Source organism: Xenopus tropicalis, chromosome 9, assembly GCF_000004195.4.
Source record: "Xenopus tropicalis strain Nigerian chromosome 9, UCB_Xtro_10.0, whole genome shotgun sequence".
Classification (NCBI taxonomy): domain Eukaryota; kingdom Metazoa; phylum Chordata; class Amphibia; order Anura; family Pipidae; genus Xenopus; species Xenopus tropicalis.
Genome location: NC_030685.2, coordinates 14,380,838 through 14,436,297, shown reverse-complemented (window position 1 = coordinate 14,436,297; position 55,460 = coordinate 14,380,838). Strand labels below are relative to the sequence as shown.

At 44.2% G+C, this 55,460-nt stretch overlaps 2 protein-coding genes across 5 annotated transcripts; one reads left to right on the top strand and one right to left on the bottom strand.

Moving 5' to 3' along the window:
* Nucleotides 1–4,890: 4,890 nt before the first annotated feature.
* On the bottom strand, nucleotides 4,891–24,743 carry ubn1 (ubinuclein 1). 4 transcript variants are annotated; one of them, XM_004918112.4, is made up of 18 exons: nucleotides 24,559–24,743; nucleotides 21,485–21,966; nucleotides 19,364–19,453; nucleotides 18,034–18,129; nucleotides 17,123–17,257; nucleotides 16,959–17,044; nucleotides 16,058–16,478; nucleotides 15,836–15,906; nucleotides 15,272–15,401; nucleotides 14,618–14,736; nucleotides 14,157–14,279; nucleotides 13,898–14,041; nucleotides 13,202–13,252; nucleotides 12,965–13,007; nucleotides 11,672–12,688; nucleotides 10,985–11,237; nucleotides 10,615–10,707; nucleotides 4,891–8,621 (listed from the first exon to the last, which is right to left on the bottom strand). In XM_004918112.4, the coding sequence occupies exons 2-18, from the start codon at nucleotides 21,719–21,721 to the stop codon at nucleotides 8,569–8,571; spliced, it is 3,162 nt and encodes a 1,053-aa protein (XP_004918169.2). In that variant the 5' UTR covers nucleotides 21,722–21,966; nucleotides 24,559–24,743; the 3' UTR covers nucleotides 4,891–8,568. The 4 variants fall into 4 exon arrangements, with proteins under 4 accessions (XP_004918169.2, XP_031748697.1, XP_031748698.1 ...); XM_031892837.1 differs by having other exon boundaries at nucleotides 16,959–17,257; XM_031892838.1 differs by having other exon boundaries at nucleotides 10,985–11,234; nucleotides 16,959–17,257.
* A 261-nt stretch (nucleotides 24,744–25,004) lies between these two features.
* Nucleotides 25,005–53,064, top strand: glyr1 (glyoxylate reductase 1 homolog). The gene is given in 16 exon segments (NM_001030494.1): nucleotides 25,005–25,084; nucleotides 33,048–33,084; nucleotides 33,180–33,259; nucleotides 35,158–35,308; nucleotides 35,536–35,694; nucleotides 37,965–38,051; nucleotides 41,750–41,821; nucleotides 41,955–42,005; nucleotides 42,105–42,178; nucleotides 44,014–44,113; nucleotides 44,930–45,040; nucleotides 47,191–47,292; nucleotides 47,398–47,560; nucleotides 47,661–47,840; nucleotides 49,014–49,138; nucleotides 50,412–53,064. Coding segments are annotated over 16 exon segments (1,605 nt in total). The 5' UTR covers nucleotides 25,005–25,046; the 3' UTR covers nucleotides 50,487–53,064.
* Nucleotides 53,065–55,460: the final 2,396 nt, after the last annotated feature.

Genomic DNA, 55,460 nt, shown 5'->3' with positions numbered 1-55,460 from the left:
CAGGGAACTCGGAGTATCACTCATGTATTATAAGGGATAATGTACCCCCTACTGTAAATGATAAGGATATTAGCAGTCACTGAGGGGCTCTGTGCCCATATAAAGGCACAAGGCTGCAGGCTGAGTTATACAGGGAACTCGGAGTATCACTCATGTATTATAAGGGATAATGTACCCCCTACTGTAAATGATAAGGATATTAGCAGTCACTGAGGGGCTCTGTGCCCATATAAAGGCACAAGGCTGCAGGCTGAGTTATACAGGGAACTCTGAGTATCACTCATGTATATAATAATAAGGTATATAAATATAAGGTAATTATTGGTGTTTAGTGACTTCACACTAGTGAAGAATATATTATATCATTTAATGTAGATATATATAATAAAGGCCCATCATCTGTGTATCATTGGCCAGAACCCGCTCCCAGGCAGACATACAAGGCACAGGGATCAGGGGGCATAACTTGGGGTCCATATCCTGCATTTGTCCTTGGTACACACAGAGCTTATAGCCAAGAATCCAGACCAGTCCCACTGGAGGCCCATCTATTTTTCTACAGACTACAAACATGTGAAGAGGAAGCAGCTGTACCAATGAAGTTCAAATTTGCCCAAAAAATCAGGAAAAGCCTGCGTGCTAATGGAAAGAAACATAGCCAGTTGGTAGCCCCCTTATTATGTATCCAACCTGTTACTGTACCTCAGTAATAAATCACCCACCTCTCTTGGCAGGGCATCCCACAACCCGACTTACCTTTACAATAAAGAAACGCTGTCTATGCTGATGTTTGCATCATCTTTCCTGTAGTCTCAATGGATACCCTATCTATAAGCCTTCATGTGATGCATAGGATTCATCATATCTTATAAAAATACCTAATATATCCCCAGGTCAGTTTTTAGAGCTGTTTTAGTTTATAAGAGGTTAGGGCTTCCATTTCTAGCTGATTTTCAAGTGTGTCACTTGCGGTACAGGTATGGGGTCCCTTATCTGGAAACCCATTATCCAAAAAGTTCTGAATTATGGAAAGGCCATCTCCCATAGACTCCATTATAAGCAAATAATTGTAATTTTAAAAAATGATTCCCTTTTCTCTGTAATAATAAAACTAATAAAAATACCTGTAATTGATCCCAACTAAGATATAATTACCACTTATTGGGGGCAGAACAGCCCTATTGGGTTTATTTAATGGTTAAATGATTCCCTTTTCTCTGTAATAATAAAACAGTACCTGTACTTGATCCCAACTAAGATATAATTACCCCTTATTGGGGGCAGAACAGCCCTATTGGGTTTATTTCATGGTTAAATGATTCCCTTTTCTCTGTAATAATAAAACAGTACCTGTACTTGATCCCAACTAAGATATAATTACCCCTTATTGGGACAGAACAGTCATATTGGGTTTATTTAATGGTTAAATGATTCCCTTTTCTCTGTAATAATAAAACAGTACCTGTACTTGATCCCAACTAAGATATAATTACCCCTTATTGGGGCAGAACAGCCCTATTGGGTTTATTTCATGGTTAAATGATTCCCTTTTCTCTGTAATAATAAAACAGTACCTGTACTGGATCCCAACTAAGATATAATTACCCCTTATTGGGGGCAGAACAGCCCTATTGGGTTTATTTCATGGTTAAATGATTCCCTTTTCTCTGTAATAATAAAACAGTACCTGTACTTGGTCCCAACTAAGATATAATTAACCCTTATTGGAGGCAAAAGAAGCCTATAGGGTTTATTCAATATTTCAATGATTTTTAGCAGACTTAAGTTATGGAGATCCAAATTACAGAAAGATCCCTTATCCGGAAAACCCCAGGTCCTGAGCATTCTGGATAACAGGTCCCATACCTGTACGAGTTTCCACCCGATTTGCCAGGACCATTTAGAGATGTAGGACTGACCTTGTATCAATCGGGTGTATGTGCCGGCCCAACCCCGATACCCACCTGTGTGTGCCAGCCGATGAAGGAGGGCTTGTGGTTTTGTTCGGCAGAGAGGTCAGGTTCCCTGTGCCCAACTCTGAGCCAGCAATGGCCGCACCGCTGAATGCAGGTCTAGGGAAAGATAAAAACAATGATTGCAGACGAATGAGAGAGTGAAAAATGAATGTGAATTAAAGAAATATTGGAAGGAGAGAGTGAATGACAGACAGACAGACAGTGCTGGTTTCCCCTGCACAGCGAGAAGCTGTAGGTCACAGAACAGTTGTTTCCTTGGCAGGAAAGGACCCAGGGATGGATCTAGTGATGCTGAAACATGAGGAAATCACAAAGGACCATTTCATGTGATTCTTAAAATACAATAATAAATGGCAATTGATTCCAGCTGCTTCCACTGACTTAGTCTCCGCCATCTCCTCATCTTCTAGTCTCTCTTATTCTCTCTCAGGATCGGACTGGGCTGGCGGGAAACCAGGAAAATACCCGGTGGCCTCGTCCGTTATGGGCCCTGCTGACCAAGTCCCACTCCCCCTCTGTCCCCTTTCTCCCCGATTGTGTCTGGAAATTAGGGTGGAGGTTTGCAACTGAGGGGAGGAAGGTTTGCAACTGGGGTGCGGGACCTTGAGGGACCCCTTCTCTCCATCTCACTACTCTCAGTTGCCCTCCCTGTATCCTGCCCTTTCTTCCCACTTACCCCTCCTGCCCCTATACGTCTGTCAGACCCCTCCCATTATATTCTGTCTCCATTCCATCCTTTAGATCTACATTCCTTATATTCTCTCTCCATTCAAATCTCAGCTTCCCATTTGTAGCATTTTATTTCTCATTGGGCTTCATTCTATTCTCAGTTCTCCATTATGCCCCGCTCCCCCAAACATACCTCCCAACTGTCCTGATTTTCGCAGGAGGCTTTACTTCCCCTTTAACAGCAGACAACGCCTAATGGATATGATGAGAAGTTCACTCAAAGTTTATGAGATAAAGCCTATGTAATAATTGAAAGGCGCATTGGGGGTGATTCCCAATACATGCAATTTGTACCAATGACTGCATTGGTACAAAGTGTGTGTATTGGGAATCACCCAATGGCAGACTGACAGGTTTAGGAAGAAGTAAAGACAAATGTAGAAAAAAATGTCTGTAAAATGTCATTTAAAATGTTGTGTGAAAAAAAGATAAATTCACTAAGTAGAGAGAGAGGTTTGTGAATATGGCGGGAATTCCGACAATTTAATCTCCACGTTTAGCAGCCAATTACCTGTTCCACTGCAGAGCTCCCAACTCTTTGGGAGTCTCTCTCTGAAGGTGCGGAAGTGACGCGCTCCAGAGGAAAGATCATGTGACATATTCCAACCGTGCAGAAGCCAATGGAAGTACTGTGTTCCAGCGCCAAAAGCCAATCAACCTTATCTATAATCCCACCCTTTCCTGCCCCTCTCGGTAGAATCCCACCCTTTCCTGCCCCTCTCGGTAGAATCCCACCCTTTCCTGCCCCTCTCGGTAGAATCCCACCCTTTCCTGCCCCTCTCGGTAGAATCCCACCCTTTCCTGCCCCTCTCGGTAGAATCCCACCCTTTCCTGCCCTCTCGGTAGAATCCCACCCTTTCCTGCCCCTCTCGGTAGAATCCCACCCTTTCCTGCCCCTCTCGGTAGAATCCCACCCTTTCCTGCCCCTCTCGGTAGAATCCCACCCTTTCCTGCCCCTCTCGGTAGAATCCCACCTTTCCTGCCCCTCTCGGTAGAATCCCACCTTTCCTGCCCCTCTCTGTAGAATCCCACCCTTTCCTGCCCCTCTCTGTATATGATCAGCACCTTTAAAATGGACCTGTCACCCAGACATAAAAAGCTGTATAATAAAAGTCCTGTTCAACCTGTTAAACATGAAATCCAAATTATTTTTTCATTAACACATCCATACCCACTATTAAGGACATCTAAAAATCCCAGCTGTCAATCATATATTGCCTGCCCTGCCTCTAGAGGCGGGGCAGAGAATTACTTTCGCTTTCCATTTAGCACTTTGTAGCTGTCACTGCCCTCCTCACATTCCCCCTGCCTCCTCACTGTCTTATTATGTAGCCAGTGCATGGGCATCGGGCCCCCCATTCCGGCACAAAAGCCTGCCTGTTTGGTGAAGTTGTGTAATTCTAAGACTGAAGGAAACAAGATTGAATGATTTATATCAGGGGGCTCAAACTCAATTTACCTGGGGGCCGCAGGAGGCAAAGTCAGGATGAGGCTGGGCCGCATAAGGGATTTCACAAAAAATTGGCTTTCAAGGGATAATGCAAGGCACGGCGGGCGGGAGCTGCTGATTGCGAAAATTACGTTATGCCATCATAACAGTTATTATGGGAAGACGTTCTGTGTGCACAATTAGCTCCTTAGCAGCTAATTGTGCACACAGAACGTCTTCCCATAATAACTGTTATGATGGCATAACGTCATTTCCGCAATCAGCAGCTCCCGCCCGCCGTGCCTTGCATTATCCCTTGAATCGCAATAAAAATCACGATCCATTCATTGCTTTTGAAAAGGTGTTGGTGCGGGCCACAAAATATTGTACCGAGGGCCGCAAATGGCCCGCGGGCCGCGAGTTTGAGACCCCTGATTTATATAGTGTAAGTGAAATTCATTATACTTGACTAACCTGATAGAAAAGAATTTGGAATTATTTCTTAGGGTGAAAGATCCCCTTTAGTAGAGGCCTGCCTCTGCCCCACCCATTTTCCCCATCTACCCCATCCATTCCGCCCATAACCCCGCCCCCAAGTGACATCAGTGCCCACCCCCAACCCTATTTCCTTGCCCCATGTGACAACATCATCCCTACACGTCAGTCTACACTACATTCTCTGTGTCAGTTTCCCAGACATAGTTGAAGCCCTACCGATTAGATAATTTAGATAACAAAGACGTCACGAGTCAGAAATAAGACAGAAATTTTTATAAAAGGCTAAAATGCACATAAAGCCATCGGCGTTGAATACAAACACAGCTTAAGCCAAAAATATAAGCTCAAATAAAAACAAACAAATGTTCCACATAGAAAGGCTGCAGCTGCTTCAGTCAGAAAAGTGCCCTATAAAGTTAAGTGCTTTATTACCGAGACAGTTTGGTGGATAACAATATGCTGGTGCTGAAGGTCCATATCAATATAGAAAATCTCTGCAGGTCAAGGAGATGCAAAGATGGCTGTACAAACGCTACGGGGGCAGCTCCGCCAAGTTGATTGGAGATGCCCCAATGTGAAGCCCCAAAGCCTCTATAGAGTCAATGCAAAGTGCTGTGGAGTCTACATGCAGTATGGGGGGGCGGGGCTTTGCTTTGGAGGGGGCTCAATACCCCCATAACATGGGCACTAACCCTATAACTGCCCCATCACTACTACAGCGGGTGGGTTTATCTCCATTGCAGTCCCGATATGTTTACAACCAATCACTGTAAGGCTGTCAAACCCTCCTTATTGGCCACTCAGGCAATGGCTACTCCAATAGTAGCCACCAGTGAGGCCTTATCATCGCTTGGCTGAATCACTGGAAAGAAGGTGCTATCATATCACACCAGAGGAGGCCCTGGATTGGATCTTCTCCTGCCAGGGATTAAAGGGTAAGTAGCGCAACGCTGAGGGTAATGCAGAGTTTGCGGTTTACCTTTCATACCGAGGAGCAATCGCCAAGGGAAAGATCGATGAGAGGAATAACTAGGGGGTATGAGGAAAGGCCCCCATAGAACTGATGAGCTGAATAGGGAGATGTACAAATTCTACAAACTAATGCACAATAAGCAAGATCTATAAAACACTAAGTAAATAAGAAAAGACATGAAATATACATCTACGTCCCCCCTGTCTGGGATGAATGGCAACAATTTGTCTTTGAGGAAGTGGTTTGAGGTTAGAAAACCTGAATAACGTTGCATGTATTGTATTTATAAGCAGGGGTTACCCTTCAACATAACCTTTTCCTTAGGGGGGCCCCAATGAAGTTGGGGGAATTAGTTTTGAGACACATAAACGGACTTACGCCCCTTATTATTAGGAGGAAGATGATGGAGACCGGAGTTAATGCATGGACCCCCAACAGTCCCTGCTATAGACAGACTACAAAACAGGAAGGGTTAACTCACCAACTAGTCGATCTCTCAGTGTATATCCAGCTTAGTACAAGAGAACAGTTCCTGACCCTGCTGGGCTTCCGTAGTCTTTAGGCTTCAACCGAGGCACCTGGAGGCTGAGCCCAGCTGCCTGTTCTGTGGGCAATAACATTTATACCATAGAGCTGTTGTATGTGACAACTAGTAAAGCAGCGGTATCCACATAACATCAGCTCGGTACCTATTCCAGCCCTAACACATCACTTACATATTTTTGACCCAGCTGCTGAATGCTGGAAATTCAGGATTTCTCATTTAAAGGGGTAGTTCACCTTGAAATTACCTTTTAATATGATATTTTCAATTGGTATTCATTTTTTAGAGTTTTCCAACTTTTCGTTCAGCAGCTATCTGGTTGCTAGGGTCTTGCTTACCTTAGCAACCAGGCAGTGGTGTGAATTAGAGACTGAAAAATGAATAGAAGAGGGACTAAACAGAAAGATAATAAAAAGTAACAATAAAAATAAAATTGTAGCCAGTTTTTGGGTTGCTGGGGGGTCAGTGACCCCTGTGTGAAAGCTGGAAAGATGTAGACGAAGACCAATTGCAAAGTTGCTAGGATTAGTACATTCTCTGGCACAGAAACAGGATGACCTGCATCATAGTCTAAAAAGTCAACAATAAAAAAAAGGCAGCTTGTATCTCTCGCTAGGCGTCAGACAATCAGATACACGCTGCCCAATCCGTTATGGGTTGTTAACCCATAAATTAACTTTTAGCATTTGCAATTGGTTGCCGTTTTTATGTTACTTAGCATTATATTCAGGAGCTCTCCAGTTTGGAATTTCAGCAGCTCTTTGGTTGCTAAGGTCCAAATGACCTTAGCAACCAGGCACTGATTTAAACGAGGGTCTGGAATACAAATAGGAGAATAGGATTTAATATAAAAATGAGTAATACAGAGTAGCAATTTTGGATGTTGGGGGGTCAGTGACCCCCATTGGAAAGATGGAGAGAGGCAGGAGAAGGCGGCAAATAATTCAAAAACTATAAAAAGAGAAAAAACTAAGACCAACTGACATGTTAATAACAATTAGCCATTCTATAACATACTAAAAGTTAACGTTAAAGTTAACCGCCCCTTTAAGGCTACTTACCCAGCAACAACTGAACACTTGGGAATATTACCCAGGAGGAGGGATACATTTGAGTGACACCAGTCCATATCCTATCAGCTTGCAGGCCACATTGCATACTCATATGCATCAACTGCTCAAGCATTAACCAATCAGTAGGAGCTGCCGTACACACACTAATGCTAAGTGTGAGCTCCCCCCATGTTCAATCATTGCTGGAAAGTTTGATATCAGCCAAAGGATTGTCAGTATCAGGAAGACAACGATATTGCAATCTTATATCCCAGAATTCCTTGCACAAGTTTCCTGTATCCTAAAATTGAACATACTGGTACGTCAGCCCAAAACAAAAGGTGTAGCCATTCTAGCCTGAACCTTTGATGAGCTTTACTTGTCCTTTAAATGAAGAGAGTTGTGTGTAAGAGTTCAGGAAGGAGAAGAGAGACAACCTTGGGCGGGTATGAATGCAGAATGCGTAAAGCCACCATATACTGCACCATGGCAGTCGGGAAATTAACCCCATTGTGGCCTATTTTCTTTCAAATGAATTCCATACGGCAAATTGGATCAGCCAGCTATTATCGCCATTGATTGGCATGGCTTGCTCTATAGAGTGCAATTGGTATAATCTGGTAAATAATGGTATAATCTCAATGGGAACAGGAGTGTTCCTACTGTTTGTATGTCTGCATTTAGACATATGGATGGGAGCTGCCATATTGAATGAAGGAATGTATTCATAGACACATGGCATGTTCCCCATAGCTGCATTTATACACTTGAATGAAAGATGCACGTCTGTTATCAACCTCAACTACTATGTTACTATGAGGGGGAGCAACCATCGCTGTCCTTGAAGAGCAAAAGAGTAGTGGCACCATCTTTCTTCTATTATACGACACCAGAAATTGGTGCCAGCAGTACTAGTCCAGCAATATGTTTTGAGAAAGTGAAAGCCTCAACCAAGCAATATGGCAGCATCCACTCATTATTATCTACAGCATGGGAGGAAACCCACACAGACATGGGGAGAACATACAGACTCATTGCAGACAGCGCCCTGGCTGGGATTGAACTCAGGACCCGAGCACTGCGCTAACATTTCACTAAGCAAGAGAAAGGGGAGAAATGTTATGGAACACAATTGCCCCTGAGACAGCAAGGGTGAAATGTTATGGAATATTCTTTTGTTGTTGTTGTTGTTCCATGCACATCAATGTTAATCCACAATAATGCGGCTTGTCAGTGCCTGAGCAGCTGTGGGTGCTTTTATTGGGTGCAGAGAGTGGCTCACTCAGCCGCTTCCCTAATCTTTAGTGCAGTAAAACTCCCAGAGATAAGCTTCAAGTCTTTCTACAGAATTTATATTTGGTCGTGTGTTAGAGCTTCTTCTGAGGGGCTGCTGGGCCTTTTCCGTGAATGTGAGCACCATCTAGAGGAAGAGAGGGGCAAACATGAAATCTGCAGGGAGGTTCACAGAAAGAAAAAACAGTGTATGTGATACTATACTATATTATATATAATAATATTATACCCTACTATATCTGCTATCCCACAGCCCCAGTCCCTTCCCAGAGGCTATTATCACCCCACTGCTACTATAGGCACCATCTCTCCCTACTATACCTGCTATCCCACAGCCCCAGTCCCTTCCCAGAGGCTATTATCCCCCACTGCTACAATAGGCACAATCTCTCCCTACTATACCTGCTATCCCACAGCCCCAGTCCCTTCCCAGAGGCTATTATCCCCCACTGCTACTATAGGCACCATCTCTCCCTACTATACCTGCTATCCCACAGCCCCAGTCCCTTCCCAGAGGCCATTATCCCCCCACTGCTACTATAGGCACCATCTCTCCCTACTATACCTGCTATCCCACAGCCCCAGTCCCTTCCCAGAGGCTATTATCCCCCCACTGCTACTATAGGCACCATCTCTCCCTACTATACCTGCTATCCCACAGCCACAGTCCCTTCCCAGAGGCTATTATCCCCCACTGCTACTATAGGCACCATCTCTCCCTACTATACCTGCTATCCCACAGCCCCAGTCCCTTCCCAGAGGCCATTATCCCCCCACTGCTACTATAGGCACCATCTCTCCCTACTATACCTGCTATCCCACAGCCCCAGTCCCTTCCCAGAGGCTATTATCCCCCACTGCTACTATAGGCACCATCTCTCCCTACTATACCTGCTATCCCACAGCCCCAGTCCCTTCCCAGAGGCTATTATCCCCCCACTGCTACTATAGGCACCATCTCTCCCTACTATACCTGCTATCCCACAGCCCCAGTCCCTTCCCAGAGGCTATTATCCCCCACTGCTACTATAGGCACCATCTCTCCCTACTATACCTGCTATCCCACAGCACCAGTCCCTTCCCAGAGGCTATTATCCCCCACTGCTACTATAGGCACCATCTCTCCCTACTATACCTGCTATCCCACAGCCCCAGTCCCTTCCCAGAGGCTATTATCCCCCACTGCTACTATAGGTCCCATCTCTCCCTACTAGACCTGCTATCCCACAGCCTCAGTCCCTTCCCAGAGGCTATTATCCCCCCACTGCTACTATAGGCACCATCTCTCCTTACTATACCTGCTATCCCACAGCCCCAGTCCCTTCCCAGAGGCTATTATCCCCCCCACTGCTACTATAGGCACCATCTCTCCCTACTATACCTGCTATCCCACAGCCCCAGTCCCTTCCCAGAGGCTATTATCCCCCACTGCTACTATAGGCACCATCTCTCCCTACTATACCTGCTATCCCACAGCCCCAGTCCCTTCCCAGAGGCTATTATCCCCCACTGCTACTATAGGTCCCATCTCTCCCTACTAGACCTGCTATCCCACAGCCTCAGTCCCTTCCCAGAGGCTATTATCCCCCCACTGCTACTATAGGCACCATCTCTCCCTACTATACCTGCTATCCCACAGCCCCAGTCCCTTCCCAGAGGCTATTATCCCCCCCACTGCTACTATAGGCACCATCTCTCCCTACTATACCTGCTATCCCACAGCCCCAGTCCCTTCCCAGAGGCTATTATCCCCCCACTGCTACTATAGGCACCATCTCTCCCTACTATACCTGCTATTCCACAGCCCCAGTCCCTTCCCAGAGGCTATTATCCCCCCACTGCTGCTATAGGCATCTTCTCTCCCTACTATACCCACTATCCCACGGCCCCAGTCCCTTCCCAGAGGCTATTATCCCCACTGCTACTATAGGCACCATCTCTCCCTACTATACCTGCTATCCCACAGCCCCAGTCCCTTCCCAGAGGCTATTATCCCCCCCACTGCTACTATAGGCACCATCTCTCCCTACTATACCTGCTATCCCACAGCCCCAGTCCCTTCCCAGAGGCTATTATCCCCCCACTGCTACTATAGGCACCATCTCTCTTTCCCCATTTACCCGTCTGTCCAGGCTGTATGTGGTTGGCAAGGGATGGACGAGGAAGCTGTGAGGAATGGTGAGCAGCGCTGGAATGCAAAGCTCCCAGCACATCTGCAGAAAGCAAAATATAGGGTTAGGATGACTTCCCATTATCAGCAGTTACACAATATACACCTGGGTAAAAAAGGGGCTTAAACCCAGATACAGGCATTGGTGTTACAATAGACAGAATGTATTAAACCATGTACAGTTCCCATTAGCAAATCTTATGACAAATTATGACATGAAGGTCATCATGATGACATGATGTGGTGTCACGCATAGCAATTCTAAACAGACCTTACTTAGATACATATACTCATATATATTAATGGGTTTGTATGCTTACTCCTTGCAAGTCCATGATGAAATGTGCCTGGTGCTGGTCCCGTGACAATAGCATCTTTTGATGCTGCAGCTTTGGGTACCGGATCAGTTGAAAAGGAAATGACGTGGAGCGGAAAGGTGGAGATGGGCGACAGGAGACTCAATTGGGTTGGACCTGGAAGCTTGCCTCCATTTGGTTTGTAAGCTGGAGTCAGCACGGTCAGCGATGGTGTCGAAGTGAGGATTGTAGGGACTGGGCTGCATTTTGGGGGCTGCTTTGAGAGAGTAGATATTATTTTTAACATTTATTTATAAAGCGCCACATATTCCACAGCGCTGTACAATAAGTAGAGAAGTAATTTTTAGCATGCAATGGGGAAGACATCCAATGCTAAAATCTCAGTCATGGAACTGAAATGTCAAATGCATTAGTCAAGGTGCCAAGATTGCTCCAGTTCTTGTGACCCACAGCAACCAATTTACTGGCAACTTGTTAATAGCAAACATCTAAATGATAGCCATGGGTTGCTAGACCTTGTGACCAATAGCAACCAATTATTTCCTGGCAACATGTTAAAAAGCAAACATCTGAATAGTAGCCATGGGTCGCTAGAATGTTCCATTATTGTAAATGATTGGCACAGAAATGATACATTTGGCATTTTAGCCATGTTACTAACATCGTGTTAGTATGATATGGTGCACTTACAGCGATGGTGGATGATGCCGATGTGCCGGTTCCCACTCCTGTCACCATGGAAGATGTCAGGAGCTTAGCAACCCCTTGTGTTCCAACCCCGGAGTCTTGAGGCGCCATTAGGGTCAGTTTTTGAGGAGGGTGAGGTGGTTTTTTAGTGGGGAGAGTGCTGGAATTACGAGACGCGTTTGAAATAGATGGATTGAGTGAGGAATTTGGACTCAAATTCGGGATACTGGAACTTCCTGAGCTACTGCTGGGAGGAACAGGGTTTCTGGGTACTGGCGGCCTATACACCTGCTGTATTGTTGTACCGGCATTTCCAGCTAGCTTGCCTACAGAGCTTGGAGGCACAGCAGGCCTGGTAAGGTTGTTTAAAGGAGATGGAGGATGATATCCCTGAACTATTGCAGGCTTGGTGAAGGGTCGCTGGGGAGGTGATAGGACTGGTACCCTAGGACTTCCATTCTGGACTGGGTGCACTAAATTAACCTTGCTATGTTGGTTGCTTATTTGGTAAAGCTTCACAGAAGGTTGCATTGATGGCCTGGCGATCTGAAGAGTTTTGACTTGTGCATTAAGATGAGGCTTCTGCTTTCCTTGCTGGACATCAGAAGAAGGCTTTGCAGTGTGACTGGGTGCCACGACTTTCTTTTCTGAAGTTACAGGCTGGTCAGTGGAAGCCCCTCTTGGTAACTGTACACTAATGGGAGGACTGGGCTTCTTCTTCTCCTCTACTGGTTTCTCTGGCAGGCATATTCGGGGGCTAGGAAAGTCAAGGCAAGCAGCAGGAGGCCGACTGGAAAGAGCAGTCAAATGCTCTGAAACAGTATCAAGTGAAGGAGGGTTGTGGATGAGATCTCCATCAAGGGAATTGTCCTGGGTGTAGCTAGAGAGAGATGATGCTACTACTGGAGGAGGGCCGGAGGAAGAAACCATGTCCTTGGAGGAAACAGACGTTGCTACTGTATCTGTTGCTGCCTCTTTAGGTGGCAAAGCTGGTTTCTTTTCATTCTTGTTACTAGAGTCCTACGTAGAAATTAAAGACTGTCACAAACGGCACAAATCTTCTGTATTACTATTACAGTACATAAACAACTTTTCATGCTGTCTCAGCAGAGGGCTCAGAAACATATTTTGATGGGGGGCTCAGAATGGAACATTACACCCCTGCAGTTTTATTTTTGTACTTTTGAGAGATATATACTGGCAAGATCCCTTAAACAAACTTTAAATCAGTTCTTCTTGGATAGCCAATATCCTTACTGGATAGCCAATAAGTAAGAGAGTATAAACATACTGTACCTTTATTTTCACTTTCTGCGCAGTCATTGCCCTGTTCTTTGCCCTGGCAAGAAAAAAAGTAGATGTAGGAGAATTTGAGAGAAGACAGAAATAAGTGGTGCCTGTCTGTCATAGGACTTATGAAAGAAAAAAAATGAGAGAAGGATTGATGTTTCGGCTAGCAGTCTAACCTTTCTCAAAGAGCATGCAAACAACAAAGTTTGGTTTCGTTTTTACAGGGTGGTGCACAATACTTACAGAATGGAACTGAGCTGTGGGTACCCACGCCTGGACTCTTTAAAGAGTGTGCTGCAATAGGAGAATAAAGGCTGTAAACTACAATCCAACACATTTCCACTCCTGTTTATTCTATCTGGGGTTAAAGCCAGGGATGGACTGGGGAGGGGGAGGTGAAGGGTCCACCAGGGTTTCTGCCCTAGGGGCCCCCTCACCCCCCCCACACCCATCCAGAGGCCCCCCTTGCTGCTTTCTCTACCCCCTCCCTGAGTCCATGTACAATATAGTTGCCTTGGGATGCATCGGGGGAGGTAGAGCAGCAGCCCGGGGGAGTGCAGTGGGGATCTGGTCTGGGTCAATGGGCCCCACCAGCTTTTTCCCAGTGCCACGCCGGCCCAGTCTGACCCTGGTTAAACCTGGAATAAATTCACTTCTAAAAATGGTTCATATTCCACTTAGCCATACAGCACAGTAAGATGGCAGCAGCCAATATTTATACTGAACACTTCATATGTATGGTTGGCAGCTTCCATGTTGTTCTTGCCAAATAATTTTCACAGATATGTTGTTGCATTGCTGGCAATGGGTAAAGGCACTGCAGTACATAAACATAGGGAAAGAACAAACACTAAGCATTCATAATCCTTCTGTGACTGTTTCTGATAAAAGACCAAGAAACCCTTTGTACTGTGATGGCTTTATTTTAATTACATTTACCTGGCCTGCATCCAGCCTCGGGGCCACAGTGGTTTGACCTCTCCATCCAGGAAGGATTTGAGATAATCTTCTAGACTTGGCACGCCATTTTCCTCCTGCTCGAACATATCTACCTTTGTACGCACCAGCTGGCTCAGCAGCTGCCTGAACAAAAAACAAATTGTGGGAGGCTGCGACACAGCGTCAAGGACAATTTCTAGCAGATATGAGCTGTATATAGCATATCACAAAAAACATTCTTTCCCTTCTAGTCTCTCACCTGATTTCATCTGTCCACTGGAACTTCTTGCGTGGCCCTGAAGATTTCCGACCACCCTTCTCTCCTTCCTCCTCCTCTGCCGAGCCTGCCTTCTGCTCTCTCTCCTTGTCCTCTTCCAGTAACCTTTGTGGTAATAAACAAGTGAAAGCCTTTAGAGTCCTTCCATCGTACTTTGATATCTACTTATTAGTCTCACAATAGGAAATGGACAGTAGCTACTTATGATCAAGGAATACAGGCTTCCTCTCAATGACTGATATTTATTAATACGACTACTTTACACATTCCACTGTTCAAGCATTAAGTTCATAGGTCCCTCTGCTCCACATGTAGGCCATGTAATTACATGGCCTAACTGTGGTGCAAAGGGACCCATAAACTTAATGCCTGGCCAAACAACTGAACAGACTTACTGCTCAGCAGTGAAAGATTAAGCTATGTAGCAAAAGCAGGTCACATACTTGGCATATTTTGCTTGGTTGTACACTTTGCACTCTTCGTGGTACTTGCTGATTTGCTCTGGCATAGCCCGTGCCACGGCTTCTTTCAGCTTCCGCAGAGGCTCTCGTAGCCGACCCCCCTTAAAGAGACAGATTCCAAGAATTGTATGACCTCAAGCTGAACACATAAATGTCAACATTTTATCATTTAAAAGGCCTTTTCTTTAAAAAGTTAGTAGTCCAATCTGACACCTCGATCCCAGCCTCACCATGTAATTAATCAAGTAAACAGCCTTAAAATTTGTCCCAGACATATCAACCAATCAGATCAGATTCTTTACTTTCATAATTCTGTGTGGACTAGACTGGTAAAATCTAACTGGTCACTGGCTTCTGTGGTTAGTGAACCAAAGCAAACATTCTCTCTGTGTTACTCCATGAACACTTAAAAATAAATGCACACTGACAGGGGCTTGTAAGGAGGAAGGCAGAGTTATATCCAATGAGTAGCAACAGGTAATATATTTGACAAGAGAGAAACAAGTGCTGTGCTATGCATGCTTAAACCTGGGGACATGAACTTTCAACCATGTACACACACAGACAGACAAAAGCTCACAACCACATACAAACACACATTTGCTCACAGAATGGCACCAATGGCCCATCTCTGACCTGCTTATGCAAGTACAAGCGCGTGGCCCATTTTACCAGAGTGTCTTTGCCACAGGGTAAGACTGATGCCAGATGTGAGAAGACTGCCAAACGGAGAGAGGAGCTCAGTTCCCGGGATAATAGATATATGCTGTGGGAACAGAAAATTCTGGTTAGTTGTTGTAGAAGCACTTGGCTTATAGTTTAGAGTTTTTTTATGAGCAAACCATAATTTAACACATGTAAACTGTTTGCAGAATTTACCGCACTGTGTGCAGAGGAGGAGTAGATGTCAGTAAAGGTTAATATGAAGATGGGAGTAGCGATCAGTTAAGGGAAAGATGAGTGGGGGTTGGTAAAGAAAAATGTGTAGGAGTAGGAGTGAGCATCAAACGATTGTAGAAGGAGGAAGGGTTACTAAAGAGTACAGTTATGCAGTACAGTAGACATTATTAAAAAAGTATCACAATGCAGAATAAAGACCCCCCCCCCCCCCATCTATCATTACGGGACTACTCAGGGTTGAGTGCTCAGGGGAGGATCTTGGGTAAGTAATGTGCTGTGTTTGTGGAAAGTGATACTTACTCAAGCAGAGCGCTGTTCATCTCCTGGGAGAATAACAAACCTTTCTTTTCACCCTCTGATGCTCTTACAGCCTAAAATTAAAAAAAAAAAATCTGTGGGTTGCATTACTGCTAAAAACCATGATGGTGACGGCACGGCTAAAGGCGGATGGAATATTTTTCATCAGCCAACAATTGGCCTGAATGCATTTTTACCAAAACTAAAATAGATAATTTTACTGACCTTTGTCAGCTCCTTGATCCTTTTCTCTAGGGCGAAAGGTAAGCCTTCTGGGAGAGATGCAGGTGCTTTAGTGGCCTGCTCTGATGCTGTCCCACCTTGGACTCCATGCTTTTTCTCGGGCAGGGTGTTGGGTACATTCTCTATCGGCTTCTCGCTTATGGAGTCTATGGCACTGACAGCTTTGAGCAGCTCAGACACATGAGACGACATGGTGGGATCAGGGGTCAGCTCAGCCTCGCGTGGAGTTGGCTTTGGAAGAGTAGGCTGCTGGCTAATGCCGGAGGGCTTGACGGTGGGAGTAGGGGTTGGTGGTGTGATAATGGTTTTTTGAGCATTTTTCTCTTGCTCAAATCTCGCCAACATCTTAAAGATAGAGTGCTTCTTTTTCTTCTTATCTTTTGTACCATTTAAGGCTGTGAATCTAAACATAAAAATGTCCAATTAACCTTCATCTCTTCATGACCACTCACTGAATCAACCATGCAGAAATATGAGCAGGTCCCCTTCAATCCTATTGGACAATCCCTTAAATACAGTGGTGTTGCCTAGTTGCAAAAAAGCATGGTGGGATGTGGCCCATCAAAAGTAGCCAACGATAAAATCTATAAGGCATAGCCTTAGGAAGAGCCCCTTTTAAGTTTGCTTATATTGCATATATATATTAAACTATCCCAGCATTCTTATTTTATCCCTTTATATTAAGCACAACTTTTCAGGAAATTGTATATACTGTATATTTGACCTTTAATGATACAGTTTCTTTGCATTTTTAAAACGTGCTGTGGCAGTCTTAACCAAAAACTAGCCATGATATGTTTCTATGGCTGGAAGCAGGTGATCTGCTCGTAGATCAGAAACCCCACTGACTACACAGACAAGCAGAAGAGGGATGTGTTTGTACCCTGGCTTTGGATGTTTGTTTTTTTTGGATTTCTTATCCTCTGCTCTTTTCTTCTTCTTCACTTTTTCACCCCTGTCCTTAATTTTCTGTGGAGGCAGAAGCAAAACAAAAAACAGGTCATTGATTGATGCAACTGGGAAGAATGCCTGTAACGTGAGCTTTACCTTGGGTGATTTCTTCTTCTTTTCCTTGGAGGCTTCATCTTCTGACTCAGATGCCTGCCTGAACTGCAGCGTTCCTGAGTTGATGTAAAAGCCCCCGTACTTGGTTGACAGCGAAGCAGGTACTAGCTCATCATACTAAAAGGATACAATAATATACATGTTTACCTCTGGCAGGTTTTCACTTTACTTACGGATTGGATTCAGAACATCTAACTTTACAAGTTTTGGGTAAATCAGTCTGAGCTGTCATGTGTTGACTGTAAGAGTTTTACTTGTTTATACTTAACCAAATGTGTTTTAATAAAAATGAATTCCTATTATAGAGTCAGGGGGTATTTATATTTTCTCTTTATTACATGTTTCTTACGCATGGTCAAATGAGCCAGCTCTGGCTTATAGCAGAGTAAATTCAATAGAAGCCCCCTTTCCCCCAACAGACTAGGGGCACTTACAGGCTAAACTGTTCATCCAAGCACTTACACATTAACACGCAACACCTATGTAAGTATTTATTCATTGTGCATGTATAATATAGATGTTTATTACATATGGCTGCTTCCACAAGTGATTTGCCTTCCTCTTCTAACTTTTAAATGGGGATTACTGACCCCAGTAGCTAAAAACTCATTGCTCTGTGAGGCTACACTTTTATTGTTACTTTTTATTACTTATCTTTCTATTTAGGCCCCACTCTATGCATATTCATGTCTCAGTTTCAAACCACTGCCTGGCTGCTATGTTAAATTGTGCCCTAGCAACCAGATAGCAGCTGAAATTACAACTTGGCGAGTGGCGGAACAAAAAGCAAAAATACTTCAAAAACTGCAAAAAATTAAAAATGAAAAACTGCAAATTTAATCCCATGAAAACCTGGGCATAATAACTTGCTCCTTTATAAATTTGTAACTCACCGCCTCAGAGTTGTCTATAAAAGAGTCCGACTCGTCGTACCCATACCCCATGTCAATAAGGTCCTGCATACGATCCCTGCGCCTCTTCTTGTTTCCCTGGGAACATGGAAATATGGCTTGGTAACTAACCGATGCACAGCCTATTGATTTGCTTGCATTTGCCATCTAACCTTGAACCCCTCCTCCTCTGACCTTGGTGCCAATGACCCATTTGAACTGCACAAGCTACATTGCTGGAGGATGCTAGGCAAAGGTCCTGCTACTAAAGGAAATAAGGAAGGCATATACAAAGAACAGCAAATGGAGTAGCAAAGGGAATGAATATAAGGACATGTGAGAGAGGAGAAAGTGAGAATAGCAGACAGTAAGGAAGGAGAAATATACAGTTGGTTGAGTGAAGGAGGAGTGATAAAGGAAAGCAGAGGGGTGACAAGCAAGAGTAAGTGAGAGCAAAAAGGAATGACTTAAATGAGCTCAGCACCCTTGAAAACCACTAGGTTTCATCCTCTAACACATTTAAAATGATAGTAAAATCCTGTAGAAAACCTGTACATAGTCCCTGTAGGACAGTGGTCCCCGACCAGTGGCTCGTGAGCAATAACAGTCTTTATTTGCCCTCCCCACCCAGGAACTTTCTAATGCTTGTGCTGCCCCCCAACTCTTTTTACATTTCACAAGTAAAAAAGGTTGGGGGATTCCTGCTGTAGGATTTCATCTTCCTCAGCCAACAGAAAGCTCATTTAGTGCAACACAATGAAATGCATCCTGCTCTGATGTCACTAAATTTGTTTAGTAGCTATAGAATATGGCAGCAGCAGCAGCAGAAGGGAAGATATGAACTAACTGGGAATAAGAAAAATGGACATTCTAGTGATTTGCTGAGTTATAAAACCTTTTTAATTGAAAAAAAAAAAATCGAAAAGGATTGTTCCCTCTTTGTTCTCTGCATTTCCATCTCTAAATCAGAAACAAAAGGATTATGGGGAAGGTCAGTTGAGCAGCACGTGGCAAGGTCAGCTGAGGCTGCTCAGGATTTAGAGGAGCTCCATGATCAAATTCATATTCTCCCTTTCTCTCCAGTCCAGATCACGTGGGCAGGGAGTGAAAACACCGTATGCCCCTGGGTGGTATTTCTTTTAGGACAAGGTAAAAAAGGCATTGGTCTTTGGCCCTTAGAATTAGAAGGGCCAGCAGGGGGTGCCAACTATTAGTGGCTCAAATTGCATGCAGTTTACCAATGCAGACGCCAATTAGAGTGTGCCTTGTTATCTCACACCCTTGTAGTAGTGCAAGTAGTGCAAATAGTATCACTTCCGTCTCTAACACTTACATATTTTTCCTCAAACCTTCTGGCAATGTTTGCAACCTCTTTTCTCTCTGCTTCTTCTTCACTCAGTATGTTCAGAACCTTCTTCTGACTCTGCAAACACAGAATGAAAAAAGCATTACTTCTAATGCTTCATTATTCTTACAGCACTAGAACATTAATAGCCACTGACTGGGCTAGCATTGGCCATGTTATATGACAAACCAAATGTATCTCTAAGGCACACCCTAGAGCAGCGCCCAGTAGGTATCAGAATAGCACTCAATAGTAAGTTACATGGGAGTAGGAGAAACAATAGGTTAGCTGAAAGCAGTTCTAATGTGTAGCGCTGGCTGAAAGCTCAGACTCAGGCACAATGCACTGGGATGGCGCCTACACACCAATATTACAGCTACAGATACATTTGTTGGTTCAAGAATAACATTTTAAATGGTAGAGTGAATTATTTGCTGTGTAAACAGTGTCATTTAGAAATAAAAAGTATGGACTTGTGCTGAACATCCCTTTTGCCTATTGTTTTATTTAAGAAATATCTATATTTTCTATTATTTCTGCCACTAAACAAAAAGATGAATCCATTTCACCTTAGCACTTCCTATGACTTCTGGTCCCAAAATAAGAAGGTAGATCAAAAAGTTCTGCCAGAATGTAATTTCAACATAAGTCCTATTCATTGTACTCAGGCATTTGTAGGTGTATACTGTTACTTTAATGTAATTATATCTGTAAAATATAGACAGAGTGGGAAAGCTCCCAACATCCCAGCCGATGGAGACATTTAGTTCCATTTGATGAGTGCTGTTGCTATGGCTACCATAACTAAGGGAGCAACTGCTTTCTTTCAAGCTAGATTTAGCATCTTGTGAAACCCACAAAGAAAGCCGCCAAGTGTAGCATAAAAGGTTTGGTACAGTCTAAATGGAAGGCTGACATAATAAAGCAGCCGAGACACACTTGGGTCTGGGAGAATTTATAAATATTCAATATTTTAAAAGGATCTGGGGTGATTGAATATGGATAGTGTAACACCATTTAAATGGATATTATCATCTTTTCATAAAAAAAAGTTAAAAAGCCTAACCCGCCCCCACCAAGTGTGTTTCAAATTCATGTGAATAAAAGTTATATTAAGTGATGAAACATTGGCTAAAAACAAAAATTAATATTTTTGCTATAATAAAAAGGACACTATATATAAGGATTTGTCTTAGGAAGAGGCATCCCTCTTTATAATGCTGCGGTTAATAATAGGGGTTGTCTGGCACTTCTTTTAAATGCACAAAGTCAATGGCAAGTTGTTTCTATAAATCTAATAAGACTCAAATGTGACTTTTAATATCCTTATAATTTAAAGTTGGGGGTACATTAATGTTGAACGCTGTCTGAGATGAGCATGCAGGGTCAGGCCAAGTTAAATGGGCACCCTAGGCCACGCGCATCCCTGCAGGGGAGTGTTGACACTAGGGGAACGATGGGCCCTAGGCTTATGCCTTCTGTAAATGTAAGAAGTGAGGAAGAAATTTTTAAGAGCTATGGCTACCATGCCCTTAGATTCCTGCCGAACCCCAGCTCTGGCCTGAGATTTAATATAATCCCTGCCATTTCAAGCGGACAGAGGACCAAAAAGCCCCCCACCAGCCCACTAAATAGTGACTGTTTATGGCATCCTACAGCAGCCCCTCTGGCATTTGCCTGAATCCACAGATTGCCAGTCCGGGCCTGCTTAAAGGAGTAGTATTGTACCACTGGGTAATCCTAAATAGAAAACTGCCATTTTAAGAATTAAGGGCCACCCCCTGAGATCATAGGAGTCACAGTGCACACAAACAAGCCAATGCACACATACATGCTAGGCCCCATCAGCCAATCAATGGGCAGAGTTCTGTCTTTTACTCCCACACTACTTCCTGTTACAGTTAGAGCTGCATTATTTCCTGTCAGCTGATCTCTGAGGGGGCACACAGCCCATCACAAAATGGCGGCTCAAGGGAAAGGATGTAAAAGGGCAATATTTACTGATATATATATTCCAGTTTGGCAAGATCTGTTGGTTAAGTATTCCGTCTGGGGGTATAGTTTTCCTTTAACCCTATGCCCATATGCACTGTAGGCGCTCTTTCTCACCTTCTCCCCATGCAAGCTTTTCCTGCTGTCCCCCCGGAGGTTTCTCAGCAGTTCAGGGTAGCAGAATTCAGGGCATCGTTTCTGATCCGGCTCAAATAGGGTGAGCGCGATACGGACAGTTGCAGCCGCTGGCGTCTCTGACTCCTGCTCTTCGCTTCTTTGTCTTTTCACAGCAGATGAGTTCGGGGGATTTGTAGGCGGCAGACAAGTCAACTGCATACGACGGGGTTCGGCCATTGCCCCCCCCCAAATTATATATACAGATTTCAGTTGTATACAGCCATGACCTCAACAAAGGTGACACACCAAGCAGAGAAAATGACTAACGAAAAGAAAAATTGCTCTTTAGTGAGACCCTCTATGGATCAGACGTGAGTCATGATACGGTGAAGTCTGCTCGACTGCCTCTACCCTGCAGCTTTAAGGGACAATGTGAGGGTGACAAACAGCTTCCAACCCATCTGCATCGCTGCCGGTGTGTCCTGTAAAACATAAACAAGAAGGAAAAGATGAGCTTTGAAATCAATGATACCATTGGTACTGTAGAAACTGTATGTCTGTGTACGGCCATTTTTTTAGTTAGTCACCATGGTGGCCCTACATGACTCCCCAACAGCAAACATGATTGGAGGGAGAGGTAACATACACTGATACATATATCTTACACTGGTAAGATATAGAAATCAGTCAAGCCAGGCACCAGAAGATCATTAATGATACCATGCCAGGGTGCACAGGGATTGGTTTGCTGCTGAACACTTAAGCAACAAGGTTGTTGAGGTTCCAGTACGGTCTCGACCTGACTTGATAGTAAGGCTGAAACGCCAATAAGAAGAGGAGGAACCCCAAAGGGTATTTGCTCATGTGCTGTGCCCCAAAGTCCCATCCACTGTTCAATAATGACACTTAATAAATGGAAAAGTTGTGCCACAACCACAAACCAATGAAACAAAGGCAGTGGTGCTGAATTGCCTCCAGAGAAGTGACCAAAAGCAGCCAATCAGATATTTGAATTCACTTTATAATTTAAGCACACTGATTGGTTGTTAGGGGTATCTGGTACTGCGCACTGATGTGCATGCAGGCAAATCATTTTGTACTTATTCTGATATACGCCCACCAGTTTTATTTTAATGTGCACACGTGGTTTTAAAGGGGAAGTCCACCCAAACACAACTAAAGGCGGCCATACACAGGCTGATTGTAGCTGCCGATATCAGTCCCTTGGACCGATTCGGCAGCTTATTGGCCCGTATAGAGGCACAAACGACGGGTCTGCCCGACCCACATCTGGCCCGAAATCGGGCAGATATCGATCAGGCAGGTTAAAAAATTTAGTCGGATCGGGGACCGCATCAGCTCGTTGATTCGGTCCCAGAACCGACTGCGTCTATTACTGGTGTTCTCATTAAATTGGCCCTGGGGCCAAACAACCGAATTAGCATGAATTCACCCGATATCCCCCACCTCGGGAGAAGATCCGCTCGCTTGGCGACCTTACCAGGCAATCGGATCTTACCGTGTATGGCAACCCTTAAGCTTTTTGAAAAGTAAACATAATTTCAAGCAACTTTGCAATATCCAGCACTGGTTTGGATCCCATAAACCCCGCCCTCTGTTCCCCTGCTGATCCGACTACTTTGAGACTCAAATAAATAAACAAATAAACATTAGTCGCCTGTCCTCAGCCTGCATCCTCCCAATCCCACAATTCCCTGCACATGTGATATCAATGCGGAAAGGAACACAATACAATGCATTGTAGGTTATATAGTTCCTACATGCTGTTTGTAAAGCTGGCCATACACGCACCGATACTATCGTACGAAACCTCGTTTCGTACGATATTCGGTGCGTGTATGGCATGTCGGTGAGTCGACCGATATCGCGGGAAGCTGCTGATATCGGACGACTCGCCGATCGGCCAGGTTAGAAAATTTTGTTCGGGCGCCATAGAAAGCGCCTGACCAAAATCTGCCGTCAGGGCTGAATCGGCAGAAGGAGGTAGAAATCCTATTGTTTCTACCTCCTTATCTGCTGTTTCAGCCCTGACGGTGTGTGGCGGATCTGACAATGTTTCGTGCGACCATCGCCACGTGTATGGCCAGCTTAAGCGGTGGAGAAGTTGTTATAATTTGTAACATCAGTGTTTTAGTCCCTCCTCCCCTGCCAGGATTTCAAATGATGCACAAGAAAAGAATTGTTTACTGTTTTTTTACACAGCAGGTGCAAATGATACTGCTCCATAGGATAAAAGGGAATCAATGGTGCCAGCACTTGATAGGCAGCAACTTGGATGTTTTGCGGCATGGAAAAGGTTAATATTCCCAAATGCCGCTAGATGAAGACATTTGAGGGCTCTGACAGTTTGATGATCACTGGTTAGAACCTCACTTAAAAATATACTGTGGCGTGCGTTGTAGGCATAACTTACCCTTTAAAAGAAAAAAAGACAAATAACAATGCCAGGAAGACCAGTATTTATCCCCCCCCCCCCCTCCAAGGTCAAACCTGTAGAAAGCCCCCTTTGTGTTTAATACGAAAATAAAGGCCTTGAGCCTCACCAACATATTGGGAGTATATATTAAATAAAAAATCAGCATGTGGGCGAAGGTTATGGGACTTCTTTGTGGTACTGGCGCATTAAAGTCTCAGTGCCAACCTACAGTATGAAAAGCAAAACGTGTGGAGGTAAAAAAAACCCTCTCAAAATAACAAGACTTAAGTCTATTTAATTCGGTTCACTTGACTATAGTCTGGTAATGTGCTTTATTGCGTGAAAACAATACTAGAAATGCATGGGGCTGTGCTGGAATTTGACACTACGCAGTTTGCCCGCCAAAAACAAAGCAAAACACAATTGGCACAACCGCGTATAAGGCGTAAGTGACACATCTGACAAGCGAACACCTGGTTTTATAGCCACGGGTCGCGCCACTGCACACAGAGGGGGCGGGAAGATTCCATTGCGGCTGAAGAGAAAGTACCCGGAAGTGCTTCTAAACAACACCATAAACTGACGTGTTTATAAAGAGGAACTCAACTTCCGTACCCAACAGTCCCCACCCACTCACCGCGGCGCTCCCCAGTCCGGAGACCCCGTACTTGGAGAAGGGTTGACAGCCGTGGAAAGCAACGTCACCGGCAGCAGCGGCGGCGGCGTCACGTGGTCTGTAGAAGCCAGCGAGCTAGCGCCTCCTTAGTCACATGACCTCCCACGGCGGCGCCGTCGACAACAACAACAAGCATTGACAGAGAGCGAAGCGCCTCACGTGACTTCAATAGCGAATAGGAGACGGTTTTGGTGTACGGGCGCGCTTCCGCAGACACGCTGGGCGTGGCTAACACTGACGTCTGTCCAATCATTGGTTGGGCTTCATCGATATTTTTTTTTACGCTGCTCATTGGCTCGCCGCGGTGGGAGGAACAGGGTGGGTATTCGTCGCAGCTTGGGGAGCCGCGCACGGCGTTTGGGTGGGAGGGAGCGTTTCCTGTTCCCAGCATCCTCCGCGCAGCTAATTTTTTTTCCTACCCCTTCCCCGCTGCTGGCTGTGTCGGTAAGATGGCGGCAGTGAGCCTGCGACAAGGAGATTTGGTGTGGTGAGTGTTGCTGTGGGAATGGTTGTAGGGCAGGGCAGGCCGCGCAGGCCTTGAGTGCGCAGCTCTGTATACAAATGGGGAAGGACAGGCAGTGCCTGAGTTGAAAGGGCTGCCTGTGTCGCCTCACTCCCTGCTCCTTGGGGCTGGGACTTCAGCTGCTTCATCAACAAAGAACCGAGAAATTAAGTATGAGGGAGGGCGATTGTGCTGCCAAGCTGCTGAGAGACACACACAATGGCTGCTTAATGGCAGATACACACACAACTTTCCCTACTACTCAGCATTCTGGGAGTTGTAGTTCTGTTGGTAGTGAAGATTTCCTCTTACTGACATGGAGATGACAGTAAAGGGATAATAGCCTTAAATTTAACTTTTACACTCATGTGATTGTTTAAATACGTTCGTAAGGGGTCTTCTATTCTTTTTTTGTGTGTTTTTTTTTTAATGGTCATTTTTCGCCTGCAGTTTGGAATTGGAGTTGTGTTGCTTTTTGGTTGCTAAGGTCCATATACTATAGCAACCACTTTAAATGAGTGACCTCACAGGGTAGCCCTTTGCTGGTGTGCAGGGAAAAAGGTTAATTTATATTATTGCCCCGTAAACCTACAGCTATCGGTCAGATCATTGCAATAGTTTTAAAACTATATATTCTTCTAATGCATTATTCCATGTATTATGGTGTTCCTGTATTTGCACTGAGCAATTTTTAGCAATTTTTTTCTACTTATTATTTAAATCTTTGTTGTCTTTTTTTTTTGCCTAAAATATTCTGGGAAATGGATGTATGATCTATTTAGTTTTATTATTTGTATCCTGTGTTTACAGACTGTTGAAGGACAAGGGAAGGCTGAATCACTGGTGCTGTTGGCACCCCTCTGATTGCTTCAGTTTACTTGCGACCCTAGGGTCCATTTTGTTCCGGTGTCCCAGCATCCCCTGCTCCGTCCTGGCAGTAACAGGGTGAGAACCCTTCCTTGGGCAGCGGCTCCCTGCAAGTTACCAGGGGGCACAAAGCCAGTTAGTAAAATGATAATAAGCTCTTCTGGTGCACAGAGCACAATAGTACTTTCTGCACTAGCAGTACGGCCCCCTTGGGTCTTTGCCACTGGAACCTTTCTTTCTCCTGAATCCAATTCTCTCATTTTACTGAATAACTAGTCCAACACTGTTCTTATTATTGCCAAGCACCGAAACTCAAAATTAGTTTAAAGGAACAGTAACACCAAAAAAAGAGCTAAAAGAGTAATACAAATATAATGCACTGGTACAGCTGGTGTGTTTGCTACAGTAACCCTACTATAATTTATATAATAAGCTGCTGTGTAGCCCCGGGGGCAGCCATTCCTGCACTGGTAAAATTGGTGTGTTTGCTACAGTAACCCTACTATAATTTATATAATAAGCTGCTGTGTAGCCATGGGGGCAGCCATTCAAGTTGGAAAAAAGGAGAAAAGGCACAGGTTACATAGCAGATAACAGATAAGCTCTGTAGAATACAATAGTGTTTTATCTGTTATCTGCTAAGTGCCTGAGCCTTTTTTCCTATGAATGGCTGCCTCCATGGCTACATAGCAGCTTATTTATATAAATTATAGTAGACTTTCTGAAGTAAACACACAACTTTTACCAGTGCAGGGCAGCAGCACATTATATTTTAGTTAGTTTTATACACTTTCATTTTTTGGTGTTACTGTTCCTTTAAGGTATTATGTCAGATATATATTGTATAATTGTTAACCCCCCCACATTTTTATATTGCCTAGAGCTCCATTTTGCAGCAGTATCGGCCCTAAACTCTTATGGTGGCCATACACGGGCTGATTCGGCAGCTTATTGGCCTGTGTATGGGCACAAACGATGGGCCTGCCCGGCTGATATCTGGCCTGAAATCAGCCAGCTATCGATCGGGCAGGTTTAAAAATTTAGTCGGATCCGGGACTGCATTGGCTCATTGATGCGGTCCCCGAACCAACTGCGTCTACTCCTGTCATTCTAATTTGATCGTATTGACCAAATTAGCCCGATATCGGGAGAAGATCCGCTCGCTCCGAGACCTCGCCAAGTGAGCGGATCTTAGCGTGTATGGCCACCTATAGGCTGAGTCCATACCAACTTTGCAGGGGGGATTTTGGTCCATTCTTCCAAACAGATTTTTCTCCAGGAACGTCAGGTTTGTTGGATGATGCTTTTCCTCAATTAGCAAATTCTGCCGTTGATTCTGAACTGAGATCTGGGCCAGTGCAGGACATTTCTCTCTTGAGTCGCTTCAGTGTTAATGATTGGGATCATTGTTCTGCTAAATAATGACTATACGGCCAAACTTCTGCTTTTTTAGCCAGAAGAGTTTTTCCCTCTGTATTTTGCACCATTTATTCTTCAGTTTGATGAAAACATGATGTTTCCAACACCGTTCCTCAATGTCGGCAGTATTTTATTTGCACCATGTGAAATTGATCTTTAGCCAAAAATTCCTGTCTTGGTCTCATCTGAACAGACATTCGTGTCCTACATGGCAACAAGGTCATTCTGCATGGCAGAGTCCCGATGTTCTTTCTTCTTGTCCTTTTTTAGTAAGGGCTTCTTTTGTGCCCCACTCGCATACAGGGAAGTATCTGAAGTCTGTGAAGGTAGAACAGCATCCTTGTAAACAGAAGAAAGAATGGATAGTGAAAAGGGCAGGGAAATATTGCTATAGATTGGGCAGAGGTGTATCTTTCAGCTGGAGTATAATCCAAAGCTCTAATTTGGGTTCAGTTGAGAATTGAGGTGCATCATCCGACTATCCTGAACAACACTGGTTTCTGCCAGTCGGTCATGCAGATTTTCTAAATCATGAGCAATGTCCAATGCTGCAGATTTTGAGCTTTGCTTTGAGTTGTTCACCTAAAAGTTAACTTTTTTAGCGTGCTGTAATCAGTTCTATGCCCCAGTTAGGAATTTTAGCAACTATATGGTTCAAATTACTTGACTGACTACAAAGATAAGAAATAAAAAGTAACAAAAACAACAAAATTGTAGCCTCAAAGAGCAATAGGTTTTGGCTGCCGGGGTCAATGACTCCCTTTTGATATCTGGAAAGAGTCAGAAATGGAAACCAAATAAGAAAAGAAAAAAAGACTAAAAAGTAAAAACCAACTGAAAGTTGTATCTATAACATTATAAAAGTTAGTGTAAAGGTGAACCACCCCCTTAATATGAAGACTTATGCAAACAGCATATTCTATTACTACTATTTTTTTTTTTTTTTTTTAAGGACATAGATATCCTTATCTTGAATGCTGGCCACTAGATAGGGCACATAAAAATAATGTGTCTCCATTTAAGAAGCAGTTCCAGTGCACACTCTTTCCCCAGCAACTGTGAGGGGGAAGACACACAGAGCTACTAGTAGCAGCTACTTGTCACAGCTACTAAAATAGACAATGCTGATCTTTTTCTGATAATTGTCTCTGTGTGTTTTAGCAGAGGCAATTCTCAGTATTGTCTATGCAGGGTATTTTCTGACGTTTAGTATCTGCTACTAAGTAGCTCTGTGTGTCTTCCCCCTCACAGTTGCTGGGGAAAGTAGCAGCTTTCAGACAGTTGGAGCACTTGGGCAGTACAACCTTAATGCAGATAATGCCCTGGTTGGAATACTAATAATTTATCAGCGTGGACTGTTCCATGTGTTAGCAGTCAGGTTGGGCTCTCTGGTTGTCAGTAGCCCAATATCATTGATATGGAACCTTGTGTAGTGCGAGAGTTATAAGTGGCCCTTAGCTTTTTCCTGTGTATGATATGTCTTAAAGAGATACTGACACCAGAAATGAAACCTAATTTTACATCTATCATAACATCGTCTTTGCATGCTATTTATAATTTTGCCATAAAAGTACAGGTATGGGACCTGTTATTCAGAATGCTCGGGACCTGGGGTTTTCCGGATAATTTGGATCTCCTACCTTAAGTTTAAGCTAAAAAAATTATTTAAACTGTAATTAAATCCCAATAGGATTTTTTTGGCTCCAATAATATTTAATTACATCTTAATTGGGATCAAGTACAGGTACGGTTTTATTATTACAGAGAAAAGGGAATCATTTAACCATTAAATAAACCCAATAGGGCTGTTCTGCCCCAATAAGGGGTAATTATATCTTAGTTGGGATCAAGTACAGGTACTGTTTTATTATTACAGAGAAAAGGGAATCATTTAGGGCTCTGGCACACGGGGGAGATTAGTCGCCCGCGATTAACTCCCTGTTCGCGGGCGACTAATCTCCCCGAGTTGCCTACCCCTGCCATCCCACCGGCGAACATGTAAGTCGCCGGCGGGATGGCAGACGCGGCGGGGCGATTTCCGGAAATTGCCGAAAAAGACTCGCGAGTTTTATTATTACAGAGAAAAGGGAATCGTTTAACCATGAAATAAACCCAATAGGGCTGTTCTGCCCCCAATAAGGGGTAATTATATCTTAGTTGGGATCAAGTACAGGTACTGTTTTATTATTACAGAGAAAAGGGAATCATTTAACCATGAAATAAACCCAATAGGGCTGTTCTGCCCCAATAAGGGGTAATTATATCTTAGTTGGGATCAAGTACAAGGTACTGTTTTATTATAGAGAAAAAGGAAACCATTTTTAAAAATAGGAATTATTACCCAGCAGCTGAAAAACTAAAATAAAATACATTGTATTTCTAAGCAGCTTTCCAATATATGTTCGTTGCATATTTTTATTCACCTGTTTCCTGTTGTTTGTGTTGGGGGTTCTGCATTGGAAGCAAGGTAGCAGGAGCCGGCTGCTTAAAAACTTGGGAATAGAACTGACGTTTGCTACATTGTTTCAGGAGAGAGAACCAGAGAACAGAAAGGGACAAACAAGAGTGATTACACTTACAAGTGAAACCTTTGAACAGTGTGACTTAAAGGGTAACTAGTTAAAGAGCCACACAAAAACCCCTTATATACCTATCACAAGTAGGAATAAATACCATTTGTATATGCTGAGATCCAGCTGCAAAACGGTTCTTCCTTTTCTACAACATTTAAAATCCTGTCGGGGGAGGAAGGGCTAAAACATTGATGTTACAAATTGTAACAACTTCTCCACAGCTTACAGACAGCATGCAGGGACTACATAACCCACAATGCACTGTGATGTTCCTTTCCTTATTGACATCACGTGTGCAGGGGATTGTGGGATTGGGAGGATGCAGGCTGAGAACAGGCAACTACTGTTAAATTAATTTGAGTCTCAAAGTAGCCAGATCAACAGGGGGCGGGGCTTAGGGAACTGTAACAAACCATATTGTTACATTACAAATCATGACAAGGCTGCTTAGTTTTTATTTGATGTATATTGCAATGTTGCTTGAAATTGTTTACTTTTTAAAAAGCTAAAGTTGTGTTTGGGTGGAGTTCCCCTTTAAGTACTAAGGAATCCATCCTAACTGACGTGGGTTTACATGGCACGGGGCTGATAGAGGTCTCAGATCGGAGAGATTGGATGGGCGATATCGGGAAAATGTAGGGCCAATCGATTGAATTCTAACGGCAGCAATGGCGCAGTTGGTTCAGGGACCTCATCAACAAGCCGATGCGGTTCCCGATCCGACTGAATCTTATAACCTGCCCAAACGATATCTGGCCAATTTCAGGCCAGATATCGGTCGGTTATGGCCCTCGTTCCTGCCCCTACACAGGCCAAGGGACTGATATCGGCAGCTACAACCGGCCCGTGTATGGCCACCTTTATGTTTAAATTCCTGGCACGTTTTGATTGCATACAATAAAGTATACTGACAAACAGAACCTCTGTAGGCTGTCAGTCCACATAGGGGCATCCAAACAGCCAATCACAGCTCATACTTGGCACCCCCAGGAATATTTTTCATGCTTGTGTTGTTCTGCAACTCTTTTTTACATTTGAATGTGACCCATGGGTAAGAAAGCTCGGGGGCTTAAATGATGAGATGCTTGTAGCAAGTATTAGCACTACAGAGAATCTCAGAGCGTACAGAGAACATTGTGTGGGTGTCTCAGCTGGCCCCTGGGTACCTGACTGTCGGCCAAATTATACATGACTCCCTGCTGGCAATGAGATATATATATATTGCACAGGGAGGAGCACACCCTATACAAGTCCAAATGCCCTTGGTGCAGGTGAAAAACAAAAATAAAAATATAATAGAAAGAGTGCCGTACTCACAGGGACTTAATACAAAAGAAAAAGTGTTTTTATTTTTCAATAAAAACACTTTTTCTTTTGTATCAAGTCCCTGTGAGTGCGGCACTCTTTCTAATATATATATATATATATATATTATTATAAATAAAAAATATGCTTTTCTTTTTTTCATAAGACCTGTGTGTGCGGCTTCTGAGTTTTCTTCTTGTGTACTTTTTCCTGAACTCTGCACCCAGGCAATCCTAATTTTCTGTTTCGTGAGTGCCGGCAGTCCTGTCTTGACTCCAGCTAAGGGGCACTTACACGTCTATTGGCTGAGCAGTACTGCCATGATTATGCCCAGACAGACTAATAATAATACAGCAGAAACCTGCAGCCCTGAAGGAACACACTGGGCAGTCACCATGCTCTGGGCATAAGACGAGGGAGTGAACCGGAATGTATGGAGCAGGGGGTAAACATGGGCACTATCTCTAGTGATATATGCCTGCTCTACCTGAGAAGTAGAATTGGCATATGGTTCTGTTATGTAACTAACTGTGTTGTGCTTGTATGGTAGCCCCCTATGAGATGCAGTCAGGATCACAGAGAGAACCCTCCTGCTGCACTTGTAGCTGTCCGTCAGGGTTTACACAGTGTGGCCTAGGTTTCTTATCAGCAGGCATTGCTATAGTATGAGCTATATGTGCATTAGGCTTTTCTATTTAATGGCACGAGTGTAAGCAAGAGCTGGAGCGCTCCCTTTATCTACACAAATATTAATCTCTCTTTGGTCCTAGACAGCTTGTAGTTGCCTTGCCCACGCTGTCCCTTATCTGCTTTTGATATAGCCTCTCTGTGTTTCTTCCTGACCGTATGCATCTCCTCTTTATTGTGCTGTATGAATGTACAGGGCATGGGCTGCACAGTGGGGTCCGGGGTGGGATTCCAGCCGGGGAAGTATCTGTGTACACTGTGTGTGTTTCCTCTCTGTCTAAAAAGCATCATCCGGAGGGGGGGGGGGGGGGATCGGGTCCCATTGTGGTCACTGTTGTGGGTTTCTTGCAGGGGAAGCACAGTTGTGTGCCATCGTGCCAATGTGTGAATGCACTAACACTATTCTCCCTGCTACGGAAAGCCATCATTTATTGTATATAAATATCTATATCGGCTGGCGTGTTTTTATCTCGGTTGCTGCATTTCCAGGGGCAACTAACTGCATCCTTGCAGCCATGGTAACGCAGAGAATAAATGTTAAAGCAGACCATAGCAGCCCAACCATGGTTATATTTAGAAACTCCAGGCAGGGGGGAGTTTTGGATTATCCGCTCCCCTGAAAATACTCTAGGCCCTTACTTGCCAGCTCTAAGGAAATTTCCACTCGTTTCAGAACCCACTGCAGTCAATTGGAGAGGTTTCTTTTTTTTTTTTTTTTATTTTAGTCTGGTGATTGATCAGATCTAATTAGTGATTGGTTGTTATGGGTTACTTTGATAGGTGCAGATTGGTTAAATTGGGGATAGGCCCCTTTGGGGCTTGAGGTTTTGCAGAACTACAGTTCCCAGCATGCCCACACTTGGCACGCACATATGAGCTTATGCATAAGGGCCAATGTATTTATACTGAGTCAATTGGTAATCTGTTACCTGCTAAACCAATTTATCTAGCCTATTCTAGTCCATAGATACCCAACCTAAACTACAGTTCCCAGAATCCTGCCCTAAGAGGTGCCAAGTTGTGTGACATTCTTGCTGTACACAACCCCCCTACTTTTGGCAGTGTCTAATTTTTTCTTTTTTAATTCATATTTTTAGGGGAAAACTTGGGCGCTACCCTCCATGGCCTGGGAAGGTAAGTCCGAATGGATCACGCAATAGTAACAACTGAACCAACAGAGACACCCCAATTCCTAAAATAACCTGTAATTCCCTTCTTATTTCTTGCAGATCGTCAACCCTCCTAAAGATTTAAAGAAGCCGCGTGGGAAAAAGTGTCTGTTCGTTAAATTCTTTGGCACGGAAGATCAGTAAGTCATTATTACATGACGCGTTCCGCATTCAGGCTGCTTGCATGGATGGGACCATTGGTAAAAAGGAGCCTTTATTATATGTGAGGTATAAAAGGGTGCCATCCCAGCAACAAGAAAATGATTTAAGTTAACTTGGTATGTTATAGAGTGCCCTATTCCTAGCAACTTTGCAATTAGTCTGCATTATATATTTTATAGGTTTTGAATTATTTGCCTTCCTCTTCTACATCTTTTCAGCTTTCAAATGGGGGTCACTGACCCCGGCAGCCAAAAACTATTGCTCCACGTGCTTACAATTTTACTATTATTGTTCATTTTTTATTCCTTATTTTTTAGTTCTGTCTTTCTCCTATATAAAAATTGAAAACTAATTGCAAATTGTCTCAGAATATTAACTTCTATGTCATACTAAAAAGGGGTTGTTCACCTCTGAGTAAATGTAGAGTTTGATGTAGAGAATAATATTCTAAGACAGTTGCAATTAATCTTTGTTTTTTTAATTATTTCACTTTTTGTTCAGCAGCTCTCCAGTTTGGAATTCCCACAGGTATCTGATTGCTAGGGTTTGCAGTACCTTAGCAACCAGGGAGTGGTTTGAATGAGAGACTGGTATATAAATAGGAGAGGGACTGAATACCAAAATAAGTAATAAAAAGAAACAATAACAATAAAACTGTAGCCTCACGGAGCAATAGTTTTTGGGCTGCCGGGGTCAGTAACCCCCATTTGAAAGCTGGAAAGAATCAGAAGAAGGCATATAATTCAAAAAGTATAAAAATAAATGAAGACCAATTGAAAAGTTGCTTAGAATTGGCCATTTTAAAACATAATAAAAGATGCTATTAGGATGAACTACCCCTTTAATGTAAAGATGAACAATCTTATCAACTGCCTTTATGCTGAGAGCCATGTCACCATATTTTCCGGCTTCCCTAGTAACCCCTGGCTGCTGTGGGCAAGTGAGGTATCTGCTTGCGGGCTTCCAAAACCAGCACAGAGGAGACCAGGGAGGTCAGAAAAGTTGACATGGCGCTGGCTTGGCAGAAAGACCCCCGGGTTAGTGTGTTTGTTTTGGAAGAGGCGCATTGGCCCTGGGTCGGAGGTGAGCTGAGCTACTAGAATCACAAAGGCTTTGCCTGACAACTCACTGACAACCGCCACTCAGTAATTTTAGCTTTCCTTCTTCTTTAAACAAATATTTAGTAGCCAAGGTCAGTAAATGCAGAAACCAGATAGGTGGTTAAAAGTCCAAACTGGAGACCTGCACAACAAAAGTTAAAGGGGCAGTTCACCTAAAATGGAACTTTAAATGGGACACTGTAAAATGAGCATCCAGTATTTCTTTTGTGCCTTTTGGCTTTATTTTCTGTCTTTTGTGCCCTATTAATATCTATCACTTACCTTTTATACAGGCCTTTTCCTGTTTATCTCCCAGACTGTCATTTAAACCATTGCATGCTTGCTAGGAAACATGGAGACCCTAGCAACCACATAACTGTTTAAAAATGAAAGACCAAATTTTGAGTCCCAAGAATGTTACATAATTCCAAACCACAAAAATCGACAGTTGCTGCTTCTTACAACGGCATTGGTCATATTGTGCTAAAGGAAATCTTCCCTTTATAGTGTTGTTGGTATATAGTATATTAAGTTATATTTTATACCCTGCTTTAGCACCTCTTGTTCTACACTCAGCTTTGTTTTACCCCTGCATTGCTGACTGTATATTGTTGCCCACAAATACATGCTTATAGGATCAGTATATGGCTCCCCCTAGTGGCAGCATTATTACATGTTGATGTATGTACTGCTAGAGTGGAATACCAAGTCCTGTATAAAAGAACCTCTTAGTACGCTCATGGGAACCAATTTGTCGCTGTTTTTTTTCTTTTCAGCGCCTGGATCAAAGTGGAGCAGCTTAAACCATACCATGCCCATAAGGAGGAAATGATCAAGGCTAACAAGGGCAAGCGGTTCCAGCAGGCGGTGGATGCAGTGGAGGAGTTCCTGAAGAAAGCCAAAGCAAAAGAGCATGCAAAAGAACATGTGAGTGGTGTGTTCTAGTAGCTGCGGGATATAAGCTTAGGCTGGTTTGGAAAGAAAATTGTGTGTGTTTTATAGTGAGGGAAGTTGTTTACATAGGGTTAAACACTTATGTCACACACGTCATGCGATAATTCTTGACTCTTCCAATTAAAATTGATTAGCCGGCTTGTTGTAGCCAATCGTATTGCTTGAGAGCTTCGCCAATAGCACATTCTTTTTACCCACAGAACTCCAGTGATGAGAAAGGCAAAAAAGGAGAGGGAAAGGGCAAGAAACAAACTGGTGAAAAGAGGAGGAAATCCTCTGAGTCTTCGTCCCACTCTCCTCAGAAAAGGTCCCGCGACCAGAGCCCACGCAAACGCGGGAGGCCACCCAAGGATGACAAGGTGTGTATGGAAGGCTGAAGGGCAAGTAAAGCCTGGATCAGTTTTTTTTTTTTTTATTTTGGGTTGTGCTTTTACTTATAGTACTGCTCCATGAAGGCAAAGTGTACTGAAATTGCTAGATAGCCAGCTGTAAATAAACAGGACAGCAGCTTGGTTTCATTTTCAGGAATGATGCCCCACCATTGATAGCTTGGCCTCTTCTAAACTTTTAATTTAAATGCTACCTGTATTCGGGCTGATTTTCTCCAGCAACTAACTGTTGTGGTTTTTTGAGGCTATATTTTTTGTTGTCACTTTGTATTGTTTATCTTTCTAATATTACCTTAAGGGATAGTGATACTTTTATCAGAACAGAAACTTGTTACTGTCCCTTTATTAAAACCTCTGTTGCCTCACTGCAGACCCCCTTACGAAACTTGTGTTGGGTGTCTGACTCAGCTCCCTTCCCCAATATCCCAGCATTCAATGCTTTGCTTTGTGGGACGACTGTACAACCTGATGTACTGGGGCTTTAATTACATTTGTGTTTTGGCCAACCTCCAAAAGACTGATGTCTGCTTCTAAGGCACTGGGGACTGGGTCTGCAGGGGGCCATTGTGCAGCAGTATGTTTTTCATGAAAGAATTTATTAAAATGATGACCCTGATGAATGTGAATGTATCACTATCCCTTAAAGGGGAAGGAAAGGCTAAGTCACTTGGGGGTGCTAAAATGTTAAGCACCCCAAAGTGACTTGAATCGCTTAACTCGTACCCCGGGCTGGTGCCCCTATTGGGAGAAAACCGCACCAGCCCCGGGCACCTGGGGCGATGAGCTTCCGCCTTCCATTCCCTGAGACTCCGAGTCCGGCGCATGCGCAGTAGAGTGAAAAAGCCGACTTCTCTGTTAAAGTTCGGCTTTTCACTCTACTGCGCATGCGCGCGCAGCGAGAGAGGAAGGAGGAAGCGATTGCTGCTACCCCGGGCTGGTGCTGTTTTCTCCATACAGGGGCACCAGCCCGGGGGGTAGAAGGTAAGCGATCTAAGTCACTTGGGGGTGCCTAACATTTTGGCACCCCCAAGTGACTTAGCCTTTCCTTCTTCTTTAAAGAGCGATACATGCCTAGTTTTAATGGGGCATTTTGGTAGTTTTCAACTATGCTGCCACACCATCTGGGCATGTATGCTAAGTGCGGGCTGTTTACACTGAAACGTATCCTCTTGGTGGATCCAGGATTATCTCTCTTAAGGTAGGATTTTTGTTGGTTGTTAGCCACAGCTTCTTTTCACTTCCGCTGGGAATAGAACTAAAAACTGAGGAAATGAGTGTGAGGAATGGAAGAGTCTGAATCTGGGATGCCTAGATTTGTTCTGATTTTGTGTGGCTGTACTCTGTGGCAGCAAATTTACATTTGCTTTGTTACTGTATGCCGTTTATTTGCCACTCCGAACACCAAATGTATACTTGCAGCTCATTGAAATGGCACCGTCCAGTCTGGGCATCCCTGTGTCTAAGATTTCCGCTAAGGAAAATATAAACTTCACTAGGCTATGCTATCTGGGTGAAGCAGTGATCCAGATTAGGAGAAACCACAGAGAGCTGTGCAAATGGATCTGCCCTGGGCAAACAAGTTCCACTCCTCCTAATCTGCAGTTGCCATTCTTTTATTTACCCATAAAATGCCTTAGAGCTCTGGCACGCCTTATAGGGCACTACAGTGGTACACTAACCACTGGCTACAAGTCAGAGTATAGGAGCACAACTACAGGTGACACAGACTTTTTTTTTTTTTTTTGAAAGATTTTCTTTATTGTGAGTTTTCAAAAAGAAACAATTTTTGTTCAAGAGAAGTAGGGAAAAGGAAAGACAGAAGGGGTTGGGGTCACGAACGGTGCCCCAGAAAATTGTGGGGGGGGGTTATTGGGAGAGAGAGAAAAAAGGAAAAGAAAAGGGGGGGGGGTGGGCTTCCTTACATATCCTGTACATTTTGTGTTTATTCAGGTTCGTGAGGTGACACAGACTTTAAAGGGACAGTTACACCAGGTGTTTTATTTTTATTTGTGCCCTAAAATGTAAATGTTTCCCTAAGCTGGGGCATTCCCTGTGAAAGGTGCTCTTGCTTTTACTACAGATGTTCTTGGTTTGCAATCAGAGCAGGGAGCAAATCTGTTCTTAGGGTTATGGTTCAGTATGGGGGGGCAGTGAAGAGTCCTTCAGGAGTATCCCTGCCATGACAGTTTGTACTTATATAGGGGTAACCTTTGCTAAGTTATTCCATGTTATTTCCTTAGGACTCTCCCAGCCCCCAGCCAAGCTCACTGAAGAAGCTTGCAATGAAAACAGTATCCCGGTTCAGCTGGCCCCCGCCTTCCACAGAGGTAAGCAAAGGCATTTCACACATTAATCACATGAGCATAGCAACTGCCTCCGACATAGAAGGGAATGGATCTCTGCACAGGAGCTTGGGGCAGTTTTAAGGTCATTTTTAAGCAAAAACCTGTAAAGCATCAGATTTGGCACCCAAACACTCTCTAAAGTAGGCAAAAATAAGTGTCCTTGTCACGTGCTAAAGCCCTTCTGGTTCAGAAGTCCTGCACTGGGTGTGTGTGTGTTTAGTGGTTGCTCACCGTGGTGCTATCATGTCACTGGAACTCTTGCACTGGGTGCTAGCTGTGTGGGTTAGAAGGTACTGCTGCTGGTGCTATGGTATTATCAGAGCACTGGCACGAGGTTGGCGCTAACGTGTTCGAGGGAAGCATCTCAGTTTCTCTTTGTTCACTTACAGCGCACCAGGGATGATCCTCATTTCCATCACTTCCTGCTCAGCCAGACCGAGAAGGTAGGCTCATAATGCGCGTAAGCAGAGATGCGAGGCTACTTGTTGCCCTGTGCCATGAGCCTCAAGTGCCTAGCCAATCCGCACCTCAGTGCCCATTTGACTTAGTGTAAGAAGGGAAATGTATCCTTATGCATGCCTTATGCTACCCTGATTTGCAGACTGACACTACATTTATCTGCTCCTTCTATATACAGTGCCTGGCACAGTATAAATTGCAGTAGTAACAGCACTCATTCTCATTATAACAAGCAAGCAATTGGGGGCCATAGAAAAAAAGGTATAAAACACAGTAGCTTAAGGGACTGCATAGATAGTAGCAGCAGCCATGTTTGGGAACCCACCAGGAGCTTCTGCTTCCTGCACAGGTCTAATGGAGAGCGCAAAGCTGTTTTTTATGCACACCCTGTTTTGTGTTTTAACGGCCAAAAATTATTTTATAATCTAGAGATGAATGTTTTACTGTTCTGATCTAAGAGAAGCCTGGGTGCATTGTTACTAGCTGCGTGAGTTTCTTTTTGTTGTGAAATGGTTTGAATCCCCTACAGACCCCCAAACAATGTAGGTCTCTCTAAAAATGTATTGCATAAAACCGCTCATATATAAAACCCTGCTTTATCTAAATAAACCATTTTCATGTAAATATACTTATTTAGTAGTGTGTGCCATTGGGTAATCCTAAATAGAAAACTGCCATTTTAAGAATGAAGGGCCGCCCCCTGGGATCATAGGATTCACAGTGCACATAAACAAGCCAAGGCATACATACATGCTAGGCCCCATCAGCCAATCAATGGGCAGAGTTCTGTTTTTTTTTTTCCCACACTACTTCCTGTTACAGTTACATTCTTTTATATCTAGAAAGTATTCACCTCCAATCTCTTTCTAATTGACCTCCATGATTTCAGGTGTATGTGGAGCCAACAGGTGGTTATGTCCAGCCCTGTCTCTAACTGGCCTTCAGAGTGGACCAAAACTGAGACTCTGTGCACCCCAAGGGGGTGGCCACACAGTTTGGCAACCTCTGCTGTAATAGTTTGACCCTTAAACCATTCCAGGCACTAGATCCCATGCCTGCCTGATACCTGTGGCTACTCTGGCACCTAGTGTAGGGCTGTCAACGTGTGAATGATGTGCATATGTGTGCCGCTGGTGTAAAAGCCTTACATGTTCGGTGTGCCGTGCCAAATGCTGCCAGGGACTTTGGAGGCATGCAGAGGCTGCTGGGTTTTCATTTCAAGGCAGCCAACTCCATGATGTAATGGTACCGCAGTTGCCACCCAACAAGCTTTAGACCTCCTTGCTCTGTGTGTGGCCTGCGCCATCTGAGTTTAAAATAAACATTAATATCGTATGAATCATATAAATAGCTCTTGGATAGGAACTCACATTCTTATACTAAATTTACTGCGCTATAAAGTTACATTGAAACTGCTTTCTGGACATCGATTGGTGCTTCTCTGGCCTATCAACACTGATAAAACAACCACAGTACTTGCCAGTATTTTGCTGTTTCAGGTTATGGCTAGGGTTCTTTCCTTGCAGATAAAACATGTTTAATAAACATAAATAAACTTGTTTAAAAGACTTGTTAAGGTTTTCTATGTGGAGCACAACCAGAGCGATGAAAATATATCTTACAGCAACAGGGGCATGAACTTTGGGTCATATGGCCTCATCTGTAACAGCAAAATTAGCCTAGCTCAGAGCAGAGTTTTCAGACATGTATCATATATCTGTCTATACAGGTATGGGACCTGTTATCCAGAATGCTCAGGACCTGGGTTTTTCCGGATAAGGGATCTTACTTTAATTTGTATCTCTGCTAAAATTAATTTGTTGAATAAACCCAATAGGGCTGTTCTGCCTCCAATAAGAATTAATTATATCTTAGTTGGGATCAAGTACAGGTACTGTTTTATTATTACAGAGAAAAGGGAATCATTTAACCATTAAATAAACCCAATAGGGCTGTTCTGCCCCCAATAAGGGGTAATTATATCTTAGTTGGGATCAAGTACAGGTACTGTTTTATTATTACAGAGAAAAGGGAATCATTTAACCATTAAATAAACCCAATAGGGCTGTTCTGCCCCCAATAAGGGGTAATTATATCTTAGTTGGGATCAAGTACAGGTACTGTTTTATTATTACAGAGAAAAGGGAATCATTTAACCATGAAATAAACCCAATAGGGCTGTTCTGCCCCCAATAAGGGGTAATTATATCTTAGTTGGGATCAAGTACAGGTACTGTTTTATTATTACAGAGAAAAGGGAATCATTTAACCATTAAATAAGCCCAATAGGGCTGTTCTGCCCCAATAAGGGGTAATTATATCTTAGTTGGGATCAAGTACAGGTTCTGTTCTATAATTTTTTTTAAAAAAAAATTGAATTATTTGCTTATAATGGAGTCTATGGGAGATGGCCTTTCCCTAATTTGGAACTTTCTGGATAAGGGTTTCCGGATAAGGGATCCCATACCTGTACATATGTTTGTCTTTTTTTCTGTTTTCTACCTGTATGTTGGGGGCACTGTATCAAGGTTCTACTTGATATTTTGACCTTTTGTTTTTATATTCTTGTAATGCAGAAAGAGCTTTCAGTAACCTGTGAATATATGTCCATCTAAATGGGGCTGAGATGTTGATGTGCCACATGTTACAAGACTCACTGAAGCTTTAGGAACAGATTTATCAAAATGTGAGATTAGCGCTCACAAAATCTTACCCACTTTCTATTCATTCCTATGGGATTTTTAGAAGTGTCTTTATCAATGGGTGAAAGGTAAAGATCGCCATTCAGTAAATATGCTTCTAAAAATTCCCATAGGGATGGGAATTTTTCTGTGGTGAGCGCTAATATCACATTTTAATAAGTCTGCGTCTTAGGAGTCACAGTATTACTTTTCAAAAAACTATGAGGATATTAGAAATCACTACTAGATTCTATAGCCTGCAGTTCAGGGCTGCTTATGGACACAGAATGGGGGGGGGGGGGGGGTTTACATTGGACCTTATAATACATGAGTGATACTCAGAGTTCCCTGTATAACTCCGCCTGCAGCCTTGTGCCTTTATATGGGCACAGAACCCCTCAGTGACTTGTAATATCCTTATCATTTACAGTAGGGGGTTTCCTTTTTCCATCGCTAGGAAGGTAACAGCAAATGACTGTTAAACCAGTTAGAATACCCAGCTATATATTTATTTCCCCACCAATTTCTCTTGCTTTGCAGGACGACCTGGGAAGTGACAGCTGGCTGATTCACGGGCATAGAACACTTGGCACAGAGATGATCCTAAAAAAGGTAGGACCCCTCCCATGGCAAAGAAGGCTAAGTCTGCTATGGGGGGAAATACCCCCCGTTTCTTTTCGACTGCTGGGGTTTGGGTTCCTGTATTTGATCAATATGACCACATCCTTTCATTTTCCTCTGCCAGCCCAGTGTAACGTACCAAGCAATAACCAAGCGGCTGAAGATTTCTGAAGAGGTAAGAGCCTTTGCCCATTTGCCTGGCTTTCCGCCCTGTGCTGGGGTAGGATAGTGTGGCTGTGTCGGCTCATACACTGCACTTGCCCTTTACTTTTAGGATAGCGGCTCAACGTCGATTCAAGCAGCAGACAGCACGGCCATCAACGGCAACATCATACCCACAGACAAAAAGTAAGTCTGTCTCCTCATACTTGCAAATGCATCACATTCAAGAGAGCAGTGGGGCATATTTATCAACGCTGGGCAACGTTGCTGTGAGCAGTAACCCATAGCAACTAATCATTGAGTAGCATTTTTCAACCAGCATCAGGTAGAACAATAAAGCAAAATTGTAATTAGTTACCACAAGTTAATGTGGCCATACACGGGCAGATTTTGGCTGCCGAGTCACGTCCTTAAGACCGATTCAGCGGCTTATCTGTCCATGTATGGGCACCCCCAGCGGGCCTACCCAACTGGTATTTGGCCTAAAGTTGGGCAGATCTCAATCGGGCAGGATTAATTTTCCCGTCTTATCAGGGACCGCGTCGGCTCTTTGATGGGATCCTCAGTCTGAGGGCCCATATACTGTTTTATTCAATTGTTTGGCCCTAGGGCATTGCACCATGTATGGCCACCTTTACTGCCCAGGTTCAAACTAGTGTTAAAGAGAAAAGGTTCACCTTAACCAGGCTCCTTACCTACACTGAAGCGTTAATGGGGTTATGTCATTTAAAATTAAAAAAAACATTTGCCCAGGAGCAGTAACTCATAGCAGCCAATCAGTAGCATTTACTGGTCACCTGTTAAAAAGCAGATATCTTATTGGTTGCTATGGGTTACTGCTCCTGAGCAAATGTGCTGCTTTTTTTTTTTATTAAACATTGGGTTAGTATCCAGTGTTTAGTGATTTAGTTAGTAACTGTGAATATAATTGTGGTTAAAAGCAGTATACATATGTCCTTTTCTATTCTCCATCTTGCTTTCTCTGACCCTTGAAACCGTGTCACAAAAATGCCCTCTCCTCCAGTTGGCGACTCTTGTTGCCACAATGCCTGGCATGTTTTGGAATAGAGACCTGTGATAAAAACATGCAGGGAAAGTATTGTGGCAACAAAGGGCTTTTCTGGAGGAGAGCTCACTTTTGTTACATTGTTTCAGCACAGTTACTGCTTTCAACAGCAATTATACTTTTTAAAATGATAATTTTGAATGAATGTGTATTAGAAAGTTAACAAACCCAATTAATGAAGGAAAAAAATCTAAAATCTAATTAGTAAATTAGTTAATAACGAAGGTGGCAAATAAATATATAGAATTAGAAACATAAGGTAACAGTACCTAAATAACTTGTTGGCCCGGGTGTACAAACCCCGGGCCCGCCACCTATAAGTACATGGCCAAAGCACAGTATGAAGAAGTTAAATCTCACCAAAGTCGATGCATGGTCCGGGTGCTTCAAGCCCCGAACCCGTAGCCCAGAGGGGCAAATCCAATCCAAACGAAATGCAGCTTTAGTCAGCACTTCAGACGGCCATGGTATCTAAAACATCAGCCTTTATTCATTTCCTTTTAAAAACACCACGCCTGACGCGTTTCTTGCGCATTTCTGCATTTCGTTTGGATTGTATTGGAAAGTTTCTAAAGTGTTTCTTAAAATTGACATTTTCTTTTATAAGAAAGCTGTGCACACAGTGATACATGCTGCTGACAAAGAAATCTTGTTTTGGCTATTGCCCCCACACTCCAATCAGCCTACCCCTGTGCCTGCACCTAGAGCCATTGTGGCCCAGGGTGTGGGCACACAGAATGGATTTCAGCGGCGGAATGCTTACTTGTGTGTTTCAGCACTGAAATGCGCTCTGTGTGCTGGCCTTCAGGCCGATGCAGTGGCTTCTTGTGCAGACACAGGGGTAGGCTGATTGTAGAGTAGGGGTTCATTCTCAGCCTGTGGATAAATGCTGCCTTTAATAAATTATTAGCCTTTAGCAAAGTGTGTTCTAACTTATCTCTTCCTCTCCAATTAGAATCGGCTTCCTCGGCTTGGGGTTAATGGGCAGCGGCATCGTCTCAAACCTGCTCAAGATGGGGCACACAGTGACAGTGTGGAACAGGACCGCAGAGAAGGTTTGTACTCTATTAAAGAAGCAGTAACTTATGGTATGTTCCATGTGATAGAACGTATCCAAGTCATTGTTCAACCCGTGGCTCTGCCAGCAGATTTTATAAACGAGGTGACACTTAAGTGTTGATTTCAGGTCTGATGGTTGAGTAAAGATAATGGGCCACTGATTTTCCCCAGTGGAGTTGATCAATAGCTGAATGCTTTAGGTTCCCAGCTGTGGGGCTGATCCCCCTTTGGGGGGCCTGGAACTGTTTGGGGGGCTTAGTCGTCTATCCACTTAGATTAGGATTAAGGGATAATGCCTATTTGTGCTGCTTGGTACTTCTGGAAGGCCATTCTGCGGGTCAGTAAGCCAAGGAGTACTAATAATGGGTCGGCCCATTTAACTAATGGGGTCCGCCTGTTCTGGCTTATGTGCATATACAGAGCCAAAACTGTTAAGGCTTTACATGCACCGCCCATCTACACGTGACCCCAGATTTCATTGGAATTGCTGCAGCATCCTTGTTTCACTTACACGGCCAAGTTTTTTTTTTTTTTTTTTTTTTTTAAATTGGTCTTTTTTTTTTCATATTTTTTTTTTAACTTTAATTTTTTTAAATTAAAAAAAAAAAAAAGCTGCAGAAATATCAGTTTACGTTATTTCTTTGAAATAGAAAACTACGGGAGGAATTCACAGTGAATTGTGGGATGAGGATGAAAGCACAAAGGTAAAGACAATTTGTCTTAAGTTGGCCTTTACCTTTACTGATGTGCATGGCGATGTGCTGCCTCTAGAAGCGGCTGCTAAATCCTGCTTCTTTTTCCTTCTTTTGCAGTGCGACTTATTCATCCAAGAAGGAGCCCATATGGGAAGAACCCCCGCTGAAGTGGTCTCTACCTGTGACATCACATTTGCCTGTGTGGCAGATCCTAAAGCTGCAAAAGATGTAAGTCCTTCATCCCATTGGTTCCTTTACCAGCTGCCATCTTTAAATACATTGGCTTAAGTTCATTTTTACATGTTACTACTACTGGGGCAGATTAAGTGGTTTTTATGTGCAGACATTTTTAGAAGCTACATAGAATTTACGTGACCAAAATTTTTAATGGGGAGGTGTCCTCTGTGAACCTGAACGTAAAGGGGAACTGCGGCTTCCGAGCCAACATTTGTTAGAGCCCCACACAACACAGATACCCTCTAATATATCTATCACTGTAATCTTTTCCTTCAGAAAGTATAAATACCATTTTTATATGCTGAAATCCAGCTGCAAAACAGTTTTCTCTCTCTTCATCATTTGAAATCCTGGCAGAGGAGGAGGGGCTAAAACATTGATGTTACAAATTGTAACAACTTCTCCACAGCTTACAGACAGCATGCAGGAACTACATAACCCACAATGCATTGCAGTTCAATGTTCCTCTCCTTCTTGACATCACGTGTGCAGGGAATTGTGGGATTGGGAGGATGCAGGCTGAAGGCAGGCTGAGAACAGGCGACTACTGTTACATTTATTTGAGTCTCAAAGTAGCCAGATCATCAGGGGGCGGGGCTTAGGGATCCAACCAACCATATTATTACATTACACATCATGAAAAGGCTGCAATATACATCAATTAAAAAATATGCAAAGTTGCTTGACATTATATTTAGTTTTCAAAAAGCATAGGTTGTCTTGGGTGAAGAACTGTATCATCATACCTATGCGGCCTTTGTCCAACAGGATTTGCCACCCACAATAAATCTTGGCTGCTGTGGGTGACAAAATGTCACCAGGATTCGGGTTAGGATTTTGCCTTTTTTGGCAGGATTTGTATTCGGCCTAATCCATGGTCCTGGCCAATCTGAATCCTTAAAATCATGTGACTTTTTGCCAAATAAATGCGGAATTTGACTTCTTTTTTGCTGTACACAGTTCTTTTTACGCCTTTTATTCCCATATACAAATTAGGATTTGGTATTCGTCCGAATCTTTCACGGAGGATTTAGGGTTCGGCTGAATCCCAAAATAGTGGACTCCCTAAAAGATACACATTATTACAGATAACATTTATATCTGTATAGCATCAGTAAAGATATATCTATATCTGCAAGGAGCGTCTCTATTCTCCCCGTGATAATTTGGGTTTTCTCTGTGTACTCTGGGTTCCTCCCACAAAGGAATAACAGGCAGGCTGATTGGCTCCAGAGTAACTGGCCCTACTGTGTGTGATAGGGGGCAGTAGAGTGTAAGCTCCATTGGGGCAGGGACTGATATGAATGAAGTGTAATCTCTGTAATGTGCTGCAGGATATAGAAATGAATAAGAATAATGCAAATAATAGCATTTGGTTACTAATCTAAAGGGCTACATTTCATACAGGTTAATAATATAATAATAACTTTTCTTTTAGTATGTTATAGAATGCCCTGATACTAGCAACTTTGCAATTGGTCTACATTATTTTTTTTATTTGCCTTTCTCTTCTGCCTCTTTCCAGCTTTCAAAATGCAGCCAAAAACTAGTTCTCTGTGAGGCTATGATTTTATTGTTACTTTATTACTTATCTTTCCATGCAGGCCCTCTGCTATTCATATTCCCATCTCTCGTTTAAACCACTGCCTGGTTGCTAAGGTAAATAAGATCCTAGCAACCAGAAAGCTGCTAAAATACCAAATGGGCTGAACAAAAAGCTAAATACCAGAAAAACCATGAAAAAATCAATATCCAATTGCAAATTGTCTCAGAATATCAATGTTTATTAAAAGCCACCATTTAGTGATGGGCTGTGTGCTCCCTCAGAGATCACCTGACAGGAAATAATGTAGCTCTAACTGTAACAGGAAGTAGTGTGGGAGCAAAAGACAGAACTCTGCCCATTCATTGGCTGATGGGGCCTAGCATGTATGTGTGCCTTGACTTGTTTGTGTGCACTGTGAATCCTATGATCCCAGGGGGCGGCCCTTAATTCTTAAAATGGCAATTTTCTATTTAGGATTACCCAATGGCACATACTGCTAAAAAGTATATTTTTATGAAAATGATTTATTTAGATGAAGCAGGGTTTTACATATGAGCTTGTTTATTGTTTAATAAATCTTGTTCTGCTTACTTAGCTGGTGTTGGGGCCCAGCGGGGTGCTGCAGGGAATCCGTCCGGGGAAATGCTACGTGGACATGTCTACTGTGGATCCAGAAACTGTTGCTGAACTCGCTCAGGTAATAATCTTCTTCATTCTTGTGTTTCATTTGTGTTTCATTTTACCTGCTGTCCAAGTTCCTAATGCTTAATATTTATTGCAATGTTAACTCCTCCCCCTCCAGGTGATTGTGTCTCGAGGTGGGCGCTTCCTGGAGGCCCCTGTGTCGGGTAACCAGCAGCTGTCCAACGATGGGATGTTGGTGATCCTCGCTGCTGGAGATCAAGGGGTCTATGAAGATTGCAGTAGCTGCTTCCTAGCCATGGGCAAGACCTCCTTCTTTCTAGGTATGTCCGCTGCAGCCATTTGTCACCTCCATGCTTTGGGGAGAACTTCAGTAGTGTTGCACTAATTACTAATGAATTTCCTCCCATGTCTCCTCTGTAGGGGAAGTGGGGAATGCGGCCAGGATGATGCTGATCCTTAACATGGTGCAGGGCAGTTTCATGGCTACCATTGCAGAAGGCATGACTCTGGCACAAGTCACAGGGCAGTCCCAACAGACCCTCTTGGACATCCTGAATCAGGGCCAACTTGCCAGCATTTTCCTGGACCAAAAGTGCCAAAGTAGGAAAAATACACTGCTTGTTAATGTTACTGACTGTCTCTGTAATGTTTGTTTGTGTGCCATTCAACCTGCATATGTTTGGGGGCCCTGGGGAGTAACAGTATTGGGTTGAAAAATGAAAAAGGGATATAGTTAAGGTCCCCATACACAGGCCGATTCTAACTGCCGATATGGGTCCCTTTAGACCGACTCAGCAGCTAATCAGTCAGTGTATGGGCACTACCAACGGGCCTGCCCGACCAATATCTGGCCTGAAATTGGCCAGATAACGATCGGGCAGGTTAAAAAAATCTAGTTTGAAAGGCGGTTCGGGGACTGTATCAACAAACCGATGCGGTCCCCGAACCGCCTTTGCCTATACCCTTCGTTATAATTTGATAATTTGGCCCCAGGGCCAAACTATCTAATTAGCCTACACGTTCCCTGATATCACCCACCTGTAGGCCAAGCGAGCGAATCTTCACGTGTATTGGGACCTTAAAGGAGAAATAAAGTAAAAGTCACTTGGGGGTGCCAAAATTTTAGGCACCCCCAAGTTACTTTAACCGCCTACCTTTAACCCCGGGCTGGTGCCCCTGTTCACAGAAAACAGCACCAGCCCGGGGTAGCAGCCATCGCTTCCTCCTTTGTTATTCGCTGCGCGCGCATGTGCAGTAGAGTGAAAAGCCGAACTTAAACATTAAAGTCGGCTTTTCACTCTACCACGCATGCGCCGACCGCTGGCATTTCAGCCAATGGAAGGAGGAAGCGATCCGCTCCAGGTACCCCGGGCTGGTGCTGTTTTCTGTGAACAGGGGCACCAGCCCGGGGTACAAGGTAAGCGGTTAAAGTCACTTGGGGGTGCCTAACATTTTGGCACCCCCAAGTGACTTTGCCTTTCCTTCTCCTTTAAGACAAGTGCAATCAATAGGATAAAATGGTGACCGTAACAATTTATATCAGTGTTGCCCAACATAGGCCCTCAGTTGTACAATTCCCAGCACCTACCAGTGGCCAAAGGCTGTCGAGCAGCTTGTTGAGTAGTGAATCTGCTTTAGGTCGTTATTATAAGAATAAAGGGAGCAAACAGAGTTTCAATTGCTCTGAATGCAAAACTTGTCAAATATTTGCAATTCTGTCTGCTTGCAGAGTGCATTGGAATGTTTTTTCTAACCCCAGACATTTGGTTCTAGACATCCTGCAGGGGAATTTCAAGCCTGACTTTTATCTAAAGTACATCCAGAAGGACCTGAGGTTAGCCATTGCTCTCGGAGATTCTGTTAACCACCCAACACCTATGGCGGCTGCAGCAAATGAGGTAAATGATTGACATAGTTACATAGCATTGAAAAAAGACCAGAGTCTATCAAGTTTAACCCTTTCAAGTAAACCCAGCACACACAACCTATACTTACCAATCTATACACTCGCATAAATAAACTATATATACAACCACTAATACTAACTGTAGGTATTAGTATCACAATAGCCTTGGATACTCTGCTTGTTCAAGAACTCATCCAGGCCCCTCTTATAGGCATTAACAGAACCCCCCCTATCTGCCTATAATCCCCTCTAATGTACTTGTACAGAGTAATCATGTCCCCTCGCAAGCGCCTCTTTTCCAGAGAAAACAACCCCAACCTCGACAGTCTCACCTCATAGTTTAACCCTTCCATCCCCTTTACCAGTTTAGTTGCAGTCAATGCCCTTTTTTATACAAGACAGCACTTTATTTGCTGTAGTAGCCACAGAATGACACTGCCTGGAATTAGACAACTTATCTACAAAAAAAAACCCAGATCCTTCTCCATTAAGGAAACCCCCAATACACTACCATTCAGTACATAGTTCGCGTTTATATTATTTCTACCTAAGTGCATAACTTTGCACTTGTCCGCATTGAACCTCATTTTCCAGTTTGCTGCCCAGTTTTCCAGTTTTGTCAAATCGCTAAAATCTGATTCTGTTTGAGGACAGGCTGTTACTCTTCAGCTCATTCCAGACTGCGGCTTTCTGCATCACCCCCATTAGCAGAGATGGCTGGAGTTTACATAATAACATAACTAGTGAAGCCAGGGCTGCCATTGGAAACCAAAGGGCCTAATACTTATTTGGCAGAGCTTTCCCTTCCAGGGGACCTAGGTCCTTAGGTTTGTGAGGGTGGGCAGTGGGCTAACTAATGGGGCCCCAGTTTGATAACAAAATTGTAGATTGTAAGCTCTTTTGGGCAGGGCCCTCTTCACCTCTTGTATCGGTTATTGATTGCTTTATATGTTACTCTGTATGTCCAATGTATGTAACCCACTTATTGTACAGCGCTGCGGGATATGTTGGCGCTTTATAAATAAATGTTAATGTAAATGTAATGTAAAAAATTACCTTTTTACCAATGAAAGTTATAAAGATATGAGATATAGATTACTCTCTCTAATGTCTGTGCCAAGGTTCCTGAGGAAGTACCTGGCAAGCGTTAAGGATTCAGCTTAATCCAAATCCTGCTGAAAAAGGCTGAATCTTGGGCGAATCCTGGATTCCTTGCACCCCTAGTTTTACTTTATTCATGGTATTTCCTTTTCCCTGTTCTACAGGTCTACAAGAGGGCAAAAGCGTTGGACCAATCCGATAATGACATGTCTGCCGTGTACAGGGCCTACATACACTAGGCCTCGTTGTCATCATATATGGATTAATATTATTTGGTTTTTAAAACACCTCACCAGTCAGACCCCCATCTCTTGGCTCATTTTTCTTCACCCTTTTAATTTTTTCTTTTGTGTTCCTACCTTGTGCACCATCGCTCAAGTTCTTGTGAATTCCCAGCGCATCGGCTTCTTTTCAGGAAGAAATGGGCGCTGGGTTCCATCCGGCTTTGTGTTAAATGCAACTGTTTTATAGAGAGCTTCTGCCATCATCCGCCATCTGCTCCCCATCCGCAACTTTGGACCATCTCCAGCTTGGCCCGAGAACTTCTAGTTGAAGCTGTCCCCCAATGCATGTTCATCTCGAGGCTTCTAAACTCTTTCATGATTCAAGGACATACGAACATTGGCTTGTGTACACCAGCGACCTGGTTTTAGCAAGAACGTGTGTCCTTCGGATGACTACTTTCTTAGAAGATTCCTTTCCTAGTGGTACAGCGCACAAGATGCTTTTTTGTTCCTTATCGTTCAGTCTCCCTACCCACCAATCACAGTGCTTGACGCTGCTTCTTCTGATCACCTGCCTAACATTTATGTGGTCCTTTTGTCCTGTGGCGACACACTGGGTTTCCTTCAGTCTCTGGGGCTCACAGACCAAATTGAATGATAGCAGAATATGAGGGGAGGATTAGCAGATGTTCTTCTCTCTTTACTCCAGTGTCGTTCATCAGCACTTCTATATATTGGGTTGTGCAACATCAATGCTGTAGGCCATTCTTCTGGATCCAACCGTCCCTTGCTATCAGTCAGGTTCTGCTGGCAGGATATGTCCATCTTTGCATCTACAAATGTTGAGGGTTCATTCTAAGTTGTAGCTGCTTGAGAGCGGTGATTATAACCTCCCTTCCATAAAATTCCTTTGCACTAGAGCAGTCACCGCTTTGAGTATTAGGCTGTTTAATTACCTGACCTCCAAGAAGGGGTCCTTCTAGATATTGTTAACTCCAGACTAGCGACCCGGCCTCGGTTGGGTCCCAGGCTGGCGACCCGGCCTCGGTTGGGTGCCAGGCTGGCGACCCGGCCTCGGTTGGGTGCCAGGCTGGCGACCCGGCCTCGGTTGGGTGCCAGGCTGGCGACCCGGCCTCGGTTGGGTGCCAGGCTGGCGACCCGGCCTCGGTTGGGTGCCAGGCTGGCGACCCGGCCTCGGTTGGGTGCCAGGCTGGCGACCCGGCCTCGGTTGGGTGCCAGGCTGGCGACCCGGCCTCGGTTGGGTGCCAGGCTGGCGACCCGGCCTCGGTTGGGTGCCAGGCTGGCGACCCGGCCTCGGTTGGGTGCCAGGCTGGCGACCCATTTCAGGATTTAAGACCCATACCCACACCCGAACCTGTTGCCCTAACCAAGTGCCATTGCCGTCCCAAAATTGTTGGCAGCTAAGCCGTTTTTTCTTTTTACCATTCTGTATCTTTTATAATGTCCTTATTTATTTAATTCTTGTATTAGATTTTATTGTGCTTTTTTTGTTTTTTTTAACTTCGTTTTAATTTTAGTTTTTAATGAAAGGAATCGCTTCTTTCCTATCCTGTGCATGCAAAAGGTGTTTTTTTCCCCCTTCGTGCATGCATACAGATAAGCTAGAATAGGGCACATTGGCACAGCAGCTAGAATTCACTTTTGTACTGAATGAGAAGGATCCAGAGGAATGGCTCCGGTGTTGATGCTCAGGGCTCAATATATTCTGGCTATGACATTGATTAAAGAAATTCCCCCCAAAAATATAAAAAGATGATTCCCCAGCATTTTAACCTTGACTCTCGTGTTGGGGAATTGCATCCTTTTGAATTTTGAAATAGCCTAGAACAGGGCTTATAGACTTACTTGTCGACTGCCGAGAAATGGATAATGCAAGATTTTATGATCTGCTGTATATAAGATATGGGAAAATTGGGTGCTGTTGATATATCGTTTCCACGAACAGAGGGTGCTGGGAAATGAAGCTTTTATTGCCCGCTGCTGTGAGATGCCCGCTGGCACAGCTGAACAAATATGGCAGCCATTGTGCATAGTGCAGCCCTTAGAAGGACAGTAGCCATTTCAGTATTGCAGCAGAGGGACAGTGAAGGAATAAAGGTATAGGTGCCCAGGGAAGCTGGCTCTAGCATGGCCCTCGTATGCTTTTCAAGTGCCCTTTTGTCGATAGTGAGACGCCCGACACCCAAGCTTCACGTTTTAGATTTCATTATTTTTAGCCCTCTTTTGTTTTTGTTTTCATTGATTACCTCTTGCTGCCTGCAGATCCCCCCTCCCCGTGTCCCCCCGCCATTCTCTGTACCACCCATACTGCTTTACCTGCTGATCCGATAACCGATTAACATAAGGTTTGCAATTTATTTTTATTGTTTTATTTTTTTTTTATTTTTTCTTGTTGTTGTTGATGTTGAGGGGTGGGGCAGTTGTGAAAGGGTGGGATGTTTCTGTTTTATAAAGGTTTTGTCATTTAAAATAGTGTGATATATAGGGAGGGAGGGCATGGGTAATAAGTGAGTTTTGTGCAATTAGCAAAGCTACTGGCAAAAAAAAGATAAAAATAAAGCCTTCCCTGGTACGGTGGCGTCAGACTCATTATTCGGGGTGAGAAGGGAACTCATTTATATTGCTGCCTAATGTCCTGTGTACCCTTATTCATCACTTCTAATCTTCCTCTCATCCCGCCCCCCCCCCCCCCCCCCCGCCATCACTCTGATACCCAATCTACCGGTCATCACTCTGGTACCAGCCTCCTCCCCAGCCATCACTCTGGTACCAACCTCCTCCCCAGCCATCACTCTGATACCCAATCTACCGGTCATCACTCTGGTACCAACCTCCTCCCCAGCCACCATCTGGTATCCAATCTCCCTCTCATTCCCCCCGGTCATCACTCTGGTACCAGCCTCCTCCCCAGCCATCACTCTGGTACCAACCTCCTCCCCAGCCACCATCTGGTATCCAATCTCCCTCTCATTCCCCCCGGTCATCACTCTGGTACCAGCCTCCTCCCCAGCCATCACTCTGGTACCCAATCTCCCTCTCATTCCCCCCGGCCATCACTCTGGTACCAGCCTCCTCCCCAGCCATCACTCTGGTACCAACCTCCTCCCCAGCCATCACTCTGATACCCAATCTACCGGTCATCACTCTGGTACCAACCTCCTCCCCAGCCACCATCTGGTATCCAATCTCCCTCTCATTCCCCCGGTCATCACTCTGGTACCAGCCTCCTCCCCAGCCATCACTCTGGTACCAACCTCCTCCCCAGCCACCATCTGGTATCCAATCTCCCTCTCATTCCCCCCGGTCATCACTCTGGTACCAGCCTCCTCCCCAGCCATCACTCTGGTACCAACCTCCTCCCCAGCCACCATCTGGTATCCAATCTCCCTCTCATTCCCCCCGGTCATCACTCTGGTACCAGCCTCCTCCCCAGCCATCACTCTGGTACCAACCTCCTCCCCAGCCACCATCTGGTACCCAATCTCCCTCTCATTCCCCCCGGTCATCACTCTGGTACCAGCCTCCTCCCCAGCCATCACTGTGGAACCTGATCTCCTGCTCAACCCCAGCCACAACTATAGGTCTGGAACCTGATCTGCTCACCCCCTGCCACCACTATAGTACCTTATCTCCTCCACTCTGGTACCCAGCCTCCTCCACAGCCACCATCTGGTACCCAATCTCCCTCTCATTCCCCCCGGTCATCACTCTGGTACCAGCCTCCTCCCCAGCCATCACTCTGGTACCAGCCTCCTCCCCAGCCACCACTGTGGAACCTGATCTCTTGCTCACACCCATCCACAACCATGGTACCTTATCTCAACCCCAGCCACCACTGTGGAACCTAATCTCCTGCTCACCCCCAGCCACCACTCTGGAACCTAATCTCTTGCTCACCCCCAGCAACATCCATGGTACCTTATCTCCACCCCAGCCTCCACTCTGGGACCTAATCTCTTGCTCACCCCCAGCTACCACTCTGGAACCTAATCTCCTGCTCACCCCCAACCACCACTCTGGAACCTAATCTCCTGCTCACCCCCAGGCTCCACTCTGGAACCTAATCTCGTGCCCACCCCCGGCCACATCCATGGTACCTTATCTCCACCCCAGCCACCACTCTGGAACCTGATCTCTTGCTCACCCCCAGCAACATCCATGATATCTTATCTCCACCCCAGCCTCCACTCTGGGACCTAATTTCTTGCTCACCCCCAGCTACCACTCTGGAACCTAATCCCCTGCTCACCCCCAACCACCACTCTGGAACCTAATCTCCTGCTCACCCCCAGCCACCACTCTGGAACCTAATCTCCTGCTCACCCCCAGCCACCACTCTGGAACCTAATCTCGTGCCCACCCCCGGCCACATCCATGGTACCTTATCTCCACCCCAGCCACCACTCTGGAACCTAATCTCTTGCTCACCCCCAGCAACATCCATGGTACCTTACCTTAACCATTTGTATATATGCAGTACAAATGGTTTGGCTTTGGCAGGGGAGATGGGCCCAACTTATACATGGTAAGGAAATGTACGGTTTATGTAGCACTCTGGCACCTCATCTTCTCCTTACTCCTAACCTTGCATTCAGAACCAGAGATCAGATAAACAAATGCTACTTTCAGATGTAATTATATATACAAATGTTGAGCCCCTATCTAGACTAGTAACCTACAGGAGGCTTTGTGTGCCAGAATTCATTGTTTTAGTTCAACTAAAGCCTTCAAACCAAATAAGCCCCTGCTTTGAGGCCACTGGGAGCAACATGTTGGAGACCTGCCCCATCCAGCCTGGAGAGGCAAATACCCCAAGGTGCCTGTACATCAGGGCACTCATGGCAACTCAGACAGGGCGCTGCGAATAGGGCAGATACATGGGAAAGGGGGATGAAAACCACAACTACCCCTACTCAGAATAAACTACTGTGTCCACAAACTATTGGGACCTGGTTCTACAGGGGGGCA

Excerpts from the sequence above, each read along its gene's own strand:
- ubn1 (XM_031892837.1), bottom strand. The coding sequence starts at position 21,721 with ATGGCCGAACCCCGTCGTATGCAGTTGACTTGTCTGCCGCCTACAAAT. Across the intron at positions 14,737-15,271 it reads GCTTGTACTTGCATAAGCAG|GGGGGTCGGCTACGAGAGCC; the intron begins GTCAGAGATGGG and ends TGTCTCTTTAAG. Across the intron at positions 8,622-10,614 it reads CATACAGCCTGGACAGACGG|ATGGTGCTCACATTCACGGA; the intron begins GTAAATGGGGAA and ends CTCTTCCTCTAG.